Source organism: Schistocerca nitens, chromosome 2, assembly GCF_023898315.1.
Source record: "Schistocerca nitens isolate TAMUIC-IGC-003100 chromosome 2, iqSchNite1.1, whole genome shotgun sequence".
In the NCBI taxonomy this organism is placed as follows: Eukaryota; Metazoa; Arthropoda; class Insecta; order Orthoptera; family Acrididae; genus Schistocerca; species Schistocerca nitens.
Genome location: NC_064615.1, coordinates 951,775,250 through 951,847,338, shown reverse-complemented (window position 1 = coordinate 951,847,338; position 72,089 = coordinate 951,775,250). Strand labels below are relative to the sequence as shown.

The window sequence follows — 72,089 nt, the reverse complement described above, 5'->3', positions numbered from 1 at the left end:
TGATGACTGACCAGTGTGCCTTTGCTGACACCTCCGTCATGTCAACGACTGAGATGGGCCCACGAACATTGTCACTGGATCAGGAAGATTATGATGATGATGATGGTGATGGTGATATTTATGAGAGGGGCGGTCAACATCATGGTCATCAGCGCCATGACGAAAAGCATACCAATCTCATGGGGAGGAAGAAGGCTGTCGCTACCAATTTAGGGATGAGGCCTGACAATTCACAATAATGGAAATGATCGTATGGTGTCAGTGGGTGGGAATTACCGGGCGGGAAGTTCGGCGGCCAAGTGCAAGTCTTAATGAGTGCGATGCGACGCCACAGTGGGCGACTTGCGCATCGACAATGGGGATGAAATGATGATGAGGACAGCACAACACTCAGTCCCTGAGGGGAGAAAATCTCCCACCCCAGCCGAGAATCGAACCCGGGTCCCCGAGCGTGGCATTCCAACGCGCTAACCGTTCTATTGGGGCGGACGACAGTTCACAAAATTTCACCACTCCTGCAACATTGGGATCAATATCGGCGAGGATGGTGGGCAGATCTCCATCTAGACTGAGGGCAGCCCTGACATCAGTATATAAGACACACGTTACCAAAATACGCTGAACTGAAAGTGGCACACCACAGATCTCACAGAATGGTGGGTCATCTCACAGGAGGAGGTAAGGGCTATGTTCGACGCGCGGCCTGGTAAGCAGATCTCCTTCTAGCGGTGAAACTGACACGAAATCCTCCATGTCAGTCTGGTCATTTTCAGCGAGCACAGTTTGTTTTTCTGTCACTTCCAACCACTCAGTCTCCCATTGAAGCACGATGCGTCTGTCAGGAAATGAGATGACGGCGTGCAACGGAATGGGATACTGACGGACAACATCACCTTCCTTGGCTGCTTTGTCGGCAATGTCGTTTCCCTGTATCCCGATGTGGCCGGGTAGCCAGCAAAAGATCACATTCTCGCCACGGAACCGCTGTAAGGAGTCATGCATGAGCTGAATCAACTGGTTTACTGGATACATTTAGTGAATATCTTGTAGTGCAGTAAGTGAGTCGGAGCAGACAAGAAACCTCATACGGGGATGTCAGTGAATCATCTCCAGGGCCATCATAATGTGATATAACTCTGCATCGTAATTTGTAAATTGCTCTGGAAGACGCACTTTAAAAACCTTATACGGGAAAACAGCGGAACAACCGAGCACATTCTCTTGCTGGGATCCATCTGTATAATCAACGAAAAAACTTTGGAACGCATTTAAAATGGAAGGAAAAAAAAGTTGTATAAACGTAATCTGGAGTACAAGTTTTCTTGTAGCGCGTCAGGTTTAAAATCACTTTGGGCCTCTGAAGACACCAAGGCGGCAACGTATCTCTTACCTGGCTATGTATTCGGAGGTTCGGTAGATCCAGATCCTCCAGACAGTCTGTAGGACGTATCCCAAATGGCTGTCACATGGGGCCGATTCCTGAACTGGAAGAGTATCGTCTTGTAGCGTGTTCCGATGATTTCTGGTTTCAGTTCTATCGGGGGTGAACGAGAATGCGGCATGTGCTCCTGAGTTTCAACAAGATTCTGTCCAGGCAGGACTTGGCACAGTAATAAGGCGTGGCGGTGTTTACGTGGACACATTTTGAGTCACACTGCCTCGTTTCAGGAAACTGTGACAGGTGCACGTTATTTGGATATTCTCGTAGACCACTTTATGGAACGGAGCAAATAAATACGGAGACAACCATTTTAATGGTATTTGCCGTGCGAACGTTGGAAATCAGTGGGAAGGTGGAGGCCAAGTGGCTCGCCAGACTTGTGGAGGCCTTGGAGAGGCACAATAGCCGTTTGTAAAATACGTTCAGGTTCCAATAGGGAACAGTAAGATTGGAAGATTAAGAACCGTGCGCTCGGATTAAAAATGGTGTAAGATAGTGAGGCGGAACCGGTTTATAGTATTTCGTCACTTTAATTACTTATAAATGATATTTCAGGTGTATATATATATATATATATATATATATATATATATATATATAAACCAGTTACCTAATGGCAGTGTAACAACTCGTTTGATCTCAAAAATGGTTATCCCGACTAATATTTTTCACTCCGCTAAAGAAATCTCCACTTGACGTTGTGTAGAAATGTTGTCTGTAAAGTATGTAAAGTCGTGTGACTGGGACTAAATTGCATTATCATTTATCAGATTTTACACAACTGCTACTTACGATGGAAGAACCTGTCTCTTGCAAAAGGAACATTTAGTCACGAAATACTACCCGCGCACAACACTGATGTATGTCTCCTATTAAAATATTTCGTGTAAATCGTCCGAAATAATTAGGCTTCATACATCAGCAAATAAGAAATTGATATTACGTAACGTGCTGTGAGCACTATTTTTAAAGATTCAATCTCAGTTGAATTCTGTCTTTTAAATTAGATTCGGGACCACCGGTGCACATTTATTTCCATTCATTTATATCTAACAACATTTATGTTCGTTAAAATTCTCGATTCAAAACTGCCGTGGAGATATTTTTGCTAAGATGGCGGCAGACAGACGATAGTCAATTTGTCCATTGGTATTTCGATTCCTTTTATATATTTAGATAAAACTCTTTAAGCCTTTTATCTCTATTCTTTAGCATTTAAAATCATTTTCAATGATAAATACCGTCATATTTTTTTATACCAGCTACTGGTAAACTCCGCTGTAAGTTACTAGAGCTAACGGCTGTGCTCCTAATTGCGGAGCTGAAAATTGACACTTAAAAACCTTAATTATATTGGATTACAGCTGAAATAAATACAAATCCAGGTCTATACAATAGCGACTGTATTTTTCAAATAATAATTAGTAATATATAGTTAGAGGTTTTCTCTTTACAGACCTCACACATCTCACATCCGAACAGTTCATCGGTTAGCACAGGAAGAACAACTGAATCACAGTTATCACAGATAACAAAAAAAAAAAGATTATAATTGTCGTTGTCCATGAGTGTAGTTATCTGATAATAGTTTTAATTCACACAGAAATTAAATTATTACAGAAATAATGAAATAATTACCGTCATTTTACACGATGCAGGCTTTTTTATACGTAGTATCGATAATATTTGTTGAAGTTTGTACACTTAGTTCATTTTAACATCTTGTGGCTAGAACATTGTGAAAGGTCTCTGTTGGATTCCTTTCATGTTTAATTTCTTAAATCTGTTGTCATTACGGCATAAATTCCTTTTCTAAATTTACTGTGGCGTTTCTGACTATCTGGGAGGAGACTGAGTAGTGGAACGTGTTAGTTTTACACATAAACAAGAACGATCTGTCACACTACTACACTTTAAAACACAGTTTATATGTAATTCATGTCACACAGTCTCATACGGAACCTACATCCGCTTTCTTTTATAAACTGTATATGATAAGATACTGTCATCCCCCTTCCCTTCTGTGTGAGAGGATGAATGAGCAAACGTATTTCTAGTTGCATGCTTGAGGGTAGCAGACAAGGCTGTCTGCTAGAGAACAGTAGGACCAACGTCGGACCAGATAGCTACGCTTTCTAAAAGCAAAGAGGTTTCTATCCTTAGTATGGTCCTGTCCGTCCGTTGTCATGTTGGTATAGGAAGCTGCCCCTCTGGCCACTTCCGTTTTGTATTTGTGAGCCACCCTCAGGAAGCACGCTGGGGAGTAGCGCAGGTCAGTTGGTCCGTGGCGAGCGTCTGAAGTGGTAAGATCTCCGGCTAAGCGCGTGTCTGCAAAGTCCGTAGGACAATGGATTTCTTAAGTTCAGCCTAACTGAAAATTTAATTACCTTTATTTCAGGTTTAGCTCTAAAATATCTAAGGTTATCTTAAATTGCAGCGCAGTGTAATTCTCGTGTGAAGTTCAGATTATTTTCCGGTAGTTGCTTTGTCACTACTTTATGAGTAAGGTGGAACCACGTGTTGATCATTAACTCTAACTAAGATCAATCTTAAATGCGAATGCTTGTGTGATTATAACGTCTCGTCTCGACAATATTTTTCAATATAGCAACTTTTCTTTATGTTCAACCCACGTGGGGTGTACTTTGCGAGACCAGTACCACGTGCTTATATAACTGTTTGACCTGTCAGGTTAACAGTAAGACGTTAATAACCAGTTCGAGGTTTTTCTTTTGGAAATTGCTTTTGATCTAATTTATTTTAATTATCAAAATTATTGTGGAGTTATACGCTTTGTGTAAACCAAGTTGACCACGTGAAGCATGTGGTGTAATCATCAAGGTAGCCCTCAGCTATTCTTTTTGGGAAGATTTCACAGAGAGTTAGTATGAATTTAGTATACCAGTGTGTGGTAATTACATGACGGACAGGATTGTGCTACGAACGTAATTTCTTTGGGTGAAAATTTGGATCTCTTTGTAGTGGTTAACTTTCTCTTGCATGCGTTTCAACGTTCTTTGTGTGTTGTTTTATGAATGCAGTGTTGTATGCAGTCTCCCAATCTTGGCTCCATATTTGATGTGTTCCGTAAGATTGCAATCTCACATTTTCATAATCCTAAATAAGGCACCAGTTTAGTTAGGAATCATGTGTAATATGCTGAAATCTCAATGATCAATCTTAAAATAAATTTCCAAATATAAACTGATTTCTTTCTTTTTATTTAAATTCTCTTTTTTATATATATATTACCGGTTGTTGTATGACTATTAAAAGATTATAATTAATGTTAGTCTGTTTGGGAATTCGGTAAACCTAGACTAGATACCTGATGAAACAGTTGCTTAGTAATGCAAGATTAACTTCCCCAGACAGCTCACAGCTTTTAACCCGCTTTTATTGGCTAGCAGTAACGCTTACATAGCAAAATTAAAGTAACAAACTTACAATAGTGGCGTGGGTATTACATACAATAGGGATGCACTGTTTCGCCTCTGCTGTTCAATCTATACATACAAGAAGCAGTAATTGAAATAAAATAAATGTTCAAGAATGAGATTAAAATTCAGCATGAAAAAGATCTATGAAAAGATTCACTGATGACATTGCTATCCTCACTGGAAGTGAAGAAGAATTACAGGACCTAGTGAATAGAATGTACAGTCTAGTGAGTACAGAATGTGGATTCAGAGGAAACCGACAAAAGACAAAGGTAACGAGATATAGTAGAAAAGAGAATAGCGAAAAACTTGGTTATCACGAAGTAAACGCAGTTAAAGAATTCTGCTGTTTTGGATGCAAGATAACCCATGACGCACGAAACAAGGAGGACATAAAGAGCGGAGTAGCACAGGTAAACAGGGCATTCCTGGCCAAGAGATATCTACTCGTATTGAACATGGGCCCTAATTTGAGGAAGAAATTTCCGTGAATGTAAGTTTGGAGCACAGCATCGTTTGGTAGTGTGCCATGAACAGCGGAAAGCCGGAACAGAAGAGAATCGAAGCGCTTGATATGTGGTACTACTGAAGAGTGCTGAAAATTAGGTGGACTGAGTAGACAAAAAATGAGTAGTTTCTCAACAAAATCGGCTAGAAAGGTATATGTGAAAAAAATTTAATAAAAAAGTTGGAAAGTATGCGGCACAGCGACATTCCGCTGACAGGATGGCATCGGGACTCCTGTGATTTCACGGGCAATGGTCCTTCATACTCTGTGCGCCTACAGTATTGGAGTCCGCCAGCAATCAAAGGCAACGAATCACAGCCCGGCATTTAAATAGTGTGTGTACTGTTTATTACAAAGAATAGTTAAAATATTCAAAGCACAGGAAAACAGGATCTGGCTCCTAACAAGTCATCTGGAGATATTATTTTTTCCAAACCGCAATTACCATAAAATGACGTTAAAAGCTAAATTAGGATGGAGGGAGGACTTGTCCCTGACTGGCTGGCACAAACACTAATCGTGCGACCCAGTCTGAAGATCGTACCGCTCGAAAACTTCAAATGGTTCAAATGGCTCTTTGTTGCTGTTGTGGTCTTCAGTCCTGAGACTGGTTTGATGCAGCTCTCCATGCTACTCTATCCCGTGCAAGCTTCTTCATCTCCCAGTACCTACTGCAACCTACATCCTTCCGAATCTGCTTAGTGTATTCATCTCTTGGTCTCCCCCTACGATTTTTACCCTCCACGCTGCCCTCCAATACTAAATTGGTGATCCCTTGATGCCTCAGAACTTGTCCTACCAACCGATCCCTTCTTCTGGTCAAGTTGTGCCACAAACTCCTCTTCTCCCCAATCCTATTCAGTACCTCCTCATTAGTTATGTGATCTACCCATCTAATCTTCAGCATTCTTCTGTAGCACCACATTTCAAAAGCTTCTATTCTCTTCTTGTCCAAACTATTTATCGTCCATGTTTCACTTCCATACATGGCTACACTCCGCCGGCCGAAGTGGCCGTGCGGTTAAAGGCGCTGCAGTCTGGAACCGCAAGACCGCTAAGGTCGCAGGTTCGAATCCTGCCTCGGGCATGGATGTTTGTGATGTCCTTAGGTTAGTTAGGTTTAACTAGTTCTAAGTTCTAGGGGACTAATGACCTCAGCAGTTGAGTCCCATAGTGCTCAGAGCCATTTTTGAGAGCTACACTCCATACAAATACTTTCAGAAATGACTTTCTGACACTTAAATCTATACTCGATGTTAACAAATTTCTCTTCTTCAGAAACGCTTTCCTTGCCATTGCCAGTCTACATTTTATATCCTCTCTCCTTCGACCATCATCAGTTATTTTTCTCCCCAAATAGCAAAACTCATTTACTAGTTTAAACGTTTCATTTCCTAATCTAATTCCCGCAGCATCACCCGATTTAATTCGACTACATTCCATTATCCTCGTTTTGCTTATGTTCATCTTATATCCTCGTTTCAAGACACTGTCCATTCTGTTCAGCTGCTCTTCCAGGTCCTTTGCTGTCTCTGACAGAATTACAATGTCACCGGCGAACCTCAAAGTTTTTATTTCTTCTGCATGGATTTTAATTCCTACTCCGAACTTTTCTTTCATTCCCTTTACTGCTTGCTCAATATACAGATTGAATAACATCGGGGATAGGCTACAACCCTGTCTCACTCCCTTCCCAACCACTGCTTCCCTTCATGCCCCTCGACTCTTATAACTGCCATTTGGTTTGTGCTCTACATTTGAGAGGTAATATAATTAAAAAAAACACTTGTATTTGCATGAAGTTTTAGTGAATTCCATGTTATTTGACTGCTTACTGTTTTTAATTAAATGTATTTATTAGAGCAAACATTTATAACTATCGACAAGTAAACGAAGAAACGCACGGACTTCTCCTAGAAATGTATGCCTGTCGTGATGTGCAAAACCTCTTATACGTGCAATCTGTTAAGGTACGCCGAACTACTTACAAGGGAACCTCCCCATCGCACCCCCCTCAGATTTAGTTATAAGTTGGCAGAGTGGATAGGCCTTGAAAACCTGAACACAGATCAATCGAGAAAACAGGAAGAAGTTGTGTGGAACTATGAAAAAAATTAGCAAAATATACGAACTGAGTAGTCCACGTGCAACATATACAACTTCGAGGGTAACATGCAGCCAGGAGCGCCGTGGTCTTGTGGTTAGCGTGAGTAGCTGCGGAATAAGAGTTCCACGGTTCAAGTCTTCCCGCGGCTGAAAATTTTAATTTTTTGTTTTCAGACAATTATTATCTGTCCGTCTGTCCGTCCGATGCGATCACTTTTTTGGGAGTCATAATCACATCCACAAGAAAACCTAAACCGGGCAAGGTAGAAGAATCTTTTTACCCATTCGCCAAGCGTGCAAAATGGTTCAAATGGCTCTGAGCACTATGGGACTCAACTGCTGTGGTCATTAGTCCCCTAGAACTTAGAACTACTTAAACCTAACTAACCTAAGGACATCACAAACATCCATGCCCGAGGCAGGATTCGAACCTGCGACCGTAGCAGTCGCACGGTTCCGGACTGCGCGCCTAGAACCGCGAGACCACCGCGGCCGGCGCCAAGCGTGCAAGTTAGGTGGATCGACAACATATTACTGTCATGTGACGCACATGCCGTCAACAGTATCGTATAGAATATATCAGACGTGTTTTCCTGTGGAGGAATCGGTTGATCTATGACCTTGCGATGAAATGTTTTCAGTTCCCATTGGAGAGGCACGTCCTTTCGTCTACTAATCGCACGGTTTTGCGGTGCGGTCGCAAAACACAGAAACTTAACTTATTACAGTGAACAGAGACGTCAATGAACGAACGGACAGATCATAACTTTGCGAAAATAAAGGAAGTAAATTTTTCACTCGGGGGGGGGGGGGGGGGGGACTTGAACCGTGGACCTCTTATTCCGCAGCTACTCACGCTAACCACAAGACCACGGCGCTCCTGGCTGCATGTCACCCTTGAGGTTGCATATGTTGCACGTGGACTACTCAGTTCGTATATTTTGCTAATTTTTTTCATAGTTCCACACAACTTCTTCCTGTTTCCTTGATTGATCTGTGTTCAGTTTTTCAAGGCCTATCCACTGTTCCAACTTATAGCTAAATCTGAGGGGGGTGCGATGGGGAGGTTCCCTTGTTAGCATCTCGACGCTTCAAAGCAGCAGACACGGAGGCAGGCAGGTCCCATTTGGCAGTTAACCTGCTTAGCGTGAGACTTTGCTAATTTTGCAAAAACGATTAGTGTAGGTGCAATTTTTTTTCATATAAAGAAATTTACACTTATACAACAAAAACAAAGGTGACTCTACCTGTTCTTCGACTACTGCAGACATGACGATTTGAACCGCTTGGTCTACGACCCTCTTGCAAAGCGCCAACGCTAACCGCTTGACCGCATTGACTTCTTATGGCCGGCACCTTCGCGCAAATACACCAGCTACATAATAGACGGGTAAAACTTATCTTGCAATTTTCTCAAAATTGGAGAGTAGTGCATCTCATTACTTGCACATTATGTTGTTTCAATGACCTCCTAAGGGTGTACAAAATTTGGAGTAGATCCGTGATCCTAAAGTCGTGGCCTTCCACGGTGAGTGAGCATTATATCGATGTACGGACATTTTCATGAACTCGGGACAAAACAAGCTCGGTATTATTCATACACGGTTTAATTTCGGAGTTTTTTCATCATAGTCGTATGGCTACAAAAATTATTAGAATGATACCTGTGCCTCAGGAGTAAAATGTCTGGAAATGGTATCTGCAAATAGACCGATGGCGAATCAGTATGTTAGGCAAGAAGTCAATCAAATGAATAGTTTAATGAAATCTTCAAAAAGAGTAGAAAACATACAAACGCTACGTGGTTGTGTTTGAGTACTTATTGGCGGTATTCCCTTTGCTGGTCACTGCCTAAACCTGTTCCCCATCGACGAATTCCACTATTTAGTACGATGAGTTTTGCGGGCTTGTTTTGCAAGCTGATTGATAATCTTAAAATAGACTAAAAGTGTGTTTGACCGCCGGCATCAGAGAAATTTTTATTCCCTTTCGCACATTGCGAGGTACGTGTTAACCATATCGCAGCAGAACTGTGTCTCAAGAAACCTGGAACTTCTATTCTCTTCTGACAATACGCCACTCTTGTTGCGTAATGGTCTTCGTGTGGGACGACGTGTGTATCTTACTTTCTGAAATCGCTACAGATGTTTACTTGGGAATGATCACGGGCACGTAGTGTGAGCGACAGGGAAATCCATGAGCAGCGACTCATCTTCACTTTAAGAAATCTCCCATCCAGCTTTCATTACTTATTTTGAACCTTTTGTAAGATGACTGCCGACAGCACGCACAAAAGCGTTGGTTTTAAACGCACGAGCCTGTCAGAAGAGGTATGGCTCAACTAATGGCATCCAGGTAAACAACAGAGCGCGAGAGACACCGAACACTTGGAGAGTTCCCTATACCGAAATACGTCACGTCCTGATGTATGGAACGAATGGACGTGACGGCGGAAACACTGGATCAAGTGAAACCTGTCTACGCAAAAAAACTTGGATATTTAGTGTCAATCGATCTAGCAATGCTGCATTAGTTTGAAAGATACCAAACTGAGCGCGTTGACGAGACGACTCCGTCGCCACTTCGAACGTTTTAAAACACCAAAAACTACGCATTAATAATTGTCATACACGGTAGTTTCCTGAACAGGTTAATTGAATGAGAATCTGATGTGCTTCTAACTCAAACGAGGTAGCAAGTGAAGTTACATTTTAAAAAAGTCTATTAATTGTCATGTTATTAATGGAAGACCTATTGAAATATTTTTACAACATTGGTCTATACAAGAGAAGTTTACCAATTAACATAAAAATTAATTGAACTATACAGACAGTATCGCCGTTCGACGATCTTTCACTGTTAACTCAACATTTAAAATACATGTACTCTGTGAACATGGCAAAAGTTTTTATGAATAACGATTTAAAAAATTTTAACATTACTGTTACAAACAATGAATGTTGTAGAATCATTAAGACAGAAAACAACTGATGTGTCTACACTGTGCTGTCTTCATAACATATATTACTATGGAGAATTCCGTGTTCGGCCTTAATTTGTTTAGCTGCAAAAGCTTCACGTTAATGGCTTGTAGCGTTAAAATAATTTAATATATTGAAACACGACGATCACAGGTTATAGTTCCACTAATAGTACAGAACGATGAGTAATATCTAATATGTACAAGAACGAAGAGATACACATAATAATGGTATAACAAGAGATAAATGCTCGGACTAAATAAGGCGTAAGGTCTGGATGCAGAATTTAGTTTATACTGAGTCGAGGAATCACTGAAGGAAGTTAAAGAGTGGTTTGGAAGTGGGACTAAAATTCACTGCGAAAAGATGTCACGGTCACTGATGTCGCTGTGATTCTCCATGAAAGTGAGGGATAACTGCAGGACACGTTGAGTGGTGTGGTAAGTCTATTAAGTGGGAAATATGGATCGAGAGTAAACCAAAGAAAGATGACAATATTGCGGAGCGGCAGAAACGAGATTTACGCCAAACTTAACACCATAATTCGAGAGTACCTTTTAGATGAAGTGAAGCAGCTCTGTTACCTTGGAAGCATAGTAGCAGACTACTACAGGCAGGAAAGCATCCCTTACGAAACCATTCTAGTAGTACCAGAACTAAGCGTCTGAGTTGTTGAGTTAAAAGAAGAAAGCTGAAAATTAGGTGGTCCCATAAGAAAAGAGGAGGTTCTGTGCTGAAACGGCAAGGGAAGGAATGATTTGTTATTACTATTATTATTTTAATTTATCGGCTTTCGAAACGTGCCCAAACATTTCAACACTGGAAATGTTAGGTTACAGTTTGTTTCAACAATTCAGATTACACATTACCTTGAGCCATTACCTGATACGAAATTACATAGGCTTAACAAAGGACAGATTCCGACATAAAACAAGTTTTACATTCATAGTATACTGAAAGTGCTGGGAGGACTTTACTAAAACGATAGAGGAGGATTGTCACGAAAACAGGAAATTACTATACTATGAATATGTAAATATCCTTGCACTGAAAACAGATGATGGTAGCTTAATACGAACAGAGGAAGGGATCATGGATGAAATGAAAAAGTACTTCAACATGCTGATAAACGGGGATGAGGACAACACAACCACCAAGGACTGTAGAGTAATTAATGAAGGCTAAACCAACGGATGCCCATTAACATTGGGTGAGGTAGAAACAGCACTAATGAGCATGCAGACTGGAAAGTCGACAGTCTTTGATGATCTCAACTCAAACATGACAAAAGCAGTTGGAATACAAGGCTTAAGTTGACTATATACAGTACGATAAGTGATTTGGGAAGAAAACAAAATCCTAGAAGATTGGAGTAAAGGAGTCATCATCCCTCTGTTCAAAAAGGGCAATCGACGAAAGTACGGAAATGACTGAGGACTCATGCTGCTGCCACATAACCTGAACCTGTTAGAAAAGATCGTAGAAATGAGACTTACAAAGACACCGGAACCTTTGCTTGGGGAAGAACAACATGGATTCAGAGAAGACTGAAGTACTACGGATCTTATTTTTGCAGTTAGAATGCTAACAGAAAAGCACTGGGAATATCAAAGAAATCTTGTGATCGTATTGGTGGACACTGAAAAAGCGTAACACAGTGTTCCTCGAAACAAGATATGGGAATGTCTGGAAGAACTAAAGGTGCCAAACTACCTAATTGATAATGTCAAGATGTTTTACCAAAAGCGTGACCAGATAGGTAACGAACGATTAGAATGGTTAGAAACAAAGAGATGTGTCCAACAAACAAGTATCACCACTTCTGTTTTTCATGGTAATGGACAAGATCATAAAATCCATCAAGGAAATAGACAGTGAACCAAATGTCCTGGTTTTTGCTGATGATTTAATAGTATCGGGAGAGACAGAATATGAAGCACAGAAGAAGCTTAATGATTGGAACAACACATTCAAAAATTTCAGACTAAAAATAAGTAAAACAAAGACAGTAGAAATGACCATCAACAGGCAAGGAACAACCACAGATATATTTTTAGAAGGAGTCAAAGTAGATTGTAGGTTTCTTGAAATTACTGCAACCAGTCGACTGATAGCAGTAATTTCAAGAAATGTTTATTTATCACAGTCACAGTAATTCTCATCCATAGTGGATGAAAGTTTTAAAGTAGAATCTGTTTTCCATTTCAGGTGCCTAGGAAGCATCATCTCGGAAGACAACACCATTAATCAGGAAGTACTAAGCAGTACACAGAAGGCATCCAGTTCTTACAGTCAAATCAAAAACCTTCTCTCCGACGACAAAATACCACGAAAAGAAAAGGCAAAATTGTACCACATTTCGTACCACTGCTTAGATATTGTTTAGATACATGTATCCAACTAGACAAAGACCTCAGCAGAATTCAGGCAACAGAAACGAGATACATTAGAACTATGAATTAAACAACTAGAAAGGACAAAATCAGAAATTGGATGAATAGAAAAGTAACTGGTACTGAGGTTTCTGTTACCAGTATCATAAAGAAACGCAGGTTTTTAGTGGTACGGACACACAATGAGAATGACCAGCTAAATACCTGCCAAGAAGTATTTCAAACTGAACCTCGTATGAAGAAGACCATGGGAAGACCAAGATAACGCTGGATAGCGACTGTAAAGTCGGAACTGGAGGAGAAAGGACACAAATGGGAACAGAAGATGTATGAAGACAGAAGGAGATGGCGAGCGCTTGTACACTACATCCGGGAAACTGGAGTTGGAAAACGATGGTGGTGGCGGTGGTGGCGGCGACGGATTATACTGAAACGAGTAAACAAGACTAAAATCTAACACAGGATGAAAGAGGCAGTACGCTATAAAAATACAACTGGAAACAATATGAAATGATGAATCCCGGAGGCACACATTTGGGATACTCCCGATTCAATCCATATTAATAACTATGTATCCAAATTAACAACAAAATGTTCTTTTGCAGGTACTGTAAGAATTGTTTCAAAAGCTGCGTATAGAGAATTGAATATTTGTGCAGGTCTATACGTACAATCTAGAAAGAACAGCAGAACAGTACACAATAACCAGAAGTGAATATTACAGCCATTCGTGTAGATACACACCAGTATTCACACATACACATAGGAAATACATAGCGGCATACATTTATAGGCTGCGAGTTCAACATCCCACTGAGTAGCACGAGAAATATAGTCAGTTAAATGTGCTTTGGTCTTCCCCTGGCATTCTAATTAGTAAGGGCATTATATTAGCAGCGCAGGGAGCTGTATCTAGTTACTGGCACTGTACAATATTTTACACGTTGCTACATGGTATGATGCTAAAAAGGTCTGGAGGCTGTTTTTGAACTGATGACCAAGCGCACGAAAATTCCTTGCAAGGACGTTGATGAGATTCTGTTTCGTGGACAGTGAAGGGATATATGGTTTACATCTTCTTCGTCTCCGCAAACACTTAGAAGCATGGCACTTAGATTGAGCCACTAGAAGTGTTTGTTGAACTTCCAATACTTAAATAAAAAAAAAGTTCAAATGGCTCTGAGCACTATGGGACTTAACATCTCAGGTCATAAGTCCCCTAGAACTTAGAACTACTTAAACCTAACTAACCTAAGGACATCACACACATCCATGCCCGAAGCAGGATTCGAATCTGCGATCGTAGCGGTCGCGCGGTTCCAGACTGAAGTGCCTAGAACCGCTCGGTCACACCGGCCGGCGATTAAATTTTACCCGCGCTATAATGTCGTGAAGCTCCTCGATGTTTTGTCTTATTATACCGTGGTACTTTTGCAGTCGTTGGTCATCCCACGATTGCAAGAATACCACGGTATAATAGTAGTGCTTAGTGACTGCCTTTGATTTTGGATGTCCTCGACAAGTCGTGTTGACATTTCTATGACAACCGCTTTCTGAACGTGGGTATCACATCTGCGTGAAGGAGTTAATCACTTTTAATAGTACCATATAGAGATGCTTGCTTTGCTAAGATATCTACTTGTTCATTTCCAGGTATTCCAGAGCGTCCTTTCATCTATACATCCATACCATCACGATGTTGCAATGGTTCCTCTGCACTCGAAATACAACTTTGATAATTGCTTTAACTATGGGACTGGAAAGGAATATGTTGAAAACAGGATTAATGTCGATGCAGAGTAGAGTCTAGGTGGGGTATAAGTTGTCTGAGAAAGGAGCTGGCAGTAGCCTACTTCCTCTTTTTTTTAACACATCGCATTCTCCGTATTTTGTTAAAACTAAAGTAAATCAGCCATCAACTCCAAGATACATGCAAATAGTGCTGTGGTTGACCAGACATGCTCCTACTGGAGGTAACATACCGTCGGTCTCTCCTGACCTGGGAACGAGTTTAGCTACCAAGTTACGAGCTCAGGGACCTACATTTTGACATGAGGTCCTAATATAGTCATGTGTGTCACGGCTGGACGTGTCTCCCCCAGAAAACATACCCAGTTCTGCAGTGCTGCACGAGACCGCCTGGCCTGTACAGCTGCAGTTGTAGTCGCAGCTGCTTCTGACGAGGCAGCCAGCTGCAGTGACAGGGAATACAGCTGCCGCTGAAGCCGAACCGAGCGATGTTTCTCAACTGAGTTTAGCTTTGGAGAAAGGTTACTGGTTTGTGTGCAAACGATTACAAATCACGAACGGACACGTGAACTGCCTTGCCTTGTCGAGTGGGAACTATAATTTCACCTCTCTTCCCTTCGGCGCTTTGGTATTGTGTAGTTTAGACAGTTTAGAATGTGTTCTGACAGTATTCTTCTTTCTTCGCCAACTATTATCATTCAGAAGTGAAACAGTTCTCTGCCTTTCTCTTGCACGTGATGGTAAAGGCGCTACTTTCACTTTGTAGCACTTATCTGTACTATTTTAGAGTTTCGTGCCTCAATCTGTAAAAACGAAACCCTTATAAGATCACTTCGTTCCGTTCATTTGTCTGTCTGTCTGTCTGTCCGTCCGATTGTTAAGAACGCTTTTTCTCAGGAACGGGAAGAGGTAACAAATTCAAATTTACATCACATGTCGAATTCTATGGTCCCTTGGAAGTGTAAACATTTTAAGCTTCTAAGTTAATTCAGTCAAAAGATACGGCCACTTATGTCGTATATTTTGATACTAGAAGTATCAAACTCAAATTTACATCACATGCCGAGGTCTATGATCCCTTGGAAGTGTAAAAATTTTAAGCTTCTTAGTTAATTCAGTCAAAAGATACAGCCACTTATGTCATATATTTTGATACTAGAAAACTCGCTCATCAAAACCTACAGGGTGCTTCCCGTTGACCTTGAATCATGAAATTTGGCAAAAAAGAAGCTTTCACATTACAAGTAAAGAAAAAAAATCTGAAAATTGTTAATTTCTAATTATATAACACGGAAGAATATTTTTGTCATTTTTTAACCATCTCTCTGTCTGTCCAGACCCCTCTTTCTCTGGAACTGGTTGTTTATCAAGTTCAAATTTATGTCACGTATTAAGGTCTATGGTCCCTTGCCGGTACACAAAATTAAAACTTCTAAGTAAATGTTATGAAAAGATTCAGTGACAGATTTTAAACCTCACAAACTCTGCGTCAGTCACTTGTTTATTTTGCCACTACGTGTTTCGATGGTTCACACCATCATCCTCAGGTGGAGAATTACTTATTTACATGGCTTGTGTTGATGAAGAGTACAGACGTCTTTTCACAGTCGCAGCCCAAGGGCCCCGCAAACTATGTGCGGCAAAAAATCGAGGACAATATTAACAAGGAGAATACCACCATCATACATGGACACAAAAGAAACCTATACAAACTCAAAAACGTGCAGTCGACATCAAACCACGAAAATAATTTATAACGGCAAAGTTATAAACACTACCGACATCGAATTCAATTATGAACAACTTGACCTACTTCATAAAGGTCTGAAATACAACATAGAACACCCACACAATATTAGAAAGATTAAAGAGTTAATATCACCTACTATCAATGCAGTACATGCTGCTAAGTTAGATACGAACACTAAAACTGTTATCTGAGAACGAGTTAAAAATCTGCTTGAGAAAGAAACCACGAGAGAAACAGGAACACCACTACCATTAAAGAAAGTAAAGAATTCCACACATTAAATACCGAACTGAAAACCATAAATCAACTGTCACCAAGGCAGACAAAGGAAATAAGCAGTTACTTTATGTGAAAATGAATACATCCACACAACCTTGAAGTTCTTTGAAGAATATAATATTATACAACTAGACAAAGACCGTACAAACAAATACCAAAATGAACTTAAAACTCTCCTCAAAGAAAATAAAGTCCTGTTTAATGAAAGGGAAAAGTACCAGTGTATATGCATGAATCCAACATCACCACGCCTAAGATCTCAAAAGCTCGCTAAAAAGACGCCTCTGTAAGACTAATCTCCAACTCAATAAATTACCCTGGGTACAAAATTCTATTGAAACTAAACAAAACCCTACAGGATAACTTTACATTTGAAACTACCAATTCAATTTAAAAAATAGCCTCTCATTTTCCAGGGATCTGAAAGACGTACACAGTATTAAGAAATGTCAAATTATCTCTCTAGATAATTGAAATAAGAACACCGTGAATTCATTGTCCCAGGAAGGGGAAACTTTATTGACACATTTCTGGGGTCAGATACATCACATGATCACACTGACAGAACCACAGGCACATAGACACAGGCAACAGAGCATGCACAATGTCGGCACTAGTACAGTGTATATCCACCTTTCGCAGCAATGCAGGCTGCTATTCTCCCATGGAGACGATCGTAGAGATGCTGGATGTAGTCCTGTGGAACGGCTTGCCATGCCATTTCCACCTGGCGACTCAGCTGGACCAGCGTTCGTGCTGGACGTGCAGACCGCGTGAGACGACGCTTCATCCAATCCCAAACATGCTCAATGGGGGACAGATCCGGAGATCTTGCTGGCCAGGGTAGTTGACTTACACCTTCTAGAGCACGTTGGGTGGCACGGGATACATGCGGACGTGCATTGTCCTGTTGGAACAGCAAGTTCCCTTGCCGGTCTAGGAATGGTAGAACGATGGCTTCGATGACGGTTTGGATGTACCGTGCACTATTCAGTGTCCCCTCGACGATCACCAGTGGTGTACGGCCAGCGTAGGAGATCGCTCCCCACACCATGATGCCGGGTGTTGGCCCTGTGTGCCTCGGTCGTATGCAGTCCTGATTGTAGCGCTCACCTGCACGGCGCCAAACACGCATACGACCATCATTGGCACCAAGGCAGAAGCGACTCTCATCGCTGAAGACGACACGTCTCCATTCGTCCCTCCATTCACGCCTGTCGCGTCACCACTGGAGGCGGGCTGCACGATGTTTGGGCGTGAGCGGAATACGGCCTAACGGTGTGCGGAACCGTAGCCCAGCTTCATGGAGACGGTTGCGAATGGTCCTCGCCGATACCCCAGGAGCAACAGTGTCCCTAATTTGCTGGGAAGTGGCGGTGCGGTCCCCTACGGCACTGCGTAGGATCCTACGGTCTTGGCGTGCATCCGTGCGTCGCTGCGGTCCGGTCCCAGGTCGACGGGCACGTGCACCTTCCGCCGACCACTGGCGACAACATCGATGTACTGTGGAGACCTCACGCCCCACGTGTTGAGCAATTCGGCGGTACGTCCACCCGGCCTCCCGCATGCCCACTATACGCCCTCGCTCAAAGTCCGTCAACTGCACATACGGTTCACGTCCACGCTGTCGCGGCATGCTACCAGTGTTAAAGACTGCGATGGAGCTCCGTATGCCACGGCAAACTGGCTGACACTGACGGCGGCGGTGCACAAATGCTGCGCAGCTAGCGCCATTCGACGGCCAACACCGCGGTTCCTGGTGTGTCCGCTGTGCCGTGCGTGTGATCATTGCTTGTACAGCCCTCTCGCAGTGTCCGGAGCAAGTATGGTGGGTCTGACACACCGGTGTCAATGTGTTCTTTTTTCCATTTCCAGGAGTGTATGTTTAGTAACATCCACATTCATGATGATTTAGCTGCTATTAAGCATGACCTAATAAAATACAAGCAGATGTCCCCAACAGAAATTACAAAATTTATCAACCTTCTCGAACTGATACTGAAATATAATTACTTCTCTATCAATGGAAAATCTACGAACAAACAGATGGATGCCAGCGCATCAGGAACTATTGCTGAAATATTGCTCAACCACCTGGAGCACAAACTTTTCACGGAAAAGCCAATACGCATTCAAAAAGTTCAGTTCTCGAGAAGATATGTAGACGATACATTTCTCATCATTGATGGGAAAACAAAGGTGATGTCGAAGACATTCAACAAAATGCACAAGAATATTAAATTCACATGTGAACAGGAAATAAATAACACCATTAACTTCCTCGACTCATCAGGCTGCAAACAAGATAAGAAATATGTCTTCCAAATTTATAGGAAACCAACCAACAACCACATAAAGGTACATGCTTCCTCCTGCCATCCTAACTTTCACAAACTACCAGCTTACCGCTAAATGATCCAAAGAGCTCTAAGAATCTCACTGAGTGGTTAGAGTCTCCAGAATAGAATAAAAATCATAAAACAAATAGTTGTAGCTATTGGGTACAAGCCTACAGTAATAGACAACTTAGTAAAAAAAAATAAAAAATAAAATGAACAAAATAACCACCAAGAACGTACACTAACAACATGCATCCCATTCCTTGGTAAGATCTCCCAAAAATGTCAATATCTTCAAGCGACACTGTAATATTGTAGCTTTAATTTTGGTATGAAGAAGCGTTACTGCTAGCCAATAGATAATGAAAACGGGTTACAAGCTGTGAGCTGTCTGGGGAGAAGTTAATCTTGCATTACTAAGCAACTGTTTCACGACTGGGTATCTCGTCTAGGTTTACCACATTACCAATCAGACTAATATTGATTATAATCTTTTACAGTCATACAACAACCGGTAATATATATTTATAAAAGGGAGAATTTAAATAAAAAGAAAGAATTCAGTTTATATTTGCAAATTTATTTTAAAGATTGTTCATTGAATTTTCAGCATATTATCCGTGAGTTATAACTGAGCTGGTGCCTTATTTACGATTGTGAAAATGTGAGATTGGAATCTTACTGAACACATAAAATATGGAGTCAAGATTGGGAGACTGGATACAACACTGCATTCATAAAAGAACACACAAAGAACATTGAAACACATGCAAGAGAAAGTTAATCACTACAAACAGATTCAAATTTTTACCCAAAGAATATCCGTTCGTAGCACAATCCTGTCCGTCATGTAATTACCACACACTGGGATACTAAATTCATATTAACTCTTTGTGAAATCTTCGCGAAAAGAATAGCTGAGGGCTACTTTGATGATTACACCACATGCTTCACGTGGTCAACTTGGTTTACACAAAGCGTATAACTCCACAGTAATTTTGATAATAAAATAAATTAGCTCGAAAAGCAATTGACAAAAGAAAAACCTTGAACTGGTTACTAACGTCTTACTATTAACCTGATGGGTCACATAGTTATATAAGCACGTGGTACTGGTCTCACAAAGTACACGCCACGTGGGTTGAACATAAAGAAAAGTTGCTATATTCAAAATATTGTCAAGACGACACGTTATAATCACACAAGCTTTTGCATTTAAGATTGATCTTACTTAGAGTTACTGATCAACACGTGGTTCCACTTTACTCATAAAGTAGTGACAAAGCAACTACCGCAAAATAATCTGAACTGGACACGAGAATTACACTACGCTGCAATTTAAGATAACCTTAGATATCTTAGAGCTAAACCCGAAATAAAAGTGATTAAATCCTCAGTCAGGCTGAACTTAACAAATCCATTGTCCTACGGACTCAGCAGACACGCGCTTAGCCGGAGATCTTACCATTTAAGACGCTCGCTACCGCCAGACTGCAACTGCCTACCGCCAGACTGCTACTCTCCAACTGCCTACCACCGAGCGTGCTCCCTGAGGGTCGCTCACAAAGACAAACGGAAGGGGCCAGAGGGGCAGCTTCCTATACCAACATGACAACGGACGGACCGGACCATACTAAGAATAGAAACCTCTCTGCTTTTAGGAACCGTAGCTACCTGTTCCGACGTTGGTCCTACTGTTCTCTAGCAGACAGCCTTGTCTGCCACCCTCAAGCATGCAACTACAAACACATTTGATCATTCATCCTCTCACACAGAAGGGAAGGGGGATGACAGTATCTTATCATATACAGTATATAACAGAAAGCGGATGTAGGTTCCGTATGAGACTGTGTGACATGAATCACATATAAGAATTACATATAAACTGTGCTTTTAAAGTGTAGTAGTGTGACAGATCGTTCTTGTTTACGTGTAAAAGTAACACGTTCCACTACTCAGTCTCCTCCCAGATAGTCAGAAACGCCACATTAAACTTAGGAGAGGAATTTACTCCATAAATGACAACAAATTTGAGAAATTAAACATGAAAGGAATCCAACAGAGACCTTTCAACACAAAAGAAGAATTGCACTCCAAACACAATAAAATGTTCCGAAGACTTCCACATAACTTAAAAAGCAGTCAAGATAAATTTTCACTCTCTTGCATTTATGAACCATATCTAGTAGATGACTCGCTCAGTAGATAGGTCAAGCAGTTTGTAACTTCCACACCAGATGCAAATAACACACCAACGTCTTCCAATACAGCACATCACACAAGTCTGCAATAAAGTCCCATATAAAAGGTACAGCACATCCATTTGACAATGCAGAAAACAACTTTGAAATACTACATACACAGAGCAAAGGACACAAAATGTCTCTTTATGAAAAACTAGAAATCTATATACACAGAAAAAAAACCTGGGGAACATCTATTCAATGACAATAGTGAAACAGGCTCAACAAACATTTTTAAAAGCTTTGACAAAGTACTTAAAGCATTTTCATAATTTACAGTTTCAATGCACAGCAATTAATGAAATCATTCCCATTCATCTCTCAATAAGTTCAACCTACAATATATGTATGACATATAACAAATGAATACGATAATTTAAGTGTGCACATATCTGTATTCAAGAGCAGTCCATTAACATTTTAAAACAAAAGGAAAACGTATTTGTGTACATAACTACTTAATCATAAATTTTGTCTCCAACGCTGCAGCACATTAACATTAAAAATAAAGATGTCTATATAACTACCTAATATAGTGAGTTGTGCACATGTCAGTATTCTGGTGCAGTCCATTCATATTTTTAAAAAATGCAAACATATTTTTATAGAAACCATTTATAACATACCTCTGTATCCGATTTTTAACCTCTATGCCATCTCTAAATCAACAGTTCTTATCATTAGCAAAAGACCTAAAATGACCTACACTGCCCTTGATTTACGACTGCGAAAAGACGTCTGTACCCTTCATCCACACCAGCCATATAAATAAACAATTCTCCATCAGAAGTTGCTAGTCTGAACTACCGAAATGTCTAGTGGTCAAATAAACAAGTGTCTGGCGCAGGAAAAGTTTTATTTTTATTGATCAACAATCAGAGCCCTCATAATGGCGTCCTTTATGGACGAAATATTCATTCGCAAACTCACTCATCAAAACCTGTATGGACTTTTCGTTGACTTAAAATCATGAAATTCGGCAAGAAGTGGGGTTTCACAGAACAAGTAAAGTAAAAAATCTGAAACTTGTTAAATTGTAGTTCTATCAGGTAAAAAATATCTCATTGCCATTTGAACATATATTGCATTAATCATCCGTCAAAAGCATAATAGAGGAACATTACTGCATGCAAATATAAAATATAAGATTCAGTCATGTTTTGCTAAGAAGATAAAAATGCTTTATTAAATCTTCTCTCTTTCTACATATAAAACTGAAGTCTCTGGCTCTCTTCTTTTTATGTGTAAGGGCTTGTCTGAGGAATTATTTTGATGCAATCTTGGAATTCCAGTGGACCAGTATCTTGACAGCATTAGTGTCGATAACAGGCAAAAATCGTTGAGATTCTCGGTTCTCGTGGCGGATGAAATATCTGTATACATAATGAAGTTTGTACAGAATCCTCAGTCCACGAGTCCTACATGCATTTGACCAATTTTTTATTCTTTGCAGCAATTATTTGAACTCTGTATCACAAGAGAAGTGATGATTCTTTCAACCTTTGTTTCACTGTAAACAGTTTGATGCAAAATAAATATTGTAAGAAATGTCACATTGATGTAATACCGCACAGTACTCGCGTTCACTGTGATTAACAAATTGTCATTGAACTAATGTAATGCATTGAAAACAACAAAGGACATAACAGTACAGTATCGTGTAAATCTTCTCGGATTGTACCAGCGAATGGCATATACAGTCTGAAATAAATTTATTCATCTGTGAAGAATCTGTGGTAAGACGATTTGAAGGAACGTTAAACTAACATCTACAGCACTGTGGAGAAGCCGAGAACTCTAAATTGCCCCTTGCAGGAAGTATACTGAAGAAGATTTAACATAAAACTGAAGAGGCAGCAATACTTTTTCAGAGATTTTCGCATTAAACAGTCCAGGGCAGAAAAAAAGAGGACTGTGCTTCCGATCTAGTCAAATGTTGTCACAGTAAAGTAATTATAGTTCCTGGTAAAATTTGCTCTTCTAACCTGAGTTGGAGGTCTATATACAGTGTATTACTATTTTTTGGGAAAAAATTGGTTGTTGTTTGTAGTAGTGTCTTTCTCAACGTCACATTTTCGACAGATCGTTCGATATCGTCTGTCGATTTAGGGAAGCTCCCGTTGGAATTAAAGTCTAGATAGCTGCGAACACGTTTCATGACGGTAAGAAGAATTCTGCTGACAGCCGGTAAAACTCTTGTTTATTGTTGCACAACCGGTTTCGCGCAGCACAGCTAAAATCTTCCTGACATCATGCCTTTCAACAGTTGCGGATGCCCAGAATATAAAATACTTTCCTGGATGTTTTATGTTTCTGTTATAATGGGGACTCAAGCTGCAAAGTAGATCTCGTTGGCCTGTTATAGGATGTTTGAAACCTACGCCACTTGTAAAAGTCTACCAGCTCTCAAGCATGGCGCCACCACGTATTTATCGTGAAGTAGCTGCCAATGCGGAGAGAACAATTTTTTTTATATTTTTTTATTTTTTTTACGTCATCTTCCACACCATAGCGGTAGCGGATACCAGCAATGGAACGCTCCCACAACAAATTGATAGTCTGCCCCCTCCGTTTGCTGCGTTTATATTTCAAAGTCACGTCCAACATGTAACCGTTGGTTGTCTTATTCTAACTCCGGTGTTGCATATTTTTAAGGACGCTCTGAAAGTCAGACACGATTAAAATCTTTGAAAAGGCAGTTGAAGATACAAACTCGAGTGCCTGCAAAAGTGCCACTGTCCGCGCCGAAAAATAGAGGCGCTTTAAGGCAGTTTGAAGGCTTTTCGGTATTGGCTCTTAGAGCATTGTAAAGCACATCCATTATACTCCTCTTGTGTAATTTTGGATCATAGGTTTACGTAAAAATATAATACGGCCACTGAGCTGCAATGAGACGATTCAAGTTGTAATTTACATCAACATTTTTCGAGCTGGTGGTGTTAAAATAGTAGACTGTAATCTGGCGAGATCATATTTAAATATAGGAAATTCTAGAACGTATGACAACGGGAAAAGTATCAAAGCTGATAGAGACAGCCAGAACTTCATTTAGACTGCAGGAGGCCGTCCATAATCGGTAAATACAGGCAGAACTGTCCATGAAGGCCATGCCTTAAACGTAAAACGTGACTGCAGCATCTGGTGTCTATGCTGAAGGGCATGCATATACCATGCCTCCAACAAAAGGCATTTGTGGCGTCAAACGCATGGCTCTACAACCAAACATCAGGCGCATTGTGACACAGTTGACAGTCATAATCTAGTCGACATCGAATAATCCCACGCCACAGAGTGATTTAAAAAATTCTGAAGCGATCCCAACCGTATACGGCTGAGTGAGCGAATTACACTTAAACCTTATTCACACTTAGTAGTAGTAGACTGAATGTGTGGCGCCCAGCTTAACCGGGAGTGAAATGTCATTCTTTGGAATCATACATGAGATTTTATCTGTAAAGTGTATTTGCCACACGTGGCGCGAATGTCAATGCGAGCAGCGTTTGTTTTATAAAAAGGCGTTTTAGGAGACAGCTATTCATCGATGCGTGCTATAGTAGTTAGTAACGCCGTTTTGGCTGGAAGCTACGAGTCAGCAGTGGAAGAAACATATACGTCGCCCGCGTTCTGTAACATTTTAGTGGGGGAGAGATTGTGCATTCTACAGTAAATAACGAGTATACAGACTAAACAAGCCCTGGCACACAAGAAAAGGCGGAAGTATGTTCCCATTGAATCTGACAGAAACTAAACAGCCTGAACATTATAAGCACCTACTTAATAGCCGGTATGTCCACCTTTGCTACGGATAACAGAGGACACACGTCGTGGCATAGATCATGATAATGATGATGACTGGTTTGTGGGGAGCTCAACTGCGCGGTTATCAGCGCCCCTACAAATTCCCAATCTTTGCTCAGTCCAGTCTCACCACTTTCATGAGTGATGATGAAATGATGAGGACAACAAAAACACCCAGTCATCTCGAGGCAAGTGAAAATCCCTGACCCCGCCGGGAATCGAACCCAGGACCCCGTGCTCGGGAAGCGAGAACACGACCGCGAGACCACGAGCTGCGGACGTCGTGGCATAGAGGCAGTTACTTCTTGGTGGGTTGCTGGAGTGAGTCGGCACCATATCTGCAAACACAAGTCACCTGTTTCCCGTAAATTCCGGGGAGGGGGGCTATGAGCTCTCACGCCACGTTCAGTCACATCCCAGATGTTTTCGATCAGGATGAGATCTGGTGAGTTGGAGGGCCAGCACATCAAATGTTCCTCTATCCATTCCATCACACTTCTGGCCTTGTGAGATGGTGCAGCATTTAGCTAAAATTGCCACTGCCGTCGGGAAACAAGATCGTCATGAAGCTGTGTACGTGGTCTCCAACCAGTGTACGATATTCTTTGGCCATCATGGAGCATTGCACGAGCTCCATTGGACCCATGCATCCGCACGTGAATGTTCCCAAAGAGCATAATGGAACCGCCACCAGCTCGTCTGCGTCCCGCAGTAGAGGTGTCAAGGGGCTGTTCTCCCAGAAGACGACGTATTCGTCCCTTCCCATCGGAATGATGGAGAAGGTATCGGTATTCATCAAACCATGCAGCGCTCTGCCACTGCGCCAGCGTCCAATGTCCACGTGCCCATTTCTGTCGTAGTTGCCGATGTCGTGGGGTTAATATTGGCGCTAGCGTGGATTGTCGGCTGCGGAGGCCCATCCTTAGGAGAGTTCAGTGCACTGCGTGTTCAGACACACTTATACTCTGCCCAGCATTAAAGTCTAATGTTAGTTGCCCCACAGTTCGCCGCCTGTCCTGATTTACCGGTCTACCCAGCCTACGACGTCCAACATCTGTAATGACGGGTGACCGACCAACACCACGACGTCTGGACGTGGTTTTACCACGTGTTGTGAGACTCACCACAGCACTCCTCGAATACAAGGACAGTCGTGCAGTTTCCGAAATGCTCGTGCTGAGCCTCCGGGCGATCAGAATGTGCCCTCGGTCAAACTCAGACACATCCCGCGCCTTCGCCATTCTAAACACGGACAGCACGCTCACTAATACTACATTCTCCGTGCGTGGTCTGACTAGCAGTCATTCCTCGCCAGAAGACGCTGCTATCGCCTGGACGGGTTTATATCGATGGTAGGTCGGTGATCGTAACGTTCTGGCTGAACAGTGTACACTGTTCTTTGTGCGATTGGGGTACTGATCCCATAAATCATCCTTGAAGGAATGATAAATCTACTCTGAGCCATAGCTTTACCTATCTGCACCCGCCTTTTGACAGAGAAAGAAATGCCATGGCGCCAGGTCTGCGACGTGAAATCAGCGCGAATGTGTTAATATTGTAAACTGCTCAATAAACAGTCGTGGTTAGGCCCCGTTTTGGCCGGTACGCTTTCGTGCCGGGACAATTCCCACGCAGATTCATCATTGGCAGCTTCGCCGGTGTTCTTTAGGAAATTCAAGAAAATTTTGCAGCATACAAAAATATAGTTACGGACCTAAATTCGCTCGAAGTGTAATACGAATGATGCTGTTTGAAAAAACAAACGGGAAGTTACGGAATAACGTATGCTGCCAAGGAAAATTTTCGCTCCCTAGGAGAGTTAAAAGTGGTTACATACATTTAATTAAACACAGGTGTACGTATGTGTGGAGTGGAGTCGCAATAATACAAAAATTATGAAAATGTGCGTATACATAGTGTTAAAACATGGGCGCTGTGGCTTATTTAAATGTATAAATATCAGAATGCCTGTCGTGAATAAACTATGTGATCCGTATCAGCAAATGGCGTGAGAAATATGGTGGAATAGAGTGGGCAAAAGATATTGTTTAAGTGTGGATTGGAGCGGTGTATCGGTGGTTTTGATGAGGACATTTAATTCAGGTTGGGTGAGGGGGGCTTTGCCTTACATTCACGAAAAGTACGTGGAGTGTGACGTGTTGGAAGAAGCAGTTGCTCGCCTGCAATTATTTTTGGCATTCCATGTGGCTCTGTTATAAATTTTTGTACTTTATTACTCTGAACCATGCCCTTGATTATGCTGTCCTAGGCCACACCCGTGTGAACAAGGTTGAGTGATGCTTTATGGTAGAATTATGTTTACAGTAGATAGTAGGAGACACCAGAAGAAAATTAAAGATTGCGAGATCGACTAGTAAATACTCATTGTATAAATTTATTGTGTTATTTCCATGTTCAACATGAGGGCCACGTGCCTACACCAAGAATCACAGGAGTTCAAGAAAAAAGAACTATAAGAAAGTTCCGTATTGGAACATTTAAATGCACAAGATAAAATTATAAATATTACAAAAACAAGAGCTGGGTGAACTTCAGCTCTGACACGTGGAGTCTAAGATACGTGCGCTGACTGTTTGACGAAGTAAGAAAGAGAAAGCAAAAAAAGCAAACATTTAACCTCCATACAACTATATAAAATTAAATCGTCATAACTTCTGAACGGTTTGCGTTAGGACCATCAAACTCCACCTTTGGCCGCGGGGCATGATGGGAATTAGTATGCGCATGCATGGTTTGGTTTAGCGACGACGCTTATTTTTATTTGGATGGGTTCGTCAATAATCGAAAGGCGCGTTTGGGGGACTGGAGAATCCGCACTTCGGGATCGAGAAGTCTCTTCACCCTCCACGGATGACTGTGTCGTGTACAACGTCCAGTCACGGAATAATCAGTGCGATATGGCATAGAGACTACCGAATGGTATGTGAAGGTTTTGGATGATGATTTCATCCCCATTATCCGAAGTGACCCTGATTTCGACAAGATGTGGTTCGTGTAAGACGGATCTCGACGCCATCGAAGTAGCAGAGTGATGTCCTGGAGGATCACTTTGGGGACCGTATTCTGGCTCTGGGATACTTAGAGGCCACCGACATGGGTCTCGATTGGCCGCCATATTCTGCGGATGTGAACACATGTGACTCCTTTCTTTGGGGCTGTATTAAGGACAAGGTTTACAGCAATCACCCCAAAACTATTGCTAAACTGAAAACAGACATTCAGGAGGTCATCGGCAGCATCAATGTCCGACACTTCAGCGGGTCATGCAGAATTTCGCTACTCGTCTGCGCCACGTCATCGACAATGATGCCAGGCATATCGAACATGTCATAATTTAAATGTTCAAATGGCTCTAAGCACTACGGGTCATCAGTCCCCTAGACTTAGAACTACTTAAACCTGACTAACCTAAGGACATCACACATATCCAGACCCGAGGCAGGATTCGAACCTGCAACCGTAGCAGCAGCGCGGTTCCGGACTGAAGGGCCTAGAACCGCTCGGCCACAGCGGCCGGCCACAATCTACATCCGAATATCTGTAGTGAAGTTTACTTGTTGAATAAGGTGTGTGTGCACGCTACAATTTGTAACTAATTTACGTTTTTCTTTCATATTGTTCGATAAATGTCACCCTGTACATAGGTTCGCAATGAACCACGCGGCTCGAGTAGTGACTTTCTTTAGACTAGGATGTGCTGTTGCAAATGGGTTTCTCCCTCTCTGACAGCATTCACCCCTGATCATTCCTAAATTATCGTATGTTAATGCGTTGTTGGCCAGTGTCACAAATTTTGGAAACTTCATGTACAGGGTGATTCAAAAAGAATACCACAAATTTAAAATGTGTATTTAATGAAAGAAACATAATATAACCTTCTGTTATACATCATTACAAAGAGTATTTAAAAAGGTTTTTTTTCACTCAAAAACAAGTTCAGAGATGTTCAATATGGCCCCCTCCAGGCACTCGAGCAATATCAACACGATACTCCAACTCGTTCCACACTCTCTGTAGCATATCAGGCGTAACAGTTTGGATAGCTGCTGTTATTTCTCGTTTCAAATCATCAATGGTGGCTGGGAGAGGTGGCCGAAACACCATATCCTTAACATACCACCATAAGAAAAAATCGCAGGGGGTAAGATCAGGGCTTCTTGGAGGCCAGTGATGAAGTGCTCTGTCACGGGCTGCCTGGCGGCAGATCCATCGCCTCGGGTAGTTGACGTTCAGGTAGTTACGGACAGATAAGTGCCAATGTGGTGGCGCTCCATCCTGCTGAAATATGAATTGTTGTGCTTCTTGTTCGAACTGAGGGAACAGCCAATTCTCTAACATCTCCAGATACTGTAGTCCAGTTACAGTAGCACCTTCGAAGAAAAAGGGACCAAAAACTTTATTGGCTAAAATACAACGTTTAATACACCACCTATCAGAAGGTTTAACACCATACTTCGTTCGAAATGCACGCTGAACAACTGTCGTCGATTCACTTCTGCCGTACTCAATAACACAAAAAGCTTTCTGTTGAGCGGTCGCCATCTTAGCATCAACTGACGCTGACGCCTAGTCAACAGCGCCTCAAGCGAACAAATGTACAACTAAATGAAACTTTATAGCTCCCTTAATTCGCCGACAGATAGTGCTTAGCTCTGCCGTTTGTCGTTGCAGAGTTTTAAATTCCTAAAGTTGTGGTATTCTTTTTGAATCACCCTGTATTTTCGAAAACCTTTTGGAAAAAACTGCGATCGATTTTCACAACTGCAAGAAGTGCAGAAGCCTCCAGATTCTGCAGCTAAAATCATCTGGAGGCGTCTGCAGTTCTTGCTGCATGTATCCGTCTCCACACATCAACTTTGGAGTGGGGTCTGGAGATGGTCCGCCTTTAGACTGCAACCGGTCACCAATAAATGTGCATTCTGCGAGCTAGACATTTTTTAAAGTACATTTTAAAAACTTTGATTGAATAAATACACCACCTCACATGAAAACAGAGGCACCCAGACGACAAGGTCAGGCGCCAATGTAAGTTTACATATTTACAACCACTGGCGAGAATATAAATAATTTTAGTTGCAATTAATTAGTTATCTGCGGCAGGTAAAACGGCGACTAGAGTGCGTAAGTGTTTTCCGTGTTTGGTGTTATTACCACACCTGGTAGGGTGTACACGGGGTGTGAAAAGCATCAGAAGTTGACTAACCACTGTGAAAGACACCGAGATGTCGTGTAGTGTGTGAGACAGCATTATCAGTACCTAACAGACTTTGAAGGGGGCCTCATTGCGGGTCTCCATTTGGCCACATTGCTTAATCGTGCAATATACAGATTTGTGCGGCATTCGGATGTGACAGTGGCCCCATGACGGAGTGCACCGGAACGTAAGGGAAGGTATACACCAAGGTTCCGGGCAGCCACATCTGCCCGTATTATGAATCAAGCACATCGCAACCACTTCACATCCGCATCCACTATCGGAGCATATGTAATGGATTCCTTGCAACATTCTGTGTCATCCCATTCCATTGCTCAGAGGCTAGAAGCAGCACAATTACTCTCCATGCCAATGCTGCAGTTAATACCACAACACATATGGCTGGGTTTGGAGTGGTACCGTAACAGGGAAGTACGGACTGACGAATACCATCACACTGTGTTCACCGACGAATCTCTGTTCTACACTACTCGGGTGACCATCGTCGAAGAGTATGGCGGCGATCTTGGGAAAGGTCCCATTCTTTCAATGTTTTGGTGCCGCACAGCGATGTTATTCCTGGTGTCATGGTGTGGGTAGCCGCCGAGTATGACTTCACGGTCGGCCGGAGTGGCCGTGCGGTTCAAGACGCTACAGTCTGGAACCGAGCGACCGACCATGCCTCGGGCATGGATGTGTGTGATGTCCTTAGGTTAGTTAGGTTTAATTAGTTCTAAGTTCTAGGCGACTGATGACCTCAGAAGTTAAGTCGCATAGTGCTCAGAGCCATTTATGACTTCACGGCACGGCTGGTAGTAAGTGTAGCAGGGGAGGTGGGGGGGGGGGGGCTGTCGGCACAACGGTACATCACGGACATCCTGAGTGCTTGTGTCTTACCTCTCATGCAACAGTATAGTCTCTATGCACACTCTGTGCGATGTTGAGGTACAGCCACGGCCAGAAAGATGCCCTGATCTGTCCTCGATAGAAAATGTTTGGGATGAGCTCAGACGTCAAACCCATGCCAGTGCCAATCTCCAGGATATCAAGGACGAGTTACAACAGTTGTGTGCCAGGTGGCCCCAGTTGGTTGGTTGGTCGGGCGGTTGGTTGGTTGGTTTATTTGAGGGAGGGAACCGAAGAGCGAGGTCATCGGTCGCATCGGATTAGGGAAGGATGGGGAAGGGAGTCGGCGTGTCCTTCAAAGGAACCATCCAGGCATTTGCCTGAAGCGATTTATGGAAACCAAGGATAACCTAAATGAGGATGGCCGGCTGCGTATTTGAACCGTCGTCCTCCCGAATGTGAGTCCAGTGTGCTAACCACTGCGTCACCTCTCTCGGTGTTGGATCAGCAGAGGATACAACAGCTTTATAACATCCTTCCCAGTCGTATCAGTGCATGCACCCAAGCCAGATGGGAGCCACGACATACTAATAAGTGAACTCGTACCGCCAAGTTCTCAGTAAATTTGATTCATTTTGTAATCACTGCACTAACATCACACATCCTCTCACATCATGAATTTTCGTTTCATTTTTTCTTCTCCTTCCGGGCGCTTCATTCGTTTTTGTCAGGCAGTTTATTACACTGCATTACGACAGGTTGGAAACAACAAAACGTACGAAGTGAGTGAGCTTTCTGCTCGATATTTGAGAGACCATAGCACACTGTGCAAAGTGGGTGATATGGAGCCCTCCCAACTCCAGAAATGAATGCCAACATCCCACACTATCCTTGGCGAGCACGTCAGAAGGTAAGCAACCAAAGGTAACAGTACTAACGTGGAGAACTTAGTTCACCGACGATGTAATTGCCACAAGCTCAAAGAGATAGCTTTTGAGCATGGCTCAAGGACGTGATCGACCACGAAAAGGAGAAAGATATCACAGAATCCTTTAAACACTGCAAATTTTACGTGGAGTATTTTAGGGACATTGTTTCAGAAGGTGATTGACTTTGTAATGCAGACAGTTTTTTTTTTTTTTTTGTTTTTTGGTTTTAGGGCGCAAAACTTCTATGGTCATTAGTGCCCAGCCCGTGACTTAGGAAACAGTAAAAAACCGAAATTGAAAACCAGCAGCAATGGGAATAAAGTCATAAAATTGGAGAAACTAAAAGCAGAAGGAATGCTTAAAAATCCACTACAGAAAAGGGTTGGTTGTCCCCAAAAAAGGCTTCAAATGACTGACGTCATTTCACTGTCACTAATAAACTGGAGAACGCGGTCGGCTGAGCGCGTGTCATCTGCTAAAATCGACGAGAGATCAGGCGATAGCTGTAGACGGGAGCGTAACGGATTAAAATAAGGGCATTCAATTAAAAGGTGTCTTACCGTCCACAGCTGAGAGCAGTGGGGACAGAGTGGGGGAGGATCGCCGCTTAAAAGATGTCGATGGCTAAAAAGACAGTGCCTCATCCGGAGTCTAGCTAAAATCACCTCCTCCCGACGACGCGTTAGGGAGGAAGGGGTCCAAGCGCAAGGAAGGGCTTTCACTTCCCGCAATTTATTATGGGGAAGTGTTGACCAATGCGCATGCCATAAATGAGCAACTTTGCGACATAAACCGCTCCGTAGATCGGTGAAGGGAAGCGACTGAATAGCTGGCCGAGGAAGAGAGACTGCAGCCTTGGTCGCTATATCGGCCGCCTCATTCCCACAGATACCAGCGTGTCCCGGGAGCCAGAGGAACGCCACCGAGACGCCCCCCAGGTGGAGCAAGCGCAGACAGTCCTGAATCCGGTGGACCAGAGGGTGCACAGGGTAAAGAGCTTGGAGACTGAGGAGAGAGCTGAGAGAATCTGAGCAGATAACGTACTGAATCCGCCGATGGCGGCGGATGTAGTGGACAGCCTGGAGAACAGCGTAAAGCTCCGCAGTATACACCGAACACTGGTCGGGAAGCCGAAATTGATTTGGGGTGTCGCCAACAATATAGGCACTCCCTACACCTAACGATGTTTTCGAGCCGTCGGTGTAAATAAATGTGGCGTCCGTCATTTGTGCACATAGAGCAGCAAATGCCCGACGATAAACAAGTGTAGAGGTACCATCCTTGGGAAATCGACAAAGGTCACGGAGCAGGCAGATCCGGGGACGGAGCCAAGGCGGTGCCGTACCCCAAGTTGTCAAGAAGGTTTTAGGAAAGCGGAAAGAAAGAGAATGGAGCAGTTGACGGAAGCGGACTCCCGGGGGTAGTAGGGAGGAGGAGCGGCCTGCATACCCTACATCAAAGGAGGCGTCGAAAAAAAGGTCATGGGCTGGATTAGCAGGCATGGAAGACAGATGGCTAGCATAACGACTCAGAAGGACTGCTCGCCGATTGGACAGCGGAGGTTCAGCAGTCTCAGCATAAAGGCTTTCCACAGGGCTAGTGTAAAAAGCTCCAGACACTAAACGTAATCCACGGTGGTGGTTAGAGTCGAAACGCCGAAGAATAGACGGCCGAGCAGAGGAGTAGACTATGCTTCCATAATCCAATTTCGAGCGCACTAAGGCGCGATAGAGGCGGAGAAGGACCACTCGGTCCGCTCCCCAGGAGGTACCATTCAGGACACGGAGGGTGTTAAGCGATCGCAGACAGCGAGCCGAAAGATAGGAAACGTGGGAGGACCAGCACAGTTTTCTGTCAAACATAAGACCCAAGAATTTAGCGACGTCTGAAAACGGAAGGTTGACAGGTCCTAGATGTAAGGAGGGCGGAAGAAACTCCTGACGTCGCCAAAAATTAACACAAACGGTCTTACTGGGAGAGAAACGGAAGCCTGTTTCGATGCTCCAATAATGCAGACAGAGGGAGGGGTTTTACAATACTGGATGAAATAGTCGTTGCGGAGGAGGCCTGTGAGGGAATAGTAGGCTGGAATGCTAAAAACTAATGCCTGCGAATTCTTAATATTAAAATTTAAAGCTTTTTAAATAAAATAAACGTTCAAACTTCCTGCCAGATCAAAACTGTGTGCTGGACCGAGACTCGATCTCGAGACCTTGGCCTTTCGCTGACAATTAATCTCGGTCCGGGACACAGTTTTGATCTGCCAGGAAGTTTCATATCAGCACACACTCCGTTGCAGAGTGAAAATTTCATTCTGGAAACATCCTCCAGGCTGTGGCTAAGCAACGTCTCCGCAATAGCCTTTCTTCCAGGAGTGCTAGTTCTGCAAGGTTCGCAGGAGACCTTCTGTGAAGTAGGAGACGAGATACTGGCAGAATCAAAGCTGTGAGGACGGGGCGTGAGTCGTGCTTGGGTAGCTCAGTCGGTAGACAAAGGTCCCGAGTTCGAGTCTCGGTCCAACAGACAGTTTTGATCTGCCGGGAAGTTTCGTATCAGCGCACCCTCCACTGCAGAGTGAAAATTTCTTTCTGGAAAATAAACGTTATTAATATTGTTTCCATTTCACAAGCACAGCGCAAACAGTCGAAGTGGGGGCGTTAGAAAAGTTGAAATGTTCGTAATAGATTCGTTATCAGGTGACATCCAACGACTATTCCACGTTCGAAGTCACTGAGCTTTCCTGATCGACCCATTCTGCTGTTGTTACTGCTTCTGTACTGGCTATACAATCCTCTCCGCTTCCTTTTATACCGTCGGGTCCTCTTATCGTGCCGTTAGCGATCAATTCCGCATTACACACGTGTGTCCGGATATGTTCGATCAGATAGTGTCGATGTAGATAACATGTTGTCCACGCATGTACTCATAAGCTTGGGATTCGAGCCGAGACGAGATGCTGTTACATTGTTGCCAGTAATTAGGAGGAGCGCTATTCCTCCCTCCCAGACGCCTTCACGTGGAAACTGTTAGCATGGGACGCCGCCGCTGGCGTCGTGCCGGCAGAATGCAAACTCCACGGTGACGTCAGACTAGCCGCTGGAGTGGGACGTGGCCCGCTCCAGGCGTGCACTTCCTGCCGCACTACTTCCAGTTCCAGGACTGCCGACTGCCCGCTGCCAATGCGCTATGACCTAAGCCGGCACTCCTTGGCGCAAATGGCACCTCAGGAAATTATCAATTACAGCTAACGACGTCCAGCAACTAGCTGTGAGAATGTCCTATGGGGCCAAACAGCTGTCACTCACGTACGCTCGCCAACACCAAACCGCATGAAATGGCCTCAGCCACAGCGTTACATATGCTGGCCATGAAATACATACATACACTGCTCCCGTGTAACTTCATAACCGTCTATAGCCTGACACGAAAATATACCAACAGCAATGTATTAATACTGGAACTTGTGGCGAATTTCTGTTTTTTTCTTTTTCTGTGTAAAATACGAGGGTCACTCCAAAAGAAATGCACACTATTTTTTTAAAAATCCATCTTTTATTCTGCATGTTTGAAAGTTTTAAGAACAATATTTTCATTTCTCCACATAATTTCCATCTCTCTCAACTGCCTTACGTCATCTTGGAACCAGCACCTGTATACCCGCACGGTAAAATTCTGGACCAACCTGTCGGAGCCACTTTTTGGCAGCGTGCACAAGGGAGTCATCATCTTCAAACCTTGTTCCACGAAGAGAGTCTATCAGTTTCCCAAAGAGAGGATAGTCACATGGAGCCAGGTCAGGACTGTAAGGCGGCTGTTTCAGTGTTGTCCGTCTGAGTTTTGTGATCGCTTCCATGGTTTTTTGACTGACATGTGGCCGTGGATTGTCATGCAAAGGCAAAACATCCTGCTCTTGCCGATGTGGCCGAACACGACTCAGTTGAGCTTGAAGTTTCTTCAGTGTCGTCACATATGCATCAGAATTTATGGTGGTTCCACTTGGCATGATGTCCACAAGCAAGAGTCATTCGGAATCGAAAAACACCGTAGCCATAATTTTTCCAGCAGAAGGTGTGGATTTGAATTTTTTTTTCTTGGGTGAATTTGCATGATGCCACTCCATTGACTGCCTCTTCATCTGTGGTGAAAAATGATGGAGCCATGTTTCATCACCAGTCACAATTCTTCCAAGAAATTCATCTCCACCATTCTCGTACTGTTCCAAAATTTCGCTGTATACCGTTTTTCTTGTTTCTTTGTGAGCCACTGTCAACATCCTGTGGATGTTTCCCACTGTATCGTTTTCACAGTACGAGAATTCTATGACAGCACGTTGCTTCTGACGACCGTCAAGTGTAGCAGCCTTCTTGAAGACACGCTGTGACGGCGCCACTTACGGGAACAGGTTGAACTAAGTTTGAAAACAAGCGGGAAGGATGTATCTACACACTGTAAAACTTCCACACATGCAGAATGAAAACTGTATTTTTACAAAAATAGTGTGCATTTCTTTTGGAGTGGCCCTCTTATGTTTTGTAATTAAAGTCATAATAAAACCGTTTGGTCACAGACTTTACATCCCTTCTCGTTACCTATTCAAAATTGCTAAGTAAAACCAAACTGAGAGCTTATTGCCGACCATTTCCTTTCATTCCTTATGTATATTTTTTACTTAAGAATCATGTTCGGTTGATCGGCCGATTATCTTCGAACAATGACGTCGTGACGTCGGCAGTCGCTTCAGTGGTTTGATTAATATCGTTCTTAACGATATTAACAGGCGGTGACCTCATAATTACCTGATACGTAATTTTAATCTTCTGACAGTAATCATCAATTTCATTTATCTATACCTTTTGCTCAGGTTTGCCGCTTTTGAACGTTTCTCTTTCCCGTTACGGAACTGAATAATAATCAGTACATTAATTTGCCGCGACGAACTGGGAATAGTTTTCATAATAGTAATTTCTCAGGCCTTTCTCTTCACTATAAATTCTAGAGGGAAACGCTTCACACCGCAGGCCCCAAGAAATCTGTGCAACATGAAATCTTACTCCCACGGCAGTAGAACTTTAATCATTTAGTGTTACTTTATGAATATAGTAAATTACCTTTAACTGGATATCGTAAAGCTCTTTACGGTTATGCAGTGACAAGGAAATGGATTCAACTGACAGTCCGAATTAACGACCAATAAGCCTGCTTGTTCAGACACCAGACAAGTAAGGGAAGCAGTAGTTGAGATGGCAGTCTACATATACATCTACATGATTACCTTGCAATTCACAGATAAGTGGCTGGCTAAGGGTCGATCGAACCACCTTCGAGCTCTTTCTCTACCGTTCCACTCTGTAATAGCGTGCGGGAAAAACTAACACTTAAATCTTTCCGCGCGAGCTCTGATTTCTCCTATTTTATTATGATGGTCATTTCTCCCTATGTAGGTGAGCGCCAACAAAATATTTACTCATTCGCAGGGGAAAGTTGCTGAGCGAGATTTCATTAGAAGATCCTGCCGCAACGAAAAACGCCTTTGGTTTAATTATTTTCAACCCAATTCGCGTATCACATCTATGGTATTCTCTCCCCTATCTCGCGAGAATGCAAAACGAGGTGTCCTCCTCTGAATTTTTCCGATGTCCTCCGTCAGCCTGATCTGATGCGGACCCCACAGCGCGCAGCGATACTCCAGAAGATGGCGGACAAGTGTAATGCAGGCAGTCTCTTTAGTAGACACATTGCATTTTGTAAGTTTTCAAAGACGTTGGAGCGTTTTCCTCACAAAATTGTCTGTGTGTCCGTTCCAACTGAAGTTATTCGTAATAATAAGCCCTAAACATTCAGTTGAATTCACGGCAGTCAGATTTTTGTGATTCATTGTGTAACCGAAATTTGGAGGATTCCTTTTAGTACTCAAATAGACGACTTCACACTTTTTATTATTTACAGTCAATTGCTACTCTTCGCACTATACAGACATCTTGTCTAAATCATTTTACAATTGGTTTTGATCTTCTGAGGAGTTCACTAGACGGGAATCTATGAGGGCTACTCAGATTGTCTCTAAAATCTTTTATATAGATAAGGAATAGCAGAGGGTCTATAAATCTTCCCTGGGGAATGATGGATATTGTTTCTGTTTTACTTGAAGACTTCCCGTCGATTGCTATGGACTGAGACTTTTCCGAGAGGAAATCACGAATCAAGTCGCACAACTGAGACGATAATCCATAGGCACGCAATGTGACAAAGTCGCTGGTTGAGGAACTGTGTCAAAAGCCTTCTGGAAACCTAGAAAGTACGAAGTCAATTTGAGATCCCCTGTCGATACCACTCTTTACTTCGTGAGAATGAAGAGCTAATTTTCTGAATCCGTGTCGGCTACTTGTCAAGAGATCGTTATCTTCAAGGTAATTCATAATGTTCGAACACAGTATACGTTCCAGAATCCGACTGGAAAACTGCGTTAGTGAATTGGGTCTGTAATTCAGCTGATTACTCTTGTTTCCTTTCTTGAGTATTGGGGTGACCTTGGAACTTTGTAATGTATCCCCGATGCTGTTCTATCAAAAATGAACAGGCAATAAAAGAAACTAAGAGGGAATTTGGAAAGAGAATTCAAGTTTCGGAAAATTTATCGGTGACTTTATAATTCTGTTAGAGACAAAAAAAAACTTGGAAGAGCAGTTCAGCGGAATGGATAGTGTCTTTAACAAAGATTACAGTATAATGGAATGTTGTCGCATTAAATCAAGCGATGCTCAGGATAGTAGATTAGGACACAAGACACTAAAAGCGGTAACTGAATTTTCCTATATGGGCAACAAAACAAACGATGACGGTCGAAGTAGAGAGGACATAAAATGTGGACTGGTTATAGCAACAAAAGTTTTACTGGAAAAGAGAAATTTGCTAATATAAATTTAAGTACTTATATGGATATGGTGTCTGTTCTTTCGGACATGTCCGCCCATAACCATGTAAGTATATCGTTCTGGCAATGCCAGCCATGACCTTCTTCTTCTGTGCGGATGCACACATATTCCCCATCCTCTTACGGGACTTGGTAAGAATGTCTTCCACGAGCAATGAGTGTGTTGGGGTGTGGACACTACGAATGTAGTGTGTGGACGTACAAGGTGAGAATGTGGGTCTCGTGGGAGGCGTGCGCGAGATAGTCCCTGCAGTCGCACTATCCTCTGTGCCCTCGGTGGCTCAGATGGACAGAGCGTCTGCCATGTAAGCAGGAGATCCCGGGTTCGAGTCCCGGTCGGGGCACACATTTTCACCAGTCCCCATTGATATATATCATCGCCCGTTAGCGGCTGAACGTATTAAATTAATTATAATAAATGTGTTAGGAGGTAGTTTCTGGAGATATTTGGATGGAATGCAGCCTTTTACGGAAATGAAACGTGTACGAAAGCGCTTCAGACCAAGTAAGATGCTACAAAAGAATGTTGAAAATTAGAGAGGTACATCGAGCTACTATGAGGAGGTACTGAATCGATCTCGGGAAGAAAGAAATATGTGGTACAAATTGACTAAAAGAAGGCGTCCGTTCATAAGACATATCGTGAGATGTCAAGGAATTGTCAATTTGGTAATGGAAGGAATTGTGTGCAGGTGAAAATTGTAGACAGAGACCAAAGCGTGAATACGGGAAGCATGTTCAAGTGGACGTTACCTGTGGGAGTTACGCAGACATGAAGAGGTTTGCACACGGTCGAGTAACGTGCAAAGCTGCGTCAAACCAGTCTCCAGACTGAAGACCAGAAAAAAAAAAGGTTGCATCTCAGTTTTAAGATGTTCAGTATGAATATTAGGTGAACATGAAAACATACTTCAGTTGCGCTTTCAAGTACACTAGAAGTCGACACATTAACAGGAAATAAGCCAGACATGACCCGCACAAATCGCTGAGTAATCGCGAACTATAGCTTTCCCGTTTAAGAATATACCTTCTGTGAATTGAAGTAATGGATTCGATCGAAATGGGCTTGCCAATTCGATAGGCATATGTGCTGTTGGTTTCGATGTACCGTACCAAGGCGATTTACACTAACTGATCTACGTTGGACCAGAGATTTCATCAAGATAAATAAGCTATCGCATTCAAAACGGTAAATCAGTTTGACTTTCTCGATTATACAAGGATTCTCGGCTCAAATGGCCTCTGAGCACTATGGGACTTAACTGCTCAGGTCATCAGTCCCCTACAACTTAGAACTACTTAAACCGAATTAACCTAAGGACATCACACACATCCATGCCCGAGGCAGGATTCGAAACTGCGACCGTAGCGGTCGCGCGGTTCCAGACTGTAGCGCCTGGAACCGCTCGGGCACCACGGCCGGCGAAAGGATAGCCTCTGACTGTGGCTGCGTGGCTGCTTCACATAAAGAAAAATAATTTCTGCTACCTGTGAGTTTATCAATGTTGTTTTATTTTGTTAAGTATGCCTAGTTTAGAGATTTTATTTATTGTGGGTCGCCAATGACACAGAGCTGTACTGTCATGCATAAAACACGTAAGTCTAATCATCTGAAACTGACACTAAATTCTATAAACACAACTTATGAAGAAAAGCAGCACATTCAAACCGTTTTATTGAACAATCAATGATGCCACTAAGATATGATTTGCATCCAGTAGCTTCTGTTTCTGTTTCTTGTGTTCAGTAATTTATAAATTACTCACGTGTTGCTAAATTCAGTGGGTACGCTACAGGTTACTAATTCGAAACGCTACAATGTTAGCTCGTCTCTCTGTATCTATACATGCAAGCAAGAATGGCCCCTTATTGCTTGATTACACAATTACAGGACAACCACTGCAAGCGGTCGCAGCCATAAAAAAGAAAATGAAACAAAAAAAATTGTACCGCCAAGGAATTATCCGAATGGGATATGGAGCGGTAGATGTGGTGTCCACGTACAGACACACAAATGATTAGAATTTCAGAAATATTGTTTGATTTACTCAAGAGAACGAGCTTCACAAATTGAGCAAGTCCAAAACGCGTTGGTCTTCCCCTGGACCTTATGCAAGCAGTTTTTTGGCTTGGCACTGATTCACAGAGGTTTTGGATGTGCCCCTGGTGATTATTGTGCCAAATTGTATCCGAGCGTTAGATCGACAAAATCCCGAGCTGGTTGTCGGGCCCTGGCCATAATGCTCCAAGCGCTCTCAGTCGGAGAGAGATGCGGCGACCTTGTTGGCCAAGGTAGGGTCGGGCAATCTAGAAGACTAGCAGTGCGGGCAGACATTATCTTACAAAAATGTAAGCCCAAGAATGCTAGGCATTCTGGGCAACAAAACGGAGGGTAGAATATCGCCGACGTACTTTTGTGCTGTAAGGGTGCCGCAGATGACAACCAAAGGGGCCTACTGTAAAAAAGTGGCACCCCAGACCACCAGTCCTCCTCCTCGGGCCGTATGGCGCGTGTCACTCAGGTCAGTATCCCACCGCTGTCCGGGGCGTCTCCAGATACTTCTTTGCACGTATCGACATTTAGTTCGAAGCGGTACTCATCACTGAAGATAATTATTCTAATCCAGTCAGTGAGATTACAGAGCGAAGAACTGCCTGGGGGGGGGGGTATCAGCCTGACTGTCGCCCACCGTACAGCCTGAAGGAGGCAGGAGTGACGGTCTGGGGTGCCATGTCTTTTCATAGCAGGAGCCCTTTAGTTGTCATCTGCGACACTCTTACAGAACAGCGGTACGACGACGATATTCTGCGCCCCCTTTCGTTGCCCTTCATGGCAAGCCATCATATCGTGGGCTTACATTTTAGCAAAGTAATGGCTGTCTGCACACTGTGGGTGTTTCTACCGGTTGTCTTCGTGCTTGCCAAACCATACCTTGTCCAGCGATGTCGTCGGATCTGTCCCCAGTTCAGAACGATTGGAGCATAGTGAGTACGCCAACTATATAGTGATTTTGACGATATAACGCGCCAGTTGGACAGACTTTGGCACGATATCCCTCAGGAAGACATCCAACAACTCAATCAATCAATGCCAAGCCAAAAAACTGCTTGCATAAGGGTCGTAGGTGGACCAGTGCATTTTGGACTTACTCAATTTGTGTAGCTCTTTCTGTTAAGGAAACCACCAATTTTTCTGAAATTTTACTCATTTGTTTGTCCGTATGTGTCCATCACATATACCCATTTCTGTCCCATTCTGGTAGTTCCTCCGTGATGGGTCATATTTTTTGCCTTAGAGTGTATCCATGACTGTGTGTATGGAGCGATTTAAAGTGGAACCAGCACATAAAACTAAAGTAAGTCAAATGACCAGAAAGATTCATTGAAATAATCCTCAGGAAGCATATTCCACACTGAAAGGATGTAACTTCGAAAACCCTCGTTCGACCAATACTTGAATATTGCTTGTCAGTCTGGAATCCGTACCACATAGGATTGATAGAGAAAAGAGGGAAGATCCAAAGAACAGGAGCGAGTTTTGTTAAGTGTTCATGCAATAAGAGCAACTCCAGTGGCAGGCGTTGCAAGAGAGGTGTTCTGCACCACGATGTGCTTTACTGTTAAAATTCCGAGAGTGTACGTTCGTTTAAGAATCAACCAATACTTTGCTTACTCTTACGTCTACCTCGCGGAAAGGTCATGAAGGTGGAATTGGAGAGATTCGAATCCACAAGGAGTCTCACCACAACCGTTCTTCCTGCGAATCTTCCGCGACTGTGATAGGAAAAAGGGAAAAATGACAGTGGTACACAAAGTGCTCTTCACCCGGCATGCACCGTAAAGCGGTTTGCGGAGAATAAATGTAGATGTAGGATCGGGGACAGCAGTAAACACGTAAGTCCGGAATTTTTCATAATACATGTTATGACATTAATGCGCTTATATATATTTTCTTTCGCGTACGCCATAGTCCCGCAGCAATCGCAGGGTCGGCGTGGTTACAACGGATTTGGCAGTGTTAGTGTTAGGGATGGCCGGATGCCCTTCCTGCAACCTCGTACCCCCCCCCCCCCCCCCAGGACGGAATCAGTGTACCCCAACTGTCTGCGTCTAGAGTAAATCGTGAAATAATGCGGACGTGTTTCAAATGCCTGCGACGCGTGTAAGGTGGAACGTAGGGACCAGCCCGGTATTCACCTAGCGGAATGGGGAAAACTGCCTAAAAACCACATCCAGGTTGGCCGGCACACCGGTCCTCGTCGTTAATCCGCCAGGCAGATTCGATATATATATATATATATATATATATATATATATATATGTGTGTGTGTGTGTGTGTGTGTGTGTGTGTGTGTGTAGGTAAACCACGCTAGACCTGTGACTCGCCTCCAACATAGCAAGCCCATAGAAAACTATGATGACCGCGTGAGCAACGCAATTCAGTGACTCATGAGGTTCCTGCTGCAGTCGGTAAATAGTGCCACAAGGCTGTAGCATGATGCTGTAAAGGCGAAGGCGTGTTATTTTTAACTAAAGATAAGCTTATAACGATGTGACCGTATCACTAAAACCATCGGTTCTCGGTTATATCGTTTTTGCCAAGACCCACCCATCATCAGACAAGATGATACTGATTGCTTTTTTGGGATTGCCATGTTATGATGTTATGCCGTTAACAGATTGTGCTGGTAGTGGGGCAAATCGATACAGGAGCATACAAACGAAATCTGCTGAAGAGATTACCAGAGGCTTCCTAGACGAAACATCGAAGGGAGCTTATCAGTGGGGTTGGTTTTGCTCGATGTGAACGGCCCAGCTCAAGCACACAGGCACACGTGCTGCTACTTTGGGGTGTCAAAGGCATGACACCGAGTGACGTCTTTCTCTTTCCAAGGATGATGAAACTATTCCATGTCAGGCATTTTCAGAGCGACGATGAGGTGACTTTCGAGATAGAACGTTTCCCGCAGACTTCCAACACGGCCGCCTTGTCGTCCACCATTGGAAAAAAATGGGTCGCCGCGTAAGGTGAATTTGTAGAGAAGGGATGAAACCAACACCTGATATCACGGTAGGTTGCAGCTTGATTTTTCTGAGGTGCTGATCAAAGGTTTCCACCCTTCGCATGAGTTAGATAAGGTCCGTTCAGAAGGTGGCTAGGCGACCAGGAACGCTCACGCTCGCTCGCCGCCTGGGTAGTGAGCGTTCGCCGTAAAATGTGACTGTCCAACGCCATTATCTAACGAAAGGTAAACGCAAACTGTGCGCTGTCTTCAGGCGACTGACAATAGTTTTTGTCTCCTTAATCTTAAACGGAAGCGTATGTACTTAATGGGGCAGTGCTTAAAGAGGAGCGTAGTTCTTCTGAAATCAATGAGAAGCAGCCATTCAAGCCGATGGTCAGACACGCCATTATCAAGTTGTAACACGTCACTGCAGGATTCCTAGCTACAGTTAGTAATTCGGTGTGACAGGCGGGTGAGTGATAGGTTAAATGATAAAATAGATTTTGTAGACTCGTATAAAACTTTTATTCAACATAAATTTCCACAACTTCACAAGTTTTGTAACGTATCCTTCTTTCCAGCAGATAATAAAGTGAGAAAAATGATTAAATCGAGCAAAAAGAATGGAATGCATGAATAAAGATTTGCCTTGGGAAAGACACGTAACAAATGGTTCAAATGGCTCTGAGCACTATGGGATTTAACATCTGTGGTCATCAGTCCCCTTGAACTTAGAACTGCTTAAAACTAACTAACCTAAGGACATCACACACATCCATGCCCGAGGCAGGATTCGAACCTGCGACCGTAGCGGTCACGCGGTTCCAGACTGAATCGCCTAGAATCGCACGGCCACACCGGCCGGTAAGACACGTAACAAATACGATGGCACGATGCGGTCACTAGTATAACACACTTCAATAATTAAACAGCTATATTGTTATATTGCATCACTTTCATTTTATTTTGTAGGCCATTCGCTTATTATCTTTTTTTATGTACAAGAACTTAGTGATTGTTCAAGATAAACATTGTTTGAAAGCATTTTGACATTGAAAATATTAATCTGACTTCCACATAAGAAATGGTGAAAGTAATAGTCCGGACTTCGTAGAAAAGAATATGCAGATTCGACTTTTTTAGAATGTAGTACTTAAACAACAGTGTGAGATAAGCAACCGGTTGTTTTGCCACAAAGCATGTGTGTGCGATTCCTTATACATTCATCTACAACGTAAAACTCATATAGTAAATATATATGTCATTACTAGAAGGTTTTTACAATGAATGCACACACATTTACTATCCGCATTATGAAATAAATTAGAGAGCTCAGTCACATGTACTTCCTGTAGAGTCGCAGGCAACACCTGATAAGTTAATAAGCAACAAAACAAAAACATGTCATATATCGCTTCAATGCTTCTTTGAGCTTATGTAAAACATATTTTTGGTGACAACTTTTGCACTTATCAACAATAACAGACAATACTTGCCTTTGGTAATGATGAAGAACGTTTTACTAAGTACAAAATAACAATAATAATTATATACATTTTTGAATATTTGTGCATATAAACTGCACTTACATCTGAGGTAATTGCTTCGGTTAACAAAGGCGCAGAAGTTACACTATCAATTAATTTTTATTACTTATTAAATAAAATTTATATTTTGTGAGAATATAAAATACACAATGGACTGACACTAAATAATGTGCCGTTGTAATTATGCGCTAAACAAACAAACCAAACAAGCAAAAAACAAATAGAAGTCGTTGCCTCGCAGTTCCTGTCACACATTCATTTATGTTTCTTTCCCTACCAATGCTACCAATACTGCCGGTAGTCTTACCATCTACTACGTCATTTACGTACTGTACCATAATTACCGAACCATAGGTTTGGTGTAGCGCAACTCAATTGCTGAGGCTTAATCTGGAGCCAGCTCACACGAGCAGAGAGGGGAACACGTCCGTGTCAGATGTACAATATCTGGTCCATCATTTCTACTGTCTAGGTAAATTACAAACGTCATCGTCACGTTTCAGTGTACTGATATTACGTTCCGTGTTAGGGCTCTTGCCTACGCATGACGTAAATTTCACTTAATAATACTCACTGCTTGAATTGACAACACTTCAATTCTCATCAGCCAATTTATAGTCTAGCCGATACGAAGGTACTGCCGTAGACGTCCTCGACTAGAGAAGGCGGACTGCTACCCGCTTCTAGTTCTTAGCTCTCAGAATAAAGCTTTTGATGCGTCGGCGAGGTTGGGTGTGACTTTCATATATTTTCCCTGCACCTATGTAGGTAGCAGTTGCTGTTATGTGATCTCCTGCGCTAGGGTAGCTGAATACCACGCTATGTCCGGTTTTTCAACTCGTTCACCAGTTTACAAGAACATAAATAAATCAGGAGAACATAATAATTTCTAACTGACATCGTCACACTAGCAGCGAGGTCATCGTTCACCTCATTAGCTTTAGCCTTGTTGTAAGTTTCCGATCAAGCTTCCATGACATTTGCATACAGACAGCCACATAAATTATTAGTTATGGACGATACTTCAGGGGTTTGATGGAAATAGCTTCCGCCGTCGTAGGCTACAATTTATGTAAATGCAGCAAACAGGAGTTTAGCGCGATGACGCAAAATGAGATTTATTACAATACATGCGTATATTGATCCGGCACAATGAAACATCGTGGCCCAGTCTATGATATACAACTACCTATATTTTATTTTATTAACGACAAGGCCGTCTGCTATACCGTGTTTGTTTGGGTGATTATAACCTAGGAATTCTCCATGTAACTATCACGGAGGAAATTAGGAATCTCTTGGCATCTGTCCGGCACATCACCGTTGGTCCATTTCAACCACAGCTACCATCAATCTCCGCATACAAAACCACTGACAGGTCTCAACGGTGAGCCAGCTAACCGGGTGATAGCTTATATGACACCTCGTTTGGAAATAACATGTATCAGTGTTCGGCTGGCAAGTCTAGGAGAGTTAGTAGTGATCCTCATACAGTTCGACAATCGTTGGCTTGAATTCGAAAACTCTGAGTACCATCTCATATGGTATTTATCTCAGTTACTTCTTGTTCTGTGTAAATAGATTCTAGTTTAATTCAATGGTAATCGCGTCTTACATACTTTTCTATCATCGATCTAATGATGACGATGCTGGAACATACCGTGTATGTGGAGACCGAATAAGAAACTATTATTGGGTCACCAAAATAGGAAATTTGAAAAACATCAAAAGTAGTCGGAGATCTGTAGCCTATATTACGATATTTGTGTATCATTTAGGAGAACGGAGAAGAAAGATCAAGATTTAACCCCCATTCAACGAAGAGTTCACTGTAGATGAAGCACAAGTGTAGAATGAAAAACCACGGGGAAGGAATTCGGTAGTGTTGTTTCCGAACCAAGCCATTCCGGAATGCTACTAAATAAATTCATGGAAACCACAGAAAACCAAAATCATTTTACCTGGAAAATAATCTGAGCATCGCTCCTCCGGAACGCAGGTTGTGACGAAACAGAATGGTTATAACACAGTTCAATATCTATTTTGAGGATTAAATGTCGGAAAACAATGGCCATAAATGAAAAAAATACGTATCACAACGTTCAGACTCATAGAAAAGTGTAATTTTCTCTTAGTACTGGTAAATATTTTTTCAAAGAAGGCAAGTTCTCTTACGCTTGGCAGTTACAGTCATGTTTGGGACCACATACATAATTAAGTACGTCAACTTAAAAAGTTACTTATTTCTAGCTAAGGCTTGACAAACTTAGCAAATAACCACATCTTCTATAAGTAATTTAAAAGACAATCAGATTCACAGGGAATACATATTTATACATTTTATGAGACACATGGCTTCAAATTTTTCTTATTCAGGAAAAAAAATTTTAATTCATGTCTTGGAGGAAATTTAAAATGCCAGGTATATGAAAGGGGTTAAAACAGTAGGGTCATCACTCGTCAGTGTTTTGAATGGACTGCTGTGGCCAGCCACGAATTCCTGCCCTGTGCCAACCTTTTCATTTCAGAGTAGCGCTTGCAACATTACGTCCTCAGTTATTTCCTTGACGTATTCAAATCTCTGTCTTCTTTTACAGTTTTTACCCTCTACATCTCCCTCTAGAAGCATGGAAGTTATTCCGTGATGTCTTAAGAAATGTCCTATCACCCTGTGTCTTCTTCTTGTCGGTGTTTTCCATGTATTCTTTTCCTCACCCTTTCGGTGGAGAAACTCTTCATTCCTTAACTTATCAGTCCACCAAATTTTCAAAATTCTCTTGTAGCACCACATGTCCGTGTCAGTGCTTCACATTTGATGTTTGTTCTCTGCGCCGGTGAAGTTTCGAACCGTTCTGGCAGATGCCAAAACTGTAGTAGAGCGTCAAAATGGCGTCTACATACGACTCAGGCCACAAGCAGCGTGCTATTATGGAATTCTTGTGTGCAGAAAAAGAAACCGTGGTGAACATCCATAAACGTTTGTGTGCAGTGTATGGCGGTGCTGCAGTTGATAGGAGTACAGTTGGGCGATGGGTTAAGAAAGTTACAACCTAAGGAAATGCAGAAACAGAGTTCTATGATCAGCCACGCTCGGGACGGCCTGTCACAGCCACTGCTCCAGAGATGCTGAATCGTGCGGATGCCATTATTCGTGCCGACCAGCTCATCACGACGCGACAATTGGCTCTACAGTTGTCGGTCAGCATTGGAAGTGCGTCTGCAATGATCGAGACTCTCGGACATTCAAAGAATGCTCACAGCGGACCACAAGATTCAAAGAAAGGCCATTTCATCTCAGTTGTTGGAGCGTTTTGAGACCGAGGGAGAGGCCTGTCACGGATCGTTACGAGGGACAAAATCTGGATTCACCACTTTGCGCAGGAAACAGAAAGGCCGTACATGGAGTGGCATCATCCTCATTCACCACAAAAGAAGGAATTCAACCCCTCTGCCGGTAAAGTCATGGTCACAGTCTTCTGGGATTGTGATGGCGTAATTCTCGTGGATTTGATGCCAAGACGGTCAACCGTCAATTCAGAGGCAGACGTGAAGACTCTGAATAAACTCAAGAACCGTTTCCGACGTGCTCGATCGGACAAGAATCCAGCAGAAATGTTGCTCCAACACGATAATGCACGCCCACACACAAGTCTGAGAACGCGGGAACACTTCGCCAAATTGAGTGGGACATTATTGCCTCATCCACCCTACAGTCCAGACCTGACACCCTCGGACTTCCATCTTTTCGAGTCGCTTAAAGATTCTTCACGGGGAACACAGTTTGAAGATGACGAGAGTGTCAGTCATACAGTGAAAACATGGCTATCCTTACAGGAAAAGAGCTTTTACTGGTAGGGATTACATTCTCTTCCACAACGTTGGCGTACGGCCATAGAACGTGATGGAGACTAAGCAGAAAAATAGGACATGGATAAGGTTTGTTGAAGTATATCGTCACCAAATTCTGACTCTTAACAGTAAATATGTTCTGAGGAAAAAAAATGTGGAGCATTATTTATTGAACGACCCTCGTAATATAAAAGTATCGGCACTCGATATTGCCAGTTCGGTATCTATATATCGGGAACAGAAATATCACCGACGTAAATCGATGTTTTTTGGGAAAAATATCAATACATCGATATTTTTCCCCCAGCCCTAGTAATAATATTCTATTGTCCGCAGACTGCTAGCTTTGTTTCTACATACCTTGCATTTCAATTGCCGTAGTACGTGGCGGCCAAGAGAGCTGAATACTACGGGGGGAGTTTAGAGATCTGAGATACCGCTTGTCTCGCACCTGCCAGGTTAGCCGAGAGCGCTAATGCGCTGCTTCATGGACTCGGGTAGGCGCACTGGCTCCGGACCGAATCCGCCTGGCGGATTACCGTCGTCGGTCGGTGTGCCGGCCAGCCTGGATGTGGTTTTTAGGCGGTTTTCCACATCCCGCTAGGTGAATACAGGGCTGGTCCCCACGTTCCGCCTCAGTTACACGACTCGCAGACACCTGACCACACTCGCACTATACCATTAATTACACTCAACACAGACAGGAGGGGTACACTAATTCCGTCCTGGGTAGCGACAGGAAGGGCATCTGGCCACCCCTTTCCACTAACCTTGCCAAATCCGTTCCTAAAAATGCCGACCCTGCGTCAGTGTGGGACATGGCACCAGTGAAAGAAAGAAAGATACCGCTTGTCTCGTGGACAAAGGGTGCTAATCCTCACTTTGTAGTGAGCCAAATCATTTACAGCTGTGTCCCAATTATTTCCTCTAGATTAATTTTCTGCCATTTTGTACAACGTTTTATTTTAAGTTTGTATTACAAAAACGTTCAGAGTGAATAAAGGAATAAATGCAAAATATGCGGAATCATTAGACCCTTTTCAAAATCTATAAATAAGTTTCCTTCCACTTTTTGAGGATAAGAACCCCCTGGTTCCCATATACGGTACGATGGCGGTTGTGTTGTTTGAATCTCTGAACAAGGGACTGAAAGGCCTGATAAAACTGCTGTGAAAATACCACAGCCGGCCGGAGTGGCCGAGCTGGAACCGCGAGACCGCTACGGTCGCAGGTTCGAATCCTGCCTCGGGCATGGATGTGTGTGATGTCCTTAGGTTGGTTAGATTTAAGCAGTTCTAAGTTATAGGGGACTGATGACCTCAGAAGTTAAGTCCCATAGTGCTCAGAGCCATTTTTGAAAATACCACAAGTTATTTCATGATGTGATAACTACAGATGAGGTTCGAGCAGTTCAAGCTTATGTTAAGCAGATTGCGTACATTTTTCAAACAGCGGTAATAAATATATACAGGCTTCACTCTTAGCCCAATGGATACGGACGGACAGACAGTCAGACAGATAAGTAGGTAAGGTACATTTATAGAAGAAGAAATTCTTGTGCCCACACAATTGATTAGCACTGCAGAAACGTACGTGTTGATCGATGTCTCAACACAGGCAGCAAACTGGGCGTGGCCATCGCGGTAATTCTAGCCCCGCGCCGACAGTCGCGGCGATCACACTTGCGCCCGCCGACGTGGACTGCTCAATCCACGAAATGACACGGCGCGGCATCTGATTGCAGAGCTGGCGGGCGCGACAGCGCGCAAAACGAGCAGCGCGACGTTTCAGACTCTCACTTAGCGCTCTCCGTCACAGCAAGAGCCTGCAGTACTTGCCGACCCCTCACCAGGTGGCCGGCGCGTCGCTTGTGATAGAGGTCACCGTCATGCGCATACTAGCGTATAAGAATCGATACTCTAGCTCCAATTCACTTTTCGCTAATTCCCTGCCCCTCAACTAATGATCGCTAAACATTATTTAAATGTATTGATATTTCATACTAATCTACGAGCTCCTATAGCTTCATGAAGTTCTGCTTTGTGCCGGCGCTATACGTAGCCTCCAGAATCGGATCTGCAACAGCGATGCTTCCAAGCAGAGATCTGTCCCTGAGTTCCTCTGGCGGTAAACCAAAACATAACAATATTCATAAGCACCTGCAGAATGCCTACGGAGACCTGGCAGTGGACAAAATCAGGTTGAGTCGTTGGGCAAGACACCTGTCATCATCGCAACATGGTCGCGCGTACCTGTCCGATCTCTGGTGCGCCGGCCGGTCTCACAGAGCTGTGGCTGCAGCAATGTTGGAACGTGCGGCCACTCTCACTCGAGGTGATCGACGGATCACAATCAAAAACCTCGCTGCACAACTGGACGTCTGTGTTGGTAGTGCAGAGCCGGCCGCAGTGGCCGAGCGGTTCTAGGCGCTTCACTCCGGAACCGCACTGCTGCTACAGTCGCAGGTTCGAATCCTGACTCGGGCATGGATGTGCGTGATGTCCTTAGGTTGGTTAGGTTTCTGTAGTTCTAAGTCTAGGGGACTGATGAAAAAATGGTTCAAATGGCTGTGACCACTATGGGACTTGACGTCTGAGTTCATCAGTCCCCTAGACTTAGAACTACTTAAACCTAACTGACCTAAGGACATCACACACATCCATGCCCGAGGCAGGATTCTAACCTGCGACCGTAGCAGCAGCGCGGTTCCGGACTGAAGCGCCTAGAACCGCTTGGCCACAATGGCCGGCTATGGTGTACTGAATCCTGAACAAAATAAACCTGCTTTCTGAAAAGAAATGTGATGCATTGCTTACTGAATCTGCCTCGTACCTAATGGAATCCGCATCGAAGATCGTTTAACACAGAAGTTGCAATACAATGGCCCTCCTCGGGCTCGTGATGTGTCGGGACACACATACTGCCTGATCAAAAGCCTCGGCTCGAATCTCAAACCTACGTGGACTTGAGCTCATTTATCTATATCTATATGAACACTATGTCATCAAGTACACTACTGGCCATTAAAATTGCTACACCACGAAGATGAAGAGCTGCAGACGTGAAATTTAACCGACAGGAAGAATATGACGTGATATGCAAATGATTAGCTTTTCAGAACATTAACACAAGGTTGGCGCCGGTGGCGACACCTACAACGTGCTGACATGACGAAAGTTTCCAACCGATTTCTCAAACACAAACAGCAGTTGACCGGCCTTGCCTGGTGAAACGTTGTTGTGATGCCTCGTGTAAGGCGGAGAAATGCGTACCATCACGTTTACGGCTTTGATGAAGGTCGGAGTGTAGGCTATCGCGATTGCGGTTTATCGTATCGCGAAATTGCTGCTCGCGTTGGTCGAGATCCAATGACTGTTAGCAGAATATGGAATCGGTGGGTTCAGGAGGGTAATACGGAACGCCGTGCTGGATCCAAACGGCTTCGCATCACTAGCAGTCGAGATGACCGGCATCTTATCCGAATGGCTGTAACGGATCGTGCAGCCACGTCTCGTTCCCTGAGTCAACAGATGGGGACGTTTGCAAGACAACAACCATCTGCACGAACAGTTCGACGAAGTTTGCAGGAGCATGGACTATCAGCTCGGAGACCATGGCTGCGGTTATCCTTGACGCTGCATCACAGACAGGAGCGCCTGCGATGGTGTACTCAACAACGAACCTGGGTGCACGAATGACAAAACGTCATTTTTTCGGATGAATCCAGGTTGTGTTTACAGCATCATAATGGTCGCATCCGTGTTTGGCGACATCGCGGTGAACGCACATTGGAAGCGTGTATTTGTCATCGCCATACTGGCGTATCACCTGGCGTGATGGTATGGGGTGCCACTGGTTACACGTCTCGGTCACCTCTTGTTCGCATTGACGGCACTTTGAATAGTGGACATTACATTTCAGATGTGTTATGACCCGTGGCTCTACCCTTCATTCGATCCCAGCGAAACTCTACATTCTAGCAGGATAATACACGACCGCATATTGCAGGTCCTGTACGGGCCTTTCTGGATACAGCAAATGTTCGACTGCTGTCCTGGCCAGCACATTCTCCAGATCTCTCACCAATTGAAAACGTCTGGTCAATGGTGGCCGAGCAACTGGCTCGTCACAATACGCCAGTCACTACTCTTGATGAACTATGGTATCGTGTTGAAGCTGCATGGGCAGCTTTACCTGTACACGCCACCCAAGCTCTGTTTGACTCATTGCCCAGACGTATCAAGGTCGTTATTACGGCCAGAGGTGGTTGTTCTGTGTACTGATTTCTCAGGATCTATGCACCCTAACTGCGTGAAAATGTAATCACATGTCAGTTCTAGTGTAATATATTTGTCCAATGAGTACCCGTTTATCATCTGCATTTCTTCTTGGTGTAGCTATTTTAATGGCCAGACATCCTATGCAACACGAAACTAGCCACTAGCTGTCACCAGAGGCAGACCCGCCTGTATAGATGTAATTGGGTAGTATTATGTTGTCAGTAGAGAAGCAGTAATGGGCCGATCAGGAGAGCTGACTAACTTACAACATGGAGTACTCATTTGATGTCACTTGAGTAAAAAATCCATCAGGGACATTTCAGCTTTTCTAAAGGTACCCATGTCGACTGTTGGTGATGTGACTGTGAGGCTGAAACATGATAGGACAACCGTAGCTAAACCAAGACCAGGCAGACCCCATGTATCGACGCATACGTCAAGTGACGTTCGAGATGGTGTAAAGAGCGACAGTGGACATTGGGAGGGAGTGATATTGTATGATGAATGACGCTATCCCACGTGGAAATCTGATGGAAGGGTTCGGGTTTGAAGAATGCCTGGAGAACTTAACCTAAAATCATTAGTATTGTCAACAGAGAAGTATGAAGTAGTTCATGTGACGGTATGGTGGTGTTTTTGTGGTTAGGACGTGGTGCCCTTATTCCGCTTAAGAAATCACTAAATTCGGAAGGATATGAACACATTTTACAGCACTGTGTATTGCTTACAGTAGAGGAACAGACGATGACTGGTGGTATCAGTATGACAATATACACTGTAATAAGGCAGCTTCTCTGGGGCAACGTTTTGTGGCCAATAAAATTCCTGAAATGGACTTCTGTGGCCAGAATCCCGAACTGAACCCAATGAAACATCTCGGGGATGAGTCAGAACGTCGGCTTCGTTCTAGATCCCAGCATGCAACATCTCTAGCATGTCTGGTTCACCTCTTGAGGAAGAATGGGCTGCCATTTCTTGACAGGCATTAAGACAGTTCATTAAAAGTGTCCCTAGCAGAGTTCATGCTGCCATAGGGGGGAAGGTTGGACACACCACCTTAATGTCCACTAATAGGTGTTCGGATACTTTTGATCAGAGAGTGTACGTGTGCACAAAGCGTCAGACAAAGGGTGCGACTCATCATCATCATCATCATCATCGTGTTCTACAGTTGCAGCCTCCTGTCTGGGTCTGATTAGGACACAAGCCTCTCCATGTTTTCCTTTCTTCCCAACACGCTTCCCCCTTCACTCTCTCCCAGTCTTCTGCTCTCTCTATCACACATACCTTCACTCCAACGATCATTCTTTCTCTCCGTCTTCCTCTAGGTTTCCGCCTCCTGTTGTCATTTTATAGGTCTGGCTAAGTATCCTGCCAACTCTCATTCTTTTAATTGGTGTATACCATCTTAGTCTTATCTTTTCTATGGTCTTTTGCAAAGCGTTCTGTTTCCTGCCTCTCCTAAGTACAGTAGAGATGCTGGTTTTGTTAAACAACACTGTATCATTTACATACATTACACTGAAAGGCGCCGGAGGTCATCTTCGACTGTGGCGGTTGATTATCTGATACCATTTAGAGTCTCCGGAAAACAAGCTGCTCCCCATGTGATCAGATACCTACGCAATGGAAAATGGAATGCAACGGATAACGCAAAAAGGATCCTCGTAGCTAAACGACTGGTACCGGTCTTGCCAAAATCATTAAAAGATACAGGGGCAGTGATAGTCTATCTAAAGAAAGGAAACAGTAAATCCAGATTGTTATGTTTCTCATGATCACGCAAACGGAGTAACGAAATTCTCGTATGCCAATGACTGGCAGCAGGAAAACCAGTGCGACTAAAACTAAGGACATCTCCTCCGATGAACTTGGTCAAAAGGATTTAATATGGCTGGTCCCGGCGGAGGTTCGAGTCCTCCCACGGGCTTGGGTGTGTGTGTTTGTCCTGAGGATAATTTAGGTTAAGTAGTGTGTAATGTGTAAGCTTAGGGACTGATGACCTTAGCAGTAAGTCCCATAAGATTTCACACACATTTGAACATTTTTTTGATTAAATATTCCGCCCGTACACAAAAACAATTGCATGGATCTTCGTATTACATTAAAGTGAAGTTAATTGGGCATGCTAGGTCTCAACACCGCCCATTTGGCACTGCGTGGGCAATGTTTTGAAGAAAACGTATGACATGATTTACTAATCCATCGTCCATTCGCGAGTCAAAGAAGAAAGAAACTAGTGAAATTATTCCAGAAGGGCTGATTGAAAGGTGCAGGTCCACACAGCGTCTCACAATTAACAACGCCTACCCGAGCCTAGCACGTTATCAAGCTAAGCGGCGCTTATCAACCGAGAAGTCGGCAACACCATCTGAAGCAAACGTTAGCACCCACTAGAAAAGTCTGGTAGCACCAGACTGTGGAAATCTGCTCTCCTCGGGATGTGCCACTAGAAAATGGAAGCCTGCTCCTACTGAAATTCAACACGATAATGTTCTCCTCACGTCCCTTCTGTGCTCAACGGCTATGAAAGAAAAGATGCAACTATACTTGCCTTGGCCTATTAAACTTGTGTGACTATTGGTCCGTTAATCAGTCGCCAGCACATTGACCGCTCGAATCCCCTCTTCGTGAAATTTTGAGAGTGGCCAGTGGGAAGTTACCACACATAAGGGGATAGCTCGTTTTTAACTAAAACTATGTGATTTCATTACCCAATCAAATCGAGCGACGAGCTATGAGGTGAGGTACGACCGTCTTCTCACAACTTCTCTCTAACGGAATTTTGAAAACGTACCAGCGGAAATTTCCACGCAAGAGATAAGAGAGAAAGACTGAGAGAGACGGCTGGTCCGGTGCTAGTATCTCGCGGCATGCCGGGCTTTAGAAAATTGTCTACTGACAAATTTGCGTCGCGATGAAAAAAGGGGTGCTCCTTTCAGTTCACTATTTAAACTGCGAGTGTGTCTGGGCCTCTCCAAAGAAGAGAATACAGGAACCGACCACTTCGGTGCTGCTGTGATACGCTGCTCCTGTCAAGTGCCCCAGCACAGAAGAGGAGACTTTTCTCATTCTGGAATGCAACTCCATGGCGCCAGTCAGCAAGCCACTGTAACACCTACAGCGCCTCTCGGTGTTGGAAAAACAAGAATAGCTCCCAAATTAGCTCCCATGTCATTAAAATATCAATTCACAAAATGACTCAAGTCCCTCCACATGTAGTAATTACGAAAAATCAATAAAAAACAAATAGAGGGAAATATCTAGTATAGAAAGCAAAAGGAAAAGAAAAGGATAGTTTAATTATAAATTTTAGAAATATGGAAAGGGGGAAAAACAGTAGAAAATATTAAAATATTAGTTATTTCAATACGAAAGAAAATCAATATTATAATCATAGAACGTAGGCCTGGGACACCAAAGATAGTGTTTATTAAAGTATAAATTACGATACTCCAGTCTCTAGTCTGTTCTAGTTCGGAAGTTATTTAGGACGTACAGCTTTGGAGAACAACAACTGCGACTTTATTAAACGGGGATCAAGAATAGACCGTGACGAGATTGTTTTTGAGGATTGTCAATTCAAGACTTTAATTTGGACATTTATCAGATTAGATAAACGGAAAGGTGAATAGTAATCTCTTTGTCTTTAATGTCAGTTCGTGTGAATATTTAAACGCTTTACTGAATTGAGAATTTTAACCGGATTCGGACTTTGAATTGTGATAGTGGGAAACTTAAACTTCACGCGACTAGTGATCATAGTTAATGACAGTTTGCGAATATTAAATAGAAATAACTTATTTACCAAAAGTCACAGGATATTATCTAACATCTCTGATGCTAGCGGGAATCCTACTTAGACATCTAATTAAAGAACTTCCCTGAATGAGATCGTATGAGTGAACCTATTTATTAATAATTCTTGTCAATAAACCTACGTTGTTAATTTGAAACATAATACAAGTCTTGAACATTAATTTAACTTAGATTAATAAACGTTAAGGTTACGTGATCTATGCCAGGAATAAACTAGCGATTCGTAACTAAAACAATTGAACGAAAGGTTAAAGTATCGTCGTCTGTAATCATTGGTAGTAAAGGTACTAAAGACTTTTTCTCTCAGAGTTGGGAAGACTATACGTGTAGTGACCCACGTTAAACATTGGGTTTTAAAAGTAATCAAACTGATACCTAGTCGGGACAATATTAAATAAAAGTAAAACCCTTCAATGACATTCAATGTGTAAAAAATAAAATCAAACTTTCACCTATTAGACGAAAAAGCGAAAACAGAAAAAGGGCTGCTACACCACCTAGAGCATTCGCATTTGTTTACTGAAACTCCTCACTCCACATCTATTGTTAGATGATTCCCTGGCGACATAGTGGGCAGGTGCCTGCTACCCATTGCCATTCCACAGGACGTGCTGGGTACAACATGTTACGGTGCCTCTGTGCATGAGAATAAAACGTTCAACTTGGCGTTTATCTTCACAAAAGGCCGCCCCATCTCCGCAGTTAAGCCGGGGCCAGTACGCAGATGAAGCAGTTATTTACTTAGAAAGTAGCAAATTTTTATTTCTTTAGCAATGATTAATAAAAAAAAAACGTTTCTCACGCTTTACCTCCGCTGAGTAGTGAAACAACATTTCAGTCAGAAAACGGTATGATGCATTATTGATCCTGTGCATCTGTTACTTTTGTTTATTAGTCCCACGTTCATTCTTTTTCTGTCAGATACGCAGAAATTACACTGAAGTGACAAAAAGACAGCCGGCTGGTGTGGCCGAGCGGATCTAGGCGCTGCAGTCTGGAACCGCGCGACAGCTACGGTCGCAGGTTCGAATCCTACCTCGGGCATGGATGTGTGTGATGTCCTTAGGTTGGTTAGGTTTAAGAAGTTCTAAGTTCTAAGTGACTGATGACCTCAGATGTTAAGTCCCATAGTGCTCAGAGCCATTTCAACCATTTTGACAAAAGTCATGCGATATGCCCAAATATCGTGTCGAACCTCTTTTTGGACGGCGCAGTGCAGCAACTCGACATGGCATGGACTCAACAATTCGTCAGATGTCTCCCTCAGAAATGTTGAGCCATGCTGCATCTATAGCCGTCCATAACGGTGAAAGTATTGATGGTGCAGTGTCTTGTGCACGAACTGACCTCTGGATTGTGTCCCATAAATGTTCCATGAGATTCATCTTGATCGATCTGGGTGGCCAAACCGTTCGCTCGAATTGTCCGGAATATTCTTCAAATCAATCGCGAACAATTGTGACCTGGGTACACGGAGCATTGTCCTCCAGAAAAATACCATCGTTGTTTGGGAAAATGAAGTCCATTAGTGGCAGGAAATAGTCTCCATGTAGTTCAGTTGTACCAGAGGACCCATTCCATTCCATGTAAACACAGTCCGCACCATTATGGAGTCATCACCAACTTGTACAGTGCCTTGTCGACAACTTCAGTCCATATCTTCGTAGGGTCTGCGCAACTCTCAAACCCTACCTTCAGCTCTTAGCAACTGAAATCGGGACATCTGACCAGGCCAACATTTCCCAACCGTGTACGGCCCAATCGATATAGTCACGAGGCAGAGAGGCGCTGGAGGTGTTAGCAAAGGCACTCTCGTTGGTCGTCTGTTGCCACACCCAGTTAACGCCAAATGTCGCTGCACTGTCGTAACGGATACGTTCGTCGTATGTCTCACATTAGTTTCTGCTGTTGTTTCATGCAGTGCTGCTTGTCTGTTAGCACTGACAACTGTACGCAAACGCCGCTGCTCTCGGTCGTGAAGGCCGTCGGCCAAGGGCATGTCTGTGTTGAGAGGTAATGCCTGTAATTTGGTTTCCTCGGGACACTCTTGAAGCTGTGCATCTCGGAATATTAAATTCCCTAACGATATCCGAACTGGAATGTCCGATGCGTCTCGATCCAACAACCATTCTGCGTTCAAATTCTGTTAATTCCCGTCGTGTGGCCACAAACACGTCAGAAACTGGAATCACTCAACAGAGGAAAGTCCACTGGACCTGACGGGATACCAATTCGATTCTACACAGAGTACGCGAAAGAACTTGCCCCCCTTCTAACAGCCGTGTACCGAAAGTCTCTAGAGGAACGGAAGGTTCCAAATGATTGGAAAAGAGTACAGGTAGTCCCAGTCTTCAAGAGGGGACGTCGATCAGATGCGCAAAACTATAGACCTATATCTGACGTCGATCTGTTGTAGAATTTTAGTACATGTTTTTTGCTCGAGTATCATGTCGTTTTTGGAAACCCAGAATCTACTATGTAGGAATCAACATGGATTCCGGAAACAGCGATCGTGAGAGACCCAACTCGCTTTATTTGTTCACGAGACCCAGAAAATATTAGATACAGGCTCCCAGGTAGATGCCATTTTCCTTTACTTCCGGAAGGCGTTCGATACAGTTCCGCACTGTCGCCTGACAAACAAAGTAAGAGCCTACGGAATATCAGACCAGCTGTGTGGCTGGATTGAAGAGTTTTTAGCAAACAGAACACAGCAGGTTGTTCTCAATGGAGTGACGTCTACAGACGTTAAAGTAACCTCTGGCGTGCCACAGGGGAGTGTTATGGGACCATTGCTTTTCACAATATATATAAATGACCTAGTAGATAGTGTCGGAAGTTCCAACCGGCTTTTCGCGGATGATGCTGTAGTATACAGAGAAGTTGCAGCATTAGAAAATTGCAGCGAAATGCAGGAAGATCTGCAGCGGATAGGCACTTGGAGCAAGGAGTGGCAACTGACCCTTAACATAGACAAATGTAATGTATTGCGAATACATAGAAAGAAGGATCCGTAGGTTGAGATTCATTGGGAGAGTCCTTAGAAAATGTAGTCCATCAGCAAAGGAGATGGCTTATAAAACCCTCGTTCGCCCTATACTTGAGTGTTACTCATCAGTGTTGGATCGGTACCAGGTCGGGTTGACAGAGGAGATAGAAATGATCCAAAGAAGAGCGGCCCGTTTCGTCACAGGGTTATTTGGTAAGCGTGATAGCGTTACGGAGATGTTTGGCAAGCTCAAGTGGCAGACCCTGCAAGAGAGGCGCTCTGCATCGCGGTGTAGCTTCCTGTCCAGGTTTCGAGAGGGTGCGTTTCTGGATGTGGTATCGAATATATTGCTTCCCCCTACTTATACCTCCCGAGGAGATCACGAGTGTAAAATTAGAGAGATTCGAGCGCGCACGGAGGCTTTCCGGCAGTCGTTCTTCCCGTGAACCATACGCGACTGGAACAGGAAAGGGGGGTAATGACAGTGGCACGGAAAGTGCCCTCCGCCACACACCGTTTGGTGGCTTGCGGAGTATAAATGTAAATGTAGATGTAGAGAGCCTATCACATTAATAGCCTGAGTATACACGACAACTGCGCCCATGCACTGCCTTTTGTCTCAGTATATGTGCATATGGCTAACCCATGACTTTATTCACTTCATTGTAGCATGAAGTGAAACAAGTCAGTCAGACAATAAGCTGCGGTTTAGGCCTCTGTCAACAAGGGAGACACTTGATAATTAACAATCCATCCACCTAATTACAGGCTCTGGAACCTTCCCTAATGACCAGCCGACGGGTGAATTCGTATCTATTTTTTAGCTTTTTTTGCTTTCCTTAAATTTCAGTCGCAGACTAACTTTTTAATAAAAATTCGACGACAAAAGGAGACCATAATACGCAAATCCCCTAAGTACTGAGGAACTGATAATGATTCAAATGGCTCTGAGCACTATGGGACTTTACATCTGTGGTCATCAGTCCCCTAGAACTTAGAACTACTTAAACCTAACTAACCTAAGGACATCACACACACCCATGCCCGAGGCAGGATTCGAACCTCCGACCGTAGCGGTCGCGCGGTTTCAGACTGTAGCGCCTAGAACCGCTCGGCCACTCTGGCCGGCTGAGGAACTGAAATCCAGATTTCGGTTGAGGTCATTTTGAGAAAAGTTGATACTTTATTCCAGCTCGGGCTAAACCTTAAAAAACGCCAAGTTTCATACGGCTTCTTCTTCTTCAGTGAAGCGAAAGGGTACAGTGGTAACAGTTTTTTTCGACAGCTGGAACTGAAGCAGAATGTGAGACATCTGTCGGCGAAAGATGTGGTCAGTTCTCTGTGTCCCGGCAAGCAGTTCTTGACCATTGCTCCTCCTCGTAGTTGGCAACGGCCCTATTTTTTGGGGTCGGAATCTCAGTGGGCGGTCGGCACTCCGAGGCCGTAAAGAGTCCGGGACACAGCCGGCCCAGGTCCATATTCTGTGTGCTTTCATCTGGACCGGCGAATACCGCCAGCCGACGCCGACACGAACTAACTTTTTGCCCTTGGCACTTGTCGCCGTGCAGCTAGTCGCAGTCTGCCCGTTCATTACGTTGAGCAGAAGGTTGTAGTGTCGCTCGCGTACATAAGTCGTCGTTTTTACTCGCTGTGCACGACTACGTCGCGCCTCAGCCTAACACCGACATCGCCAGGCATGTGCTAAGAAAACAATGCAGCCGCCCACTTCGTCACCTCGATCGCTATCTCATGCGAACAGTGCATTCTCTCTCATATATATATATATATATATATATATATATATTATATATATGGTGTTACAAAAGGTACGGCCAAACTTTCAGGAAACATTCCTCACACACACAGAAAGAAAATATGTTATGTGGACTTGTGTCGGGAAACGCTTAATTTCCATGTTAGAGCTCATTTTATTACATCTCTTCAAATCACATTAATCATGGAATGGAAACACATAGCAACAGAACGTACCGGCGTGACTTCAAACACTTTGTTACAGGAAATGTTCAAAATGTCCTCCGTTAGCGAGGATACATGCATCCACCCTCCGTCGCATGGAATCCCTGATGCGCTGATGCAGCCCTGGAGAATCACAGCCGTCCACAATAGGAGCACGAAGAGTCTCTACATTTGGTACCGGGGTTGCGTAGATGAGATCTTTCAAATGCCTCCATAAATGAAAGTCAAGAGGGTTGAGGTCAGGAGAGCGTGGAGGCCATGGAATTGGTCTGCCTATACCAATCCATCGGTCAACGAATCTGTTGTTGAGAAGCGTACGAACACTTCGACTGAAATGTGCAGGAGCTCCATCGTGCATGAACCACATGTTGTGTCGTACTTGTAAAAGTACATGTTCTAGCAGCACAGGTAGAGCATCCCGTATGAAATCATGATAACGTGCTCCACTGAGCGTAGGTGGAAGAATATGGGGCCCAATCAAGACATCAACAACAATGCCTGCCCAAACGTTCACAGAAAATCTGTGTTGATGACGTGATTGCACAATTGCGTGCGGATTCTCGTCAGCCCACACATGTTGATTGTGAAATTTTACAATTTGATCACGTTGGAATGAAGCCTCATCCGTAAAGAGAACATTTGCACTGAAATGAGGATTGACACATTGTTGGATGAACCATTCGCAGAAGTGTACCCGTGGAGGCCAATCAGCTGCTGATAGTGCCTGCACACCCTGTACATGGTACGGAAACAACTGGTTCTCCCGTAGCACTCTCCATACAGTGACGTGGTCAACGTTACCTTGTACAGCAGCAACTTCTCTGACGCTGACATTAGGGTTATCGTCAACTGCACGAAGAATTGCCTCGTCCATTGCAGGTTTCCTCGTCGTTCTAGGTCTTCCCCAGTCGCGAGTCATAGGCTGGAATGTTCCGTGCTCCCTAAGACGCCGTTCAATTGCTTCGAACGTCTTCCTGTCGGGACACCTTCGTTCTGGAAATCTGTCTCGATACAAACGTACCGCGCCACGGCTATTGCCCCGTGCTAATCCATACATCAAATGGGCATCTGCCAATTCCGCATTTGTAAACATTGCACTGACTGCATAACCACGTTCGTGATGAACACTAACCTGTTGATGCTACGTACTGATGTGCTTGATGCTAGTACTGTAGAGCAATGAGTCGCATGTCAACACAAGCACCGAAGTCAACATTACCTTCCTTCAATTGGGCCAACTGGCGGTGAATCGAGGAAGTACAGTACATACTGACGAAACTAAAATGAGCTCTAACATGGAAATTAAGCGTTTCCGGACACATGTCCACATAACATCTTTTCTGTATTTGTGTGCGAGGAATGTTTCCTGAATGTTTGGCCGTACCTTTTTGTAACACCCTGTATATATATATAATCTGTCTAGCACAGATTCACAGATTCCCTTGGAGTAATAAAATGAAATTTTCTAAGGGGTGATAACTAAACGATTCGATTCTGTTTCAGTCACGAAACTAAATTATTTTCAAAAGATCATTACTATTATTGCAATTTTGTTAGGCTCTAATACTGATTGTGTAAGTTACCAAAAATTTGTTTTTCTCAATTAGTAGCACCAATGCGGTGGAAGATACAGGTTCCTCACACAGTCCACCCGCTACACACGTATGTTGTGCTTCGTCACGCACATCGATGATGATAAAAGTGAGTTATACACACAACAAATGCTAAATATGTCGAGAAAATAGCTTCTTCAAGTTGTAGATAGTAGTCCAGAAATTGCTTCATTATTCGCTTCGAAACACAGACATGAATTAATTGACAGCGCGACACAAGTAACTACATAAGGGCCACTATAGTGCTGTACATAATTTTACTATTATTATCGCTAGAGTGGTTAGACACAAAGCACAAGTAGCATGAAGTCGCCCAAATACTGCCAGTTCAGAAGTAAGGAATGCAGCAATGAAGTAATTTACGAACAGTAAGTACAGTGCATACGTCTGAACTAGTTTGATTTTAAACGGGACTGCAGTGTGCTAGTCTAGCAAGCGTCGCAATGGAGTGGAGTAACGCAGAAGAAACATGTTTTATATCAATTGTGTACCCTCACTAATAGCTAGCTTTCTTTTCTGAGGAGGAGTTTTGGGTAGCACTTGCAATGCACCACGAATTCCTTCGTCATTCATTATAACACACACACACACACACACACACACACACACACACACACACACACACACACACACACACACACTAAATATCTTTCATATTTAAAAAAATAAAAGGTCTTCCATTCTACACTTGAACAAGAACAGGGAATCAGTGATCATAAGGCCGTTGCAGCATCCCTGAATATGGAAGTTAATAGGAATATAAAAAAAGGGAGAAAGGTTTATCTGTTTAGCAAGAGTAATAGAACGCAGATTTCAGACTACCTAACAGATCAAAACGAAAATATCTGTTCCGACACTGACAATGTTAAGTGTTTATGGAAAAAGTTCAAGGCAATTGTAAAATGCGTTTTAGACAGGTACGTGCCGAGTAAAACTGTGAGGGACGGGAAAAACCAACCGTGGTTCAACAACAAAGTTAGGAAACTACTGCGAAAGCAAAGAGAGCTTCACTCCAAGTTTAAACGCAGCCAAAACCTCTCAGACAAACAGAACCTAAACGATGTCAAAGTTAGCGCAAGGAGGGCTATGCGTGAAGCGTACAGCGAATTCGAAAGTAAAATTCTATGTACCGACCTAACAGAAAATCCTAGGAAGTTCTGGTCTTACTTTAAATCAGTAAGTGGCTCGAAACAGCATATCCAGACACTCCGGGATGATGATGGCATTGAAACAGAGGATGACACGCGTAAAGCTGAAATACTAAACGCCTTTTTCAAAAGCTGTTTCACATAGGAAGACCGCACTGCAGTTCCTTCTCTAAATCCTCGCACAAACGAAAAAATGGCTGACATCGAAATAAGTGTCCAAAGAATAGGAAAGCAACTGGAATTACTCAACAGAGGAAAGTCCACTGGACCTGACGGGATAGTTCCAGTTTTCAAGAAGGGTCGTGGAGCAGAAGAGCAAAACTATAGGCCTATATCTCTGACATCGATCTGTTGCAGAAATTTAGAACATGTTTTTTGCTCGCGTATCTTGCCATTTCTGAAAACCGAGAATCTACTCTGTAGGAATCAACATGAATTCAGGAAACAGCGATCGTGTGAGACCCAACTCGCTTTATTTGTTCATGAGACCCAGAAAATATTAGATACAGGCTCCCAGGTAGATGCTATTTTCCTTGACTTCCGGAAGGCGTTCGATATAGTTCCGCACTGTCGCCTGATAAAGTAAGAGCCTACGGAATATCAGACCAGCTGTGTGGCTGGGTTGAAGAGTTTCTAGCAAACAGGACACAGCATGTTGTTCTCAATGGGGAGACGTCTACAGACGTTAAAGTAACCTCTGGCGTGCCACAAGGGTGTGTTATGGGACCACTGCTCTTCACAATATATATAAATGACTTAGTAGATAGTGTCGGAAGTTCCATGCGGCTTTTCGCGGATGATGCTGTAGTATACAGAGAAGTTGCAGCATTAGAAAATTGCAGCGAAATGCAGGAAGATCTGCAGCGGATAGGCACTTGGTGCAGGGAGTGGCAACTGACCCTTAACACAGACAAATCTAATGCATTGCGAATACATAGAAAGAAGGATCCTTTATTGTATGATTATATGATTGCGCAACAAACACTGGTAGCAGTTACTTCTGTAAAATATCTGGAAGTATGCGTTCGGAACGATTTGAAGTGGAATGATCACATAAAATTAATTGTTGGTAAGGCGGGTACCAGGTGGAGATTCATTGGGAGAGTCCTTAGAAAATGTAATCCATCAACAAAGGAGGTGGCTTACAAAACACTCTTTCGACCTATACTTGAGTATCGCTCATCAGTGTGGGATCCGTACCAGGTCGGGTTGACAGAGGAGATAGAGAAGATCCAAAGAAGAGCGGCCCGTTTCGTCACAGGGTTATTTGGTAACCGTGATAGCGTTACGGAGATGTTTAGCAAACTCAAGTGGCAGACTCTGCAAGAGAGGCGCTCTGCATCGCGGTGTAGCTTGCTCGCCAGGTTTCGAGAGGGTCCGTTTCTGGATGAGGTATCGAATATATTGCTTCCCCCTACTTATACCTCCCGAGGAGATCACGAATATAAAATTAGAGAGATTAGAGCGCGCACGGAGGCTTTCAGACAGTCGTTCTTCCCCCGAACCATACGCGACTGGAACAGAAAAGGGAGGTAATGACAGTGGCACGTAAAGTGCCCTCCGCCACACACCGTTGGGTGGCTTGCGGAGTATAAATGTAGATGTAGAAGGTGCTGAAGTTGTTGATTATGAGGGGAAGGGGGAGACAACAGATGGTAGACGGGAGGTGGGTGGGTGGGTGGAGGGCGGAGGTACTAGCTAAAATCTGATTACACTCGGGGTTAATGGTCGAAGAAAGGTTTGGAATCAGTGCTTCTAGCATGACAAGATCTGTCAGGCACAGTACTGGAATTGTTTTGCCTTAAACAACCTTATATCTTTTATGTAGACCAGTAATACAACCTCAGATACATTAAAGAACCGAACGCCCATGGACGAAAGAGCTTAAAACGACTGATTACATCACGAGTGAGTTAACGTATTGAATATTTTACGTTAAGCATGTAAAATCTTAACGGTTGACGGTGGAATACACAAATTATGTTGGTTTTATTAGTTTTGGATTTTTTAAAAATTATTTAATGGCTTTTGGGCATCACCCACAAGCCAGTCTCAGACCATAAAATACCATAATTATCTGTTACATCCACTTAAACTGAATTTAAGTCAATGATGTAAGTAAATTAACAAATTTACACTCACGTTCAGAAAAAACCTTGAATGACTAGAGACCGGACGTTCATATTCACAGGACATGTACATTAGTATGTCCTGCAGAAATGATCAGCATTTGAACCATGTCGGCCAGCGGGTTCACGGGCGACATCGATATCGCGGTGCAGCGCTACCCACTGGTAAAGTGTGCCTGCTGCCCTCGTCATCGGTTAATGGATCAATATGGCAGACGTATGTGCGAAGCACACTATAATATCAGTAAGTTCGCATTATTGACATCAGAGAATGTGGTGCATCCATACCCGTAACTGCTGCTCGTGTGGGACGAAGCGTTTCGGCAGTGCAACGGGTGCGCGCAGAACGGTTCACACGGAAGGCCGTAGAACATGACGACATCGGTCATGTCACACCACCCCTATCTCCACCCTCCCCCACCCCCCAAAGATCGACACCTCATCCGAATGCCATTGCAGGACAGATGTGCGGCCTCTTCGGCTTTGTCGCAACAGTGTAAAACACATCGTACCCTGTCAGGGGTGACACACTGCTGCCGTTGATTAAGACATGGGTTATGTGCGCGTCGTCCACTTCTCCGTCTATCTTTGACGATCGTGTAGAAACATGCTTGACGGCAATGGTGTATGGAACGACGGCACTAGGGAAAGTAATGGCATCGTACAGTGTTTTCGGACGAATAAACGTTCTGTTTGTTTGAAAATGACGGTCGCATTTTGGTTCGCCGCAGAAATGGGATTGGTATCACAGTGACTGCATTCACACTAGACATAAAGGTCCAATTGAAGGCGTTATGGTGTGGGGAGCTTTGGGTACAACCACTGCGATCAGTGTGATCTACGTGAATGACATCCTGCCGATGTGGTCGAGCGGTTCTAGCCGCTTCAGTCTGGAACCGCGCGACGGCTAGGGTCGCAGGTTCGAATCCTGCCTCAGGCATGGATGTGTGTGACGTCCTTAGGTTAGTTAGGTTTAAGTAGTCCTAAGTTCTAGGGGACTGATGACCTCAGACGTTAAGTCCCATAGTGCTCAGAGCCATCTGAACCATTTTTTTTGACATCCTGCGACCTGTAGCCACATCTTTTTCGCCCAACACCCCAGTCGCCATTTTTCAGAAAGACAACGCGCGAGCACATGTTGCTGCGCGAACACGTACGTTTTTGGTGTCACAGGATGTCAGCCGTTTGCCCTGGCCCGCCAGACCACCAGACATATCGCCAGTTGAAAATGTGTGGGATATGGCGGAACGACGGGTGGAGTGCTGTGACCCAGTGCCAACCACCACAGATGAACCTTGGAACCTGGTGAATGCAGCATGGATGGCCATACCACAGGACGAAATTCGCGGCTCATATGCGTCGATGCCATCAAGCAGGGAACAAGTTGTCAGGGCCCAATGCGGACCTTGTGGCTACTAAGCAACAGGATAGAACCGAGGTGACTGACATGCTAATCATTTCTGTAGAACATATTAATGTACATGTCCTGTGAACGTCCTGTCTCTCGTCGTTCAAGGTTTTCTGTTTTTACTGAACATGAGTGTGTTACACTATAATGTAAAAAATTTCTCTTCTCCTATATTATTATTTGACTCTTTGTTATAAAATCGTGTAAGAATGTATGCATTTTTATGTCTTCTGTTGCTAAAAGAGCTTTAATGTTTTGGTTCAAATGGCTCTGAGCACTATGGGACTTAATATCTGATGCCATCAGTCCCCTAGAACGTAGAACCAATTAAACCTAACTAACCTAAGGCCAGCACACACATCCACGCCCGAGGCAGGATTCGAACCTGCGACCGTAGCGGTCGCGCGGGTCTTGACTGAAGCACCTAGAACCGCTCGGCCACTCCGGCCGGCCTTAAATTTTTGTTGGTAAGGCATTTGCAGAGGTTATCAGACGTTGTATTAGTTTCGTGGTTTCTTGATATCTTTGGCGACTGCGAAGAAAATGTGATTAATATCTTCTTAACTGCCGCTTTCACATGAAGCACATGTGATTATAATGAGACGGCAGTGACGTTGCCGGAATCTCTCGTGTCTGAAGGGAAGTTGTGCAACTGTCACTATAAAGTTTCTGCTGTATCTGTAATTTTGTTAGCAAGGACGTGACGGGTGATTAGGTACCATTGCGGCATAGTGTCATTCTTTACTTTCGTAAGACCGTTGGAGGTATTCATTCCGTCGGGCCCTGATTATGGTGTTTATGATACGGAGCAGGTCATCGGATGGTACTTCATCATATTTCACAGAGCCATTATATACAGCTTCCTTGGCCACATTATCTTCTTTTCCATTTCCTTTTACTCCGCTGTGCGCTTACACTCGTAACACGATGGTCGTCTTATTTGCGGGGAAGCTTTCATAACGCGGTACACTAGACAGTTTTCGGTACTGTTGATGTCGTAGCATTTTAAGAGCTTCAAAGCCGAGCGTGAGTCTGATAAAATTATGACTGCTTCTTCTTCGACGCATTTTGCGTCTAAAATCGCTGTTATGCTCTGCAGTGAGTTTAGTATTATTCATCCACAGAATAATGAAAAAATCAGAAGAATTGTTTTTATTCGGTAACGTAGGACATAGATAGTAGACTCATATGAGAACTACCTATAAATACAGTCTGTTTTTAAGAAACTCTGTAAACATTTATACAACCGATAATGAGAACTATTAGCATTTTTCTACAAAGCTAGTGTTTTCCTGAACTGTGTGTTGGACAATGATATAATTTTCTAGGTATGTATGTAAACCGTCTGCAAAAAGTGTTGCTACTTCTTCTGCATACGAGATGACACGTTGCGCTTTCTCCTGATACGTTGCTATTTTAAAGCATTCCAACCCAGATCTGCAACATAATAATGTAATGGCGTGTGACGAGGGCCTCCCGTCGGATAGACAACTCGCCTGGTGCAAGTCTTTCGATTTGACGCCACTTCGGCGACTTGCGCGTCGATGGGGATGAAATGATGATGATTAGGACAACACAGCACCCAGTCCCTGAGCGGAGAAAATGTGGTATCACTGCCAGACACCACACTTGCTAGGTGGTAGCTTAAATCGGCCGCGGTCCATTAGTACATGTCGGACCCGCGTGTCGCCACTGTGTGATCGCAGACCGAGCGCCACCACACGGCAGGTCTCGAGAGACGTACGAGAACTCGCCCCAGTTGTACGACGACGTTGCTAGCGACTATACTGACGAAGCCATTTCTCTCATTTGCCGAGAGACAGTTACAATAGCCTTCAGCTAAGTTAATGGCTACGACTTAGCAAGGCGCCATTAGCCTTAAATAGCTTGTATATAAAGAGTCACTTGTATCGCCACAATCTCCAGATGTCTCATCAAGAACGATGTATACAAAGGATGGAATAAAAGATAAGTACCAAAGGAGCTACGTACTTTTCTTTATAGCATTCATTAAGTCTCCTGTTTCAGACCTCACTCCATCCTTCGTGAGTTAGCGCGTGCATCTTGGCCGCCTCTTTCAATTAGTGTGCGTAGTGTTGGCAAGTCTGCCGACACTACAGAAAATCTCCGACCCAGCCGGGAATCGAACCCGGGCCCTTAGGATTGACAGTCTGTCGCGCTGACCACTCACCTACAGGGGCAACAAAGGACAAAAAGAGAAGTCTGGGAGCTTTTGAACGTTTCAAAGCAAACCACGATGATCGTCTCCAATACTTTACATGTTATGATTTTCTGAAATGGTAGCGGGACTTTATGGACATCCCGAATTAAAATATTGTTCTTCAGGAAGTTATTTATTAAAAAAAAAGTTTACGTTTGCATAATCAGTACACTAAAATGAAATGAAATAATATTGAAATGTTTTCGCAGTTGCGAATACAAACTACCATCAGCTGTATAATGGATTGACTACAACGAAAATTTGTGCCAGACCGGGACTATAACCCTGATTTCCCGCTTTACATGAGCGGCCTCCTTAACAGCTTTGGATATCTTTGCACATCCCAAGGCCAAAATCAAACTTTCATATGTCGTCGTTCCTGTGTCACAGCCTGCACTCGTACTCTTACTGTTATTCTTGTACAGAGGAAGGATATTTTAATTGAAAATCGCTGCCTATTACGGGCGGATAAATACTCTGTTGTTCGGACATACAAATTCTGAATATGGGTTGGTTGGTTGATTCGGGAGAAGGGACCAAACAGCGAGGTCATCGGTCCCATGGAACTACGAAAGGATGGGGAAGGAAGGCGGCCGTGACCTTTCAAAGGAACCATTCCAGCATTTTCCTGAAGCGATTTACGGAGCCCGCATCTCGTGGTCGTGCGGTAGCGTTCTCGCTTCCCACGCCCGGGTTCCCGGGTTCGATTCCCGGCGGGGTCAGGGATTTTCTCTGCCTCGTGATGGCTGGGTGTTGTGTGCTGTCCTTAGGTTAGTTAGGTTTAAGTAGTTCTAAGTTCTAGGGGACTTATGACCACAGCAGTTGAGTCCCATAGTGCTCAGAGCCATTTGAACCATTTTTTCGATTTACGGAAATCACGGAGAAGCTAAATCAGAATGATCGGACGGGAGTTTCAACCGTCGTCCTTCCGAATGCAGTTCTGAAGGTAGCAAGGGTAAAACATAGGGAGCGAAAAGTTACTTATAACTTGTACAGGGACCAGATGGCAGTTATAAGAACAAAGGGAATTACTGAGTGAGAAGGGCGTGAGACAGGGTTTTAGAATATCCGCAATGTTATTCAACCTGTACGTTGAGGAAGTAGTAAACGAAACCAAAGAAAAATTTGGAGAAGGAATTAAAGTTCACCGAGAAG

The 72,089-nt window shown here is 43.4% G+C and overlaps 1 non-coding gene across 1 annotated transcript; it reads left to right on the top strand.

Moving 5' to 3' along the window:
* Window positions 1-39,217: 39,217 nt before the first annotated feature.
* Window positions 39,218-39,292, top strand: Trnat-ugu (transfer RNA threonine (anticodon UGU)). Its single transcript has one exon. It is a non-coding gene; the product is annotated as a tRNA-Thr (tRNA).
* Window positions 39,293-72,089: the final 32,797 nt, after the last annotated feature.